The sequence below is a fragment of the Pinus tabuliformis genome, chromosome 2_2 (genome assembly GCF_031772625.1).
Source record: "Pinus tabuliformis cultivar Carrire ecotype Pingquan chromosome 2_2, CPIR1, whole genome shotgun sequence".
In the NCBI taxonomy this organism is placed as follows: domain Eukaryota; kingdom Viridiplantae; phylum Streptophyta; class Pinopsida; order Pinales; family Pinaceae; genus Pinus; species Pinus tabuliformis.
The window spans coordinates 868283438-868355526 of NC_142300.1; the positions used below are offsets into that span (position 1 = coordinate 868283438).

The following is a 72089-nucleotide window of genomic DNA, read 5'->3' on the forward strand; positions in this document are numbered from 1 at the left end:
CTTCTTTAGGTGGTTCGAGCGTCAGGAGATGGTGTTTCCTGAGTATCCATATGTGGGTATGGACTACCGAGGTGATCCGGACTTGGTGCTACCGGATGGCGAGCAATGGGGCGCTATTGGTAAAATCTCTGACCACATCACTGTTTATTGTTTTTACTCATGATGTTACTGTGCAAAACTAATCAAACTCTTGGGTGCATGCAGATGTTGGTCCTGTTCGTCCAGCAGCTCGTCCACGATCGCCAGCTGCTGCCCCAGCAGCAGAGCCTGCTAGGAGAGTTGTTATTCGCGACCTTGGTGATACTGAGACACTTACAGCTGTGCAGGAGCAGGTTGAGAGCCTTACTCGTGGTCTTCCGGATGTACAGATTGACGAGTTACCTTTACAGTTGCAGCGGCACACTATTGGCGTGCCTAGACGATGGACTCGTCTCTCGCGCATGATTGCACAGACCGTGACGTACTATCATGAGCACCACTAGGCTAGGGTGCCCCCTAGCATCTTTTTGAGTTCTAGGTCATACGACCAATTTTGTTTTGATTACAGCACATTATGTACAAACTATAAACAGCTTTATATATTTTGATTTTCGGGGTTTATTCTGGTTTATTTGTGATCCACTTGCATAGCACCGATGCATCTCTTTTTATATATGTCGTAAATGTCTATCTAATACATAGTTTGCTAATGAATCTGTTAATGTGTTCAAGTTTCTGGAAATATGTTGGTATTGAATTGAATCAAACTCTCTTTCCAAAATCTTAACCCTTAGAAACATTCGATAAATAGCTGGATTGCGGACTGAATATATACCAGTGAGTTGTAGTATCACAAGCTGTGAGTCTAGCCTAACAATTAGTCGGCGTATACCATGAGCGATGGTATCAGAGAGGAGTTCAATCAACGCGCTATACTCAGCGATGTTGTTCGTCGACTGCCCAATACACACACCTTTGAAACTCACTAACTCGCCGCTTGGATCAAAAATGGCCCAGGCTGCGGAGGACAAATTCCGCGTACTACGACTCGCTCCGTCAGCATATCCTACATATGTCTCAGAAAAATTCGACATCTGCAACAAACGAGAAGGGTGGATTACTAAACCGAAACAAACACTTTAGCGAAAACAAAATACAACAAAATCACTCAGGTTACTATTCAGGCATAGTAACACTTGAGGTACAACCCGTTGCGGGGTTGCGCCAGTGGTATCCCGTCATAATCCATTAACTCGTAGGCTCCTTTTGCTAACACCCTTTTAACAATATAGGGACCCATCCATAAGGACTTAAATTTTCCTGCTCCTAATTTGTCGGATTCTTGGTCGTAAAGCAAAACCAAGTCACCCTCAGAGAAGATACGAGGTTTGACATTCTTGTCGAACTGCGCCTTGACTCGTTTCTTATGGGCTTCGTTCGCCAAAGCGGCGTCACGGCGGTTTTCATCCAACTGGATCAATTCCAAGAAACGAGCCTCTTCTTCTGAGGTTCCGGGGAGGAGGTCAATTGCGAGTTTAAGAGACGAAATTTCGCACTGGATCGGTAAGACTGCCTCCAGGCCATACACCAATTGGAATGGTGTGAACCCAGTGGCGTTCTTTACCGAGGTTCGGTAAGCCCACAATGCTGAGTACAGGAGTAGGTGCCATCTTCTTTTGTGAACCCCGATCATCCTTTGCAACATACGCTTCAGGACCTTGTTGATTGCCTCAACTTGTCCGTTGGCTTGTGGATAATATGGGGTAGAGCTGTCGTGAGATAGCCCTAGTTTGGCAGCTAATTCAACCATCATGTGATTGCGAAAATGCGATCCATGATCTGTCACTATAGCCTGCGGAATGCCGAACCTGGCGACTACATGATTGAAAAAGAAAAGGGCAGCTGTTTCACCAGTGTTATCCAATGTAGGCATCGCCTCGGCCCATTTGGTAAAATAGTCAACAGCGACTATAATATACCCATGCCCCCCGGTCGAGGTGGGGTTACATTGCATGAAATCGATGCCCCACTTGGCGAAAGGCCCAACAGCAACTATAGGCTGCAAAGGTGCGGGAGGTCTTCTGGTTTTGCTATCAAAGATCTGACACGCATGGCAACTTCTGACAGCTATTATGCAATCTTTAAACATAGTTGGCCAGAAATATCCTGCTCGTAAGATTCTTTGTGCTGTTGCATATCCAGATTGATGCCCCCCGCACGCGCCTGAATGACAATCATTCAGGGCTTTCTCGGCCTCCTCATGGGTAAGGCACCTCCTCAGAACTGTATCGACACCACGACGGTAAAGTGTATCACCGACGATCATGTAGTCTTTAGATTGGTATCGTATACGTTTCTGTTCCGAGTGTGAGGTATTAGGCCTAAATTTTTGGGTTTGGAGATAAACAATGATGTCTCCATACCACTCATCGCTTACTGATATCAGAAACAAATTTTCATCCACGATTGACTCTTCTGATGTTTCATCGTTGGACGACGATGGGAGATCGCACAATAATTCCGCGAAAACTAGAGCTTTCTTCGATTTGGATTTTACAAAATCCAGATCAAACTCTTGAAGGATCGCTATCCATTTTGAATATTTGCCCCCAAGCAACTGTCGCGACAGTATATACGTCATGGGGTTGCAATCTGACAGAATGGTAGTTTTCCTAAAGAGGACATAATGTCGAAACCTTTGAATCGCTTGAACAGCAGCAAGCGCTAGTTTTTCAACATAGGAATATTTACTTTCTGTGTCATTTAAGTTTTTACTTAAATAATAAATAGGATGTTCAATTCCATCAACTTCTTGCACTAAGACCATCGCAATGGTCGTATCCGCTGCAGCTAGATACAGGTTAAAATCTCTTTGATAGTCCGGGGCGTACATTAATGACGCTCTTACTAGAGAATCTTTCAGAGCGTCAAAGGAAGCTTGCGCAACCTGGTCCCAGACAAAAGGTACATCCTTTTTCAAAAGACGAGTATAACCTTTGGCAAGTTCTGCGTAATTGGAATGAACCTCCTCAGAAAGTTTGCTTTCCCTTGGAGTTTCTGAATCTGAAGCAAATTTGAAGGTGGAGGCAAATTAATGATTGCCTGAACCTTACAGGGGTCGAGACGAATCCCATCCTTAGAGACTACAAAGCCAAGTAAACGACCAGAACCGACGCAAAACACACACTTGTGCGGATTGAGTCTTATCTTGTAGTGTCAGCAACGTAGAAATATTGCTCTCAAATGCCGCGGATGATCAGTCCGCTTTCGCGAATGAGCCGGAAGATCGTCGAGGTAAGGTTGAACGATGTTCTTGATGTCATGGAAGGCATAATTCATTGCCCTCTGAAACGTCGCCCCTGCGTTCTTTAAACCAAAGGGTAATTTTCGATAAGCGAATGTGCCCCACGGACAAATAAATGCAGTCTTAGACTGGTCCTGTGGGCGGATATTTATTTGATTATACCCGGAAAATCCATCCATAAAGGAAAAGATTTCACATCCGGCGCATTCATCAATTATCTGGTCGATGAAGGGTGTAGGGTAGTTGTCCTTTGGACAAGCTTGGTTTACATCCCTATAGTCGACGCACACTCTTATCGTCCCTTGTTTTTTCATAACAGGGACAATATTCGATACCCAATCGGTTAGAGGAACCGGGTAGATGAATCCAGCATGGAGAAGTTTTTCAACTTCTGCCTTAATGGCAGCGGCTTTCTTGGGGTGCACCTGCCGAAGCCGTTGTCTTACTGGTTTGACATCAGGATACATTTTAATCTCATGTTCAACTATGCTCGAGTCAATGCCTGGCATTTCATCATATGACCATGCAAAGACATCTCTAAATTCGCGAAAGAGAGCACCATATATTTCCAGTTCTGAAGGGGAACAACTTTTGCCGACATGAATATTCTCTACAACATCAGGTTTTGTCGAGATATTTATGGCTACGGTCTCTTCAATATTGGATAGGTTTCGCTCTGAATCCACCGTATTTACAGTATTTGTTAGGAATTCAAACACTGAAGGGTGATATAGGTCGTGTTGAGTTTCTTCTTCACACTCTGGAAGAAGGGAACGATGGTGGTGATCATTCCATGGTGCCCCCTCAATCATCATTGATTGTAAGATTCCTTTGTCAGTCCCATGAACTTTTGACCATGGATCTAATGGGGTACCATATTCTCCAGACCTATCTACCCAAACGCTTGACGAGCGTTGATTTGGGCTCGCCTCCCATGCCTGAAACATTGATTGCTACAATATTTCTATAGGGCTAGGTGGCAAAACCACTTGATAATCCATGACGACTTTGTCTCCTGCGACCTTCGAAGAAGATACCATGTTGCATGTTGCTACAAACGGGATATCCCCTACATGGAAAGGAGGTGGCAACGCGAAAGTTCCCATCATTGTGGGATCTTTTAGCAAGCCTACTCCGATATCTTGCACTGAATGGTCGCTCCCATGGATCATGGGAATGCTTCTAGTAACTTGTGAACCATTAGGGAGGAAATTCTGTTGGTCGACGATCGTAATCCCTCCTTCAAACGGGAATGCGATCTTCCTAAAATAAGTCGACACTACAGCTGCCATGGCATATATCCATGGTCTTCCCAGTAGGATGTTATAGTCAAGATTGCCATCAATGACTTCAACATCAATTTCCACTGTTTTTCCTCCTAGTTCAACCTTAAAGTTATTTAGGATACCGTACGGAGTGTACGTCCTACCGTCAAATGCTTTCAATGTCGTCGAAGATCGCGACAAGGTTGGAGATCCAAGAGTTTTCCAGCAACTCATCGACATGATACATGTCGATGCTCCCTCATCAATAATCGTTCTATGAATAGTTTTGTTGAGGCTTTCACTTGAATAAGGAAAGCTAGTTGCGCTGGTAACTGAGGATCATATCCTCTGTGATCAAAGGATACAAGATTGGAATCTTTAGGATCCACTCCACCAATTGCTGATAACAATGCCTGCCTTTGGGATGGACAATTTTGCAGTACCTCAAGAGTCGACATAGCAGATGGCGATTGGGCCAAATCTTCTACTATGTTATAATGCTGCGCCGCTCTGGCGCGAGGATTAAACGTCGACTTGTGTACTACTCCCTTAGGTGGCTTTATTGTTAATTCATGCGTGAGGGGGGGTACAGCTTCTGCCGAAGTTGTTGTCGAACTACTGGGTTGATCTTTCCCTTTGTCGTTCGACACCGGCGGATTCCCATAATCTTTATTCCTGGTCGAGATCAAAGCATCATTTTGCTTAGAAACCGACAACATAAGCACTTGCGACGGGGAAGCATTTCCACTATCAACCATATTTTGACCTGGGGTGGGAAATGGATCAGTCAACACAGCTGAAGTTTGGGAACTTTTAAAGAACCTCTTTAACTCAGCTTTGAACGGACAGTTCTTTGTCGAATGATCCTTTTCATCGCATATCTGACATGGATAAATTTGTTTCCCTTGCCCAGGAGGGTTTGAAGGAGTTTTTTGAGGGGGTGACTCCCCCTGTTTCTTCTTCTTCCCTTTGTTTTGTTTCTTCTTGCTTCCTGGTTGATTGGAGTTTTTGCCTTTATCCGTAGATACAGCATTTACCTCCGAAGCAAGAATCTCTTGATTTGCTTTTTGATTCGAAGTCTTACGGGCTTTCTTATTTGAATCCCTTGTCGACTTAGCGTTTGCAGTTCCAATCACGCCATCACCGGCATGAGAGTCACTATTTGATCCGGGAGGAGGAGGGATTGAAAATTCCGGTCTGGGGGCGTCAGGTATCTTATCATAGAGCGTGCCCGACTGAGTATATACTAAGTCCAAATATTGAGCACGAGCAATAACCTGCTCCTCTGTTACGACGCCTCCCTTGGCCACATCTTCTGTTATAGCAGGAAGAAGCGACTTTATAAACCACTCAGCTAATAGCTGATCTGGAACATAGGTCTTTACCATTCTGCGACGACGACGCCACTCATGTATATGATCTGATATATGTGTGGCCGTTGTCTGCTTGAAATTGGTTAAGATCTCTGTTCCAGTTTCGTACCTTATAGGTAACTGAAAGTGTGTTAAGAAAGTCGTGGCTAGGGAACTAAAATTGTCGAAAGAGGCTCTAGGTAATTCAATATACCATTTAGCCGCCGGACCAGTCAATGTCCTCTGGAAAAGGCGAAGCCTTATCGAATCATCATTCAAGGTATTCGATGAACACCACAGATGGAATGTCATCACATGATTCGACGGGTCTTCGCCAGGATTTCCATTGAATTTAGGAATGTCCGAAGGAAGTTTGTGAGGAATCGCTGGCCACCAATGGGCATAGGCGATTGGATCGTTCGTCAATCGATGTAAATCTGGTAATTCTAGAGTCGCCACGAATGGCAACTGTTGATTCAGGTTTGGCGAGGCGTACCCAGGATATGATGGAATCGCCTGAGCAGTAGGTCTTTGCATACCAGCATAATGCAACTGATGTTGATATGACTGATATGGCTGGTGGGCTTGGCCACTGTAAAGTGGTTGATTTAACCTGTTTTGAATATAGGGTTGCCCACTATTCGCAAAGATCTGTTGCTCAGATCCCTGGTACACCTGTTGAAACTGAGGTTGTTGGTATTGCACCATCCATGGTTGTGAAGCCATGTTTTGCTGTGCGATACTAACGGACGGACCAAGATGCGGGGTTATGGTTCCCGTTTGTATCTGTGTCGTCCCGACAGTTGGCGATTGTGGTTGTGTTGCAGGGTCAATGGGCTGTTGAATTACAACTTGGGGTTGACATACAACAGGCATCGATTGAACTTGCGACACGGTTACAATTGCTGGCGTCGTCGGGATACTAGACATAGGTACACACTGTTGCATGGAATATACAACTCTCGGTTGTTGGGGTAACATAGGTACCCAACCACTCGTCGTTACTTCAGTCAAACCTGAATGTTGTTGAAAATTGCCGTATGGGTATCCCCCCGGAAGGGGAAGTGAAAGGGCATATTGCCCCCCATACGGTAACAATCCGGAGCTCAAGGGTATAGATTGCCTTTGAGGACTGGATGGTCCAAACTGATTTCCAAAGGGATCAATTTGTCTAGTTTCAACATAAGAATTACTGGGTATTATACCGGAAGAACAAACTGGAACAGACCAAGTTGTCGTAATAGTCCCTGGGTGGACTCCTTCTAGCTGATGAGAGCTAGTCGGGACAGCTGGTATGCCGGCAAACATCATTGGATTGACAGCAGGAGCTTCTGCTGTCGCTGTGTCATTTGGCACAGTCCTAGATGTCGACGGTTGCTCAGACATTTTAAGTCTATCCAATAAACTGCCTAACGATTCTACAGGAACTTCCAGTGGCGATGGACAAACTTCTGATGCAGAAGGAAAAAGAGTGGCGCCCACTCCAAAATGAGTTGGATTATTTGCTTGCTGGTCCTCTACGATTTCCTCTATTGCAATTAGACCAGGAGGAAGAGGAAGACCGTCAGGTCCGTAAAAGATTTCTGGTGCCAAAGAAGGGGTTGCTTCGACAGCGACAGTTGTTTGAGCAACAAGACTCTGTGGACCGGTTTCAGATGGAACTGGTTCAGTTATGCAAGTACTTGTCCTCAGACTAGGATCAGTACAACTGTCCCTCTGTTGCTGTTGAACTTCTTCAATAGAGGCAGGGATTCCAGAAATATTAGGAGTGACCAGAATCTCAGATGTTGTTGGAACTGTTGTTCTAACTTTAATGGGAGATTTTGACCCGGTCAAGCGAGTTCGCTTCGTCCATACTACTCTCGATTCCGGAGACAAAGACGGTTGACTCGCGAGTCTCCTCGAACGACGGAGTTTTAATTGACTTTCCTCCACGGTTGCGGATTACTTGATCAACTAAAATACAAAAAGGGGAATTATGTTTCCGTATTGAATGAATTTTATTAGACGCTTTTAGACACAACTTTGCTTTTTCATGTTTTAAGAGTCGAGAAAAAGCTAAAGATGACTCTAGTCGCCTTCGATGTATTAACGAGCCCGAAGTGACAAATGCTCGGCTGGACTTTTTCAGTTATAGAGTTTGAAAAAGGCCAAAAGAAACTGCTCTGGAGATCTAGGCAGAGGGTGTGCCAAACCTTTCGCGAAACCACAGAATACGTTTTACGGTACGGGTGGTTGATCTTCGTGAATGCTGTGTTCACTGCATCGCGATCAGTAGGGCGGCCGACACGGCTTCCTAAGGATAAAGGATAAATGCCTATAGGGGTCTCCCAATATACGCGACGGTACGCGGGAGCACAAGTCCGTATTAGTGCTATCGTCCCTCAGGAGGAATCACCCACCTTCGTAGAGATCGACAGTCACTACGTTTAACGACGCCGGAACACGTCTCTACCTAGACCTCTACTGTGAGCGTTATGTTACAAAGCGTTTTTAGATTCATTCAATATATTTTAAGTTGATCTTGTTTAGCAGTTTGTCTTTCAGGATCACCACGAGATGTATTGGTACAAATTCCTAAATGCAGCTAAAATGATAAGCAAGCTTTACAATCTTTTTAGCTTTGAAAATCCTAACTACTGAGGGGAGAGAAAAACATTATCTTTCCACACAGAGCACAAAGCACAAACTAATGCACTTTCTCCTAGATCAATCACGCAAACTTATCAAAAATGCAAATGCAAGATGCATGTATTTCTTTTCTTTTCCCTTAATGTTGATGTAAGACAAAAAGGAAACTGTCGTATAATTTTCGAATTCAATTTGAAGCGTAAACAAACAAGTTTTGTCTAAAATCAAAAGACGCCTTACAGGTACTTGTTTCGACACTAAAAATGTATGAATTCAAACCATAAGATGAAAAACAAACAAACTCAAACAGCCATGAACAGTAATAAAACTAGCTCTTAAGATCACAAAGACACTTTTACAGTTCAGGATCTAAGAGGCCACAGCTATACAGGTTCGCTTTTCACAATGGGAAACTGTAACTGAAACAAGAAATACTGAAAGAACAATCATAGTTTCATCACACAACTGAGGCGGAATAATGTCAAGGAAAGTTGGCTTACAGCAAGTACAAATGACAAGCAATCAGCAGCAAAATAACAGTAAAAACAGGGCCCAGACTCAGAAGGAAACCTCAGCAAGACACTGGCTAACTGGTTCAGCGCAGGCTCTGGTCTGTCAAACTGACTTTCAGCGCAGTTCCCGAAGGGAGTACCTGCGCTGAAATGCAGACTGCCTTTGGGCAGCCTGCACTGAGACACGAGAGTTGCGTTTACAAGGGTTTCCGGGTCATAAAAAGCTCAAAAATTCACTGTTTTTGCTGGAATAAAAAGCTATAGGTCAAGTACAGGCTAAGGGATGATCAAGAGGATGAAAAGCTATCACAAAGAGCATAAGAGTCCTTGTGGATCAGCTCTTCAAATCATAAACTTGCTCAGAAACTGAGCCAGAGCAGCTGCCCTCTACTTTGCAATTGAAGGACTCAATTGCAGTTCGATTTGGTGCTCTCCTTGTTTATGAGATGAATAGCTAGAAACACAACAAACCAACAAGATACTGCTTCCCCAACGGAGTCGCCAGTTTGTTGTGGGGAAAAGTATCTGACTCGGAATGACCCTATCCCTACTCTAAGGGTGATAGTTCCTTAGCAACAATTGAAAGTAAAGCTTTGATATTTTTCCTTTATGAAAGTACAGAGAAGGAAGAAAAGATTGACCAACCGATGTCTTTCGCTTTTGTCGATCCTGTCTTCTCTCTTTGCCTCTTGCTCCCAGCTCCTTGCTCCCTTGCCGGCCCAGCTACACACAGACCCTGCTAAAACAAGAGAGGGAAACTACAAGAAACATGTACTCATAACTGATGCATGGATTAGAATGAATCAAATATACAGATAAAAACAATACATCATTGCAATACAAGTATATAGGAGAACATCAAAAGCTTTATTGATAGAAGAAAAAGGTTCTGAGAAGGTTACAACCATAAATGGCTCCAATCCAGCAGCACCTCCCCAGCAGCAAGAAATCTCCTCTTCTCCTCTATAAAAGCAATCACCCAATAGCTCTAACTGTAAACCAACAGCACTTCCTTACTTTGCACAAAATTCCAGCCTCCCTAGACCTCATGAGAGAGCTCTATATATAGGGTAAAAGGAGAAAGGATGAGTCAGCTTGAGACTGACATAAAGCTGCCTTGTGTCCTCTCCCTCTTCAGTTAAACTTCAGTTCTTGAGTCCACTTGGAGATCCTTGCTTCCACATGGAGATCAAGTACCTCTTACTCATCATAGGGCGAATTCCTTGAACCAAGTGTCAGTTTGGAAGCTTCCTGGGCAGTTGACACCTTGCAGAATGACTGTGCCACTTGGACAATCTCGCCCAGCGCAGGTAGCCTTCATTAGTTTTGACTTTCAGCGCAGGTACAAGGAGGAGCAGTTGACATTCAGCGCAGATGCTCAGTGGAGCAGCTGACATGATCCAAAAATAGCCTGTTTTTGAGTGTTTTCAGGTGGAGAACTGATAGGAAGTGCTGTGGTTTGCTGACCTTGTTCCTCTAGGGGTAAGAACAACATGTTTAGGGACTGAGGATCCCTGTAATTATGGACATTTCATGCTCCATGCTGCGAGGCACAAAAATGTCTATAACATACTCAGTTAGCTCATAGCTCATCTTATCATCCTCAATCTGATGGGCAAACTAAGATAGTAAACAAATGTTTGGAAGGATATCTTCGTTGCTTTGTATCTGATAAACAGACACAATGGGTCAAATGGTTGCCTCTGGCTGAATGGTGGTATAACACTTCCTTCCATACAACAACAAAAATGACGCCATTTATGGCACTTTATGGGTACCAACCACCATCAATCACATCATATTTAAGAGAAAATTCTAAGGTTCAGGCAGTGGAACATCACATCGAACATCAACAACAAGTCCTCCAACTCTTAAAGGATAACCTCGTGTTGGCACAAAATAGAATGAAACAACAGGCAGATCAACATCGCAGTGAAAGAAGTTTTAATGTAGGTGATTGGGTATTCCTACGGCTACAACCATATAAGCAAATGTCCCTAAAGCAAGCTAAGAAGGATAATAAATTATCACCAAAGTATTATGGTCCGTACAAGGTGTTGGAAAAGATTGGTACTATGGCATACAAATTGGAGCTTCCTGCAGCTTCTCGATTGCACCCAGTTTTCCATGTTTCATGTTTAAAGAAGGTTATAGGCGACAAGCTCCCAGTTCAAACAATATTGCCAGAACTTGACGAAGAAGGAAAAATTATATTGGAACCGGAAGCAGTCACAGAAACAAGAACTCGACAGCTACGAAATCGATCAATTTCAGAGTATCTTATCAAGTGGAAGAACTTATCCGCTGAAGATTCCACATGGGAGGATGAGAATTTTATGCAGAAGTATCCAGAACTGCTCAAGCGTTGAGGACAACACTTTTTTGAAGGAGAGGGGCATGTTGGGTCCCTGTAATACTAGTGATTACCCCATTACTATTGTAGTTATACCCCTTATTTATATTGTTGTGCCCCTATTACCCCCATATTGTTATTTCTGTGCCCCATAGAATCCCTCTATTGTTATTTTTGTGGCTTTATATTATTATTGTTAGGTCGGCTGGATTATATTGTGACTCCTTAGACTCCTATATATAGAAAGGAGGTTTTGTCATTTGTATCATCCAAGAATTGTTCATTTATGTAAAGTAAAGGAGGTTGCCCCCTCGAAAAGGCTGAATTATAAGGCGTTGATCTATCTTTTCTATCTTTTCTTGAGCTGGTTTCATAACATCGAGCCATGGAAACATGCACTAGAGGAGGCTCCTCTCTGGTCAACTGCCCCCTCAGATGACCTCATAAGCTCATTTGTGTAGCTGGGTTGTGCATGCATGTTATCATAAAATTAGTAGTATAAATGCAATCTTATACGAACTTATTAATACAAATAATGTATAATTTAACGATAATTCGTATATATGTACCTGGTCTATGTCACGTGGGTTGTGCACCCTCCAAGTGTCATGGATGGTATCACGACATGTATGTGCATATGAAAAAATTTGGTCATGCCCTAGACTCTTGAGATATGAATCATCATGTAATGTAGCTAGTGGGCCATGTGGAAATGAAGGTGATATGCTCTTCTCTCCACGCAATGCGACATGTGCAATGGCCAATTTCCTCTGCATGTTATCTACAATGGTATGACTAGTCTCAGCGCCAAGTTGTGATGACTACTTTAGCTTCATCAACAATAACATGCTTCGAGATGATCATGGCAACAATATTGGAGGTGGTGCTAGATGCGTAGGGTCACTACGAGCCCCAATAGGATTATAGTTATGTCCCAAGCCAAGTCCATAAAACTTAGATCCAGTGTTGGTGTAATCCGGTCTCAAATGTAGCAAAAAATCCGCATATATATGCTTTGCAAAGTAAATGGGGACCTGATCATGGTGGGGTAACTGGCCCCAATATTCAATGAATCGATCATAAACAAAAGGGGTTCCATCAACATTCTTAAAATATCTTAGAGGAATCAGGCCAACATGTCTAGCATGGCAATCTGGAGGGATGTCAAACAACTCCCCACGAATATCAATGTTCTTGGTGGCATCTTTCACTGCCTTCCAAGTATGTGGGCCTCTAACTTATAGCCTCCTAATCCTATGTATGAAATATAGGAGTTGGATTTGTGGGATCGCCTTTTGATATGTATTGATCTACCTGTTGATGCTATCCAACATCATAGACAAACTACGCCTAGTAGGCGAACTAGTAGAGATTTTGTCCATCTCTCGTGTGATCAATGTTTGCTGGGCCTTAACATCCTCAACTATGATACTAGCTATAACATCGTTCCACGAAGGGATCAACACTGCACTTTGATCCTTATTGTCACCCTACAGAGGGTCTACAAATCATAAACATAATTTAATATATATAAAAATTTAGAAGCATAATAACATATACATTAAATTCAAACACATCAATTGAAGACGATTTAAATATTAAAGACAATTTCAAGACATAAACACATAAAGTTTTAAAAGGATTTAAAATGCAAGATGTATACCTAAAACAGGTGAAGAAGGTCCACTATCCATAGCAATATCATCAACAAAGATAGAAACACTGCCTCTAACACTCCAAATGGTGTCAGAGGGAGGATCTATGGGTGGAATAGACACTCTATTATGGCTATGTGATCTAGCCCGACTATGTATAACAAATCCCCCAACACTCAATCGGGTTGCAGTTACAGGGTGTATAGAGATGGCTCTGAAAATTACATATAATATATAAACTAAAGCAAGAAAAAAATGTTGACATAGAAAGAATGTTGACAAGAAAACCATTTATAAATTCATGTAGAATAATCTAGGCTAAAGTACTAAACTAATTAGAGTGTATTTTTTGATAAATTATCAACCAAAGTATTGAGTTCCATGTAAACACGATCGAAACATGTGGTCAAATCTAACTTACACTTTTTCCCATTTATAAATAATGCATTTTATTTATAGAGCATAAATATGTAAATATATGTAAAAAATTGAAATAAACCTATTTGCAAAACTAATAAAACTTCATGCCAGCCAAATACTCCATAAGACAAATTCTTAATTTTGACACATGACATGTACTAAGTGCAAGCACATAAGACAATGTTACGATACACTATATAATGAAACAATATGGTACAAATTAGAAAAGAGTCAAAATGCTTATATATTCTCTTTAAATGCCTTTTTCATCATGGATTTAATGTATGTATCAATGATGCATTGTTGAAACTTGAACTCATATATATATATATATATGTGTGTGTGTGTGTGTGTGTGTGTGTTATGTTATGTTGCGTTATATAGTTAAATAAAAATATAGGAAGTGTAAGTTACAAAATCATTACTCAACTAATAAATTTAATAAGGGTGAGAACTAAGATATATATAGTTGTCATATCATTATATTAAATAATTCTTCACATATGAGTAGTGGATTTTTTAAAGAAATTTACAGTTTATAGATCAACTCGAGTCTTAAAAAGTTTTTGAGCATCACCCATCTTATGTTATTATGGAAAACACATTATGTTAAATAGTTATAAAACCATATTAAATGTTATATATACATGTGTGAGAGAGATATTATAGCTATAACTATGTTACATATAGTTATGTTACATGTTATTGAATGTTGTATATATATAATAATTATATTATACCTTACTATATATATATATATATATATATATATATATATAACATGTTATATATATATATGTATAAACATGTTATATATATGTTTATACATATATATATATATATATAACATGTTATATATATATATATATATATGTTTATATATATATATATAACATTTAGAATATTTAACATATGTTTTGTGGTTATATATACATATACATATATAATTTTGGAATTTTATTTAAGTATAATTGATTTTATAAAATAAATTATTATATTTATTATTAAAAAATATTTAAAATTTAAATTTATCAAAATTCAAAATAAATAATGAAAAAAATAATCTCATTTGATTTACCCGAGGTTTACCATTAGAAAATATATTGATTATGTCAATTTAAAACTCTTAATTTATTTATATATTGGTTATAGTTTAATTGTTTTTTGTTTTGAAAAAAATTGGGGCATATTTGTCAAATTTATTTGAAATTTAAAATGCATTTTTAATAATAAAAAAGTCTTTTTTTCTTTTCGAAATTTTGTTTCACTAAATTCCTAAGAAAAACTTTAAAACATAAAATAATTAAAAAAAAAAATTTACCATAGAAAATATTTATAATAAACATGCTATTATTGCAGATAACTTATAAAATAAAGCTAAAAATAAAATTAAAACCTAAATTATAGTTTTTTTTGTGCTTTTCAAGGGTTTTTTTGGTGGTTTTATAGGTTGTTTCTTGTGGTTTTCAAGGGGTTCCTTGATATTTTTTGGGGTTTTCATGGTGGTTTTCGTGATTTTTTTTTTTTAAGTTTTTGTATGGTAGGTTTTTCTTTTCAAATTAAGTTATTTTATTTTTCAGAAAAATACATAAGTAAAAGAGACAAAAATGATAGGAAACCTACCTTGGCTTGAGCCTCTAGGTTGTTGGCAGGGTTGATGGGTAGTTGGATTGAGTTCCTCCATCTCGTTCAAGCTTAGAAATAATCTTCTGTCACGGTCTAAGCAAAATGACTTGCGCAAGTCACGGCTAGGGTTTTTAATAATAAATAACGTTAGATCGAGCCATAGGCTTGATCGAAAAACATAGTTCGATTGAGCCGAAAAACATAGTTCGATTGAGCCTTTAAATTGGGTTAGAAAATGACTCGATCGAGCATCATTTTTTCACGTAAAAGTGCCCTCGTTTTTCCAAAAAGTGTAACCCAACTCCATGCTATCACCCTATGGCAATAACTGTTTTAAGTGTATTCATCTCATATATCCTTATACAACACATGAATGCTAATGTTTTTCTAGCCTCAAAGAAACCCTTGTTATTCACCCAATTGCTTTTGAATTGCAATTTCGTGTGTGCGTGCAACAATGTTGAGATATTTGGATGTTGTTACCTGGAGTCCTAAACACGAATACAAGCTTCTAGTTGTGCTAACTTCTCTACATGTAAATATTTACTTAAACTAGCTATGGGACTTGGCAGGACCATATGCAAGTTTAAGAATGGTGACTTGAAAGAGTATCTTGAAATTTTTTTGAATATTCAAAAGGTTCAAGCTATTACCACAATTGAGAAATGTATTTTATGCAACTTTGAGGGGAAAAATCATCCTCTATTGTTCCAGATAAGTGTATGTCTGCACTTCTGAAAGAGTTTAAGGAAAGCATTGACCTTATTAAATCTTAAATCTAAAACTTATGAAGAGGCAATTGGAAATGATGGGAGTTTAAGGAAAGCATTGACCTTACTAAATCTAAAACTTATGAAGAGGCAATCGGAAATGATGAAGATGCCATAGAGAATGCTTCTTCTAATCTCCCTTGGTTAGTGGATGTGATTCTACTATGGGATGTAGACTCATATGTAAGAGTCTTTTAAAGAGTTTGTGAAGATGTTGATCTTCCCAATGCAATAAATCCCCATCAAATAAGTACACTAGAATAAATGTATTTGATATTTCGATTTTTAAATTTCTTAGAGAATTGCTAATAAAGAAACAAGGGAAGCTGCTAGGCAGCAAGTCCGTGCATTGGGTGGGGTGTTTATGGACTCGGAGTGAGAAGTTTAATGCTCAGTGAGAAAGCAAGCTTGTGTTTGAGATAGATACCTGAAAACTAACCTATATGTTTTTAACAGATCCATGTAAAATTGAAATTGACTGCAGGTGAATGTTTCAGCGAATATGTTTGCTGTAAGTCGAATTGTTGGATAGGAAGAAAAGAAGGAAAAGCTGGGTGGCACTTTAACTAATTGCTCTTCAGTCCTTGATGAGCTACCCTCCCTTGTCAAAATGGGAGGCTGAGATGATTCAATTGGCATCATAGGCACAGAGGATGGACTGCAAACTGTATTATCTAAACGTTCTTGTTGGGATCTTTGAGTCCCATTGAGTTCTTGAGTTTGGATGACATGCCGATCATCACAATCCTAGTTGTACTGCTCCCCTGTTCCTACTAAAAGGGGTGATATGTCTTTGGTTGGGATGCAGCTGTTGAGAATCAGGTGAGGGCCTTACTTGATCTGACTGAAAGACTATCTCAGGATACAGCTTGGAATATCTCCCTGGGAAAACTTGAATCACGCCTAAGGCGCCCATGCAAGACATGAAGCGGGATAGGATAACCTGAACCTTGATATCATCCAGGACTTCCAGTTGAATGATCGAGATGGTTCATAGCCAGGGGAAATATTGGTATAGAAATCTAGTATTGTTTTTCTTGATTGAAATTGGTATTTATTTCTTGATTGATTGATGTGAGTTAAATTTCTTGATTCTTGATTTCTTGATTCATAATTTGTCTTTTCTTGGTATTGATTTATTTCTTTTCTAGTACGCGTCCATTCGGTCGCCGTCCGGTCATCGGATGACCTCCCGGCTTCGGGACATGCCAGATCTACTTCTTGTTATATTTGCTTTTCTTTAGATGGTGGCATTGTCCCTCAGTCTTTGCTTATTACAATTCGATCGGTGAGATTTGGAACTCTGATCCCTTACATTCCCCCTTCTAAGCTCCCCGATCATCTTGCTTGCTGAACGAGGAACCTGACTGACCTGACAAGGTTCTAACGGCTCCCCATAGCTCGACTAGTTTGACCTATGCCACCTTTGAATTGAATGAAAATTGAGCGGAGGGTGGAGGATGAACCAAGGGATAGGCGCCCGGGTAGACATGGTAGGTCTGCCCAAGGCTGGGGTTCAGACAGTATGTCAACTCCAGGACCGGATGGTGAATTAGAAACACCAACTTCATCAAGAAGAATTACATTGGCCTGGTTTGTAGCCTGATCTACAAGATATTGTTTAGGGTGAGGGTTCAGATTCTTTTCCACATCCTGTGTATTGCCAGTTCCAATTGCCTCTGAATTTTCCTGTTCAGACATAACCAATCCAGCTTGATATTGACTGTCCATCTCTCGCCTTTCTGTGTTCCGAGTAGTATCCAATCTCACTTGTTGGTCATCATCTAATCGAGATGAATTATGCGTGCTGATTGGTTCCTGGATTGATGTGGTTTGCATTGAACTTTTGATATTGTCATTACTTCTTGATGTAGAAACCCTGTCATCTTGTAAAAACATCTCATCATCATGCTGCTGGCTGGCTGAGTATCCAGGCATTATGTTAATTCCACTACCAGACTGTTCTGTACTGTGTGGAATATCTCTGCTTAAATTCAAGCACTGTTCTCTTAAGTACACTGAATCAACCTCCACCCTCTTGCACTCAAAATTCAGATGTACATTGGCAAGTTCAAGAGATTTTTCCAGATCATCCAGATCAATGTTGTACTTCAGAGATTCAGCTGCTACCCAGCACTGAAGAGAAAATGAAAGACATGATTATCTTTCACAGAGTCTTTTGCAGGAAAGAGAACAATTTTCTTAAGATCAACAAACCAATCTATCCAAGAAAAATAAGATTGAAAAGGTGAAACATGAGAGAAAAGGACTCGTTAAATCGCAAACAGTTAAAGAATCTTTGTAAGGATTGCAGAAGGAAAATCCCTGTAATTAGTGGTTCACCTTTAAAAGGCCATTTCCCAGTGAAAAGGGTTCATTATTGGCGCATAATGTATTTGGCCAAATGTAATGCATATAGAGTTCACAGAAAGCATTTTCAAAGAAGGAAAAACAAAATTGGAAAGGTAATTTTAATGCTTTAAAGTTTTGATACTGTATTTGGATCACTAAGAATCTAAGATCAAATGTCGATAGACAAATAAATGTTCTTTAGAAGAAAAACAAAAAGAAATGAATTCCAACCAGCAAAGCAAGAAAAGGACTTACCTTCAGAATCTTTGCTGATAAAACAAAGCACATTTTCTGGCTCTGATGGAGTTGGGAGTTTCTTGGCAAATTTATTGGCCTTGCACACCAGAGCAACAAATTCATGGCTGTTTGCCAGGACCAAGTCGTCTAGTATTGGTATCGCCGTGACAGAAGGAAATGGCCGCTTCAGATTCTCTTGGATCCTGGTTGTTCTTAAAAACCTCTTGGAAGATATGCAACCCATCCCTCCAATATCCACACCCGTTTGCGCTTAATCGAACAACAGGAATTCGTTCTTTAAGCTGCAATTGAAACATTTACAAAGTGATCAGCTCCAATTCCCCATGATCACTTCATTGCGGAAACATGCCCTGTTATCAGATCATGTGATGCACAAATGATTTGCTGCATTTTGACATATCGACGGCTTTTAAAGCTCTGAAAAGTTGAAATGAAAGCCTTTGTTGTAAAAAAAACGCAGTGTTGCTCAACATTCCTGACATTATTGCCACACAAGGCAACGGAGGTGCCCTTTCGGTTGAGCATATTGCTTTTCACATTGTTGCTGCTAATTCCTCATCACCTGGTAATTCACATTCGCACGTGGATGTCGGATACCTTTACATAATTCTGAGGCTCCTTGCCTCCTATGGCGTTTTACATAATTCTGAGGCTCCTTGCCTCCTATGGCGTTTTACATAATTCTGAGGCTCCTTGCCTCCTATGGCGTTTTTACTGAACAAGAAGAAGCTGATCAGTTAGACGATGCAGATACCATGAAAATAAAGTACTGCTTGACGGGCATTCCGAAGCTGTTGGTGCAGGGTGAAAATCGGCAACCTTGTGGGCCTTTCCTGCTTCTGATAGCAGACAAGGTCTACTTGGAAGCTTATCAACATTTGCACGAATCTGTCTTGGAGGGCTGCTAAATATTTAACAAAACTTATGGTACAAGCCCCTGGGAATATCTGGGTCGTAATCCCCAAGCCAACAATATTTTCAATGAGGCCATGGCCACAAACACTAGAACTGGTAGCCAATAGATCCTACTGGAATCATACCAATTCAATAAAACTCCAATTTGATATTCCTGCGGCGATGCAGAATAGTCTTGTATTGCAAATAACATAACATAAGATTTATGCATCTGTAATGAAGTTACAATGTTCTTTAGATTTTGATACATATAATTCATTTCGAATTTACATGTAAACACACAATGCACTCTTAAACAATTTGAAATATGTAGGGAAACTTATCTCCATTAAAAGAATGCTCATACTTTTGTCTTTTCCTAACGAATTGGGCCAAAGTTCTGCATTCTCACACATGAATTGTAGCCAACAGAACCAAATGTGACACTCACACTCAAAAATAATTTGCACAGAGAACGATATGCCCAAGGGTATGCTATCCTGGACATACTTATTTGGTTCTAAATGCCCGGCATAAAAATTGGGGATACCTCGAATCTCCCTCTACTAAGAAAGTCTTCTCCTATATATTAGAAACATCCTTTTCACCCTGAATGTCTATATAGATTATAATCTCTTTGTTTTGAAATTGCATTTCGAATAGTAAAAGGAATCTCTAAGATACATATACCCACATGGAGTCTAAGTTCTAACATAAAATTTCCCTTTGCGCTGCCATTCTACCAAATAGATTCAACTTTTCAAAAAATACAGACATCTTGTAATTTTTGCATGTTTTTCAGACATCCATGTGTGACCATTATAGCGGTATACCATAGTGATTTCACAGGTTTACATTTATGAACAAACATGGATCAAGTATAAAAATCCTTTTCCTGTAAGAAAATGCCAGAACCCTTCTGCAAGCAAAGGACTTGTACAGTTTCAGTGGGTAACCCTTCAAAGTGTTTTATATCTTCAGGTATGAAAAGGATGATGACTTGTACAGTTTCAGTGGATAACCCTTTAAAGTATTTTGTTATCTTCTGGCATGAAAAAGATTATTATATCTGTAGACATTAATTATTTCACCCGTGTGTATTTATCAATGAAGACAAGTTGAAGATAAATACCTTTTCGACATAGATGGATTCAAAAAGAAAGTACGGTAAAAACTCTCTCTGTGACAATGGGCATTTTAGATTCAGAGACATGGATGGCCTCCAAAACAAAGTATTGGGAAAACCTCTCTGTGAAAAATCGACATTTATATTTTCAGTAGAGATGATAATAAGAAGACAAAGCCTCATGCATTTTATCACGCCTTGGACTAAATTCACAATTCATGTCCAAGAACACTTAACTTTCACTAAATACACATTTATTGTCTACGAATACTTTAAACACATTCACTGATGGCTGAATCAAATAAAAAAATGTAATTTTACAGTCATATAATGTCAAGCCTGCAATGTAGCCATGATTTTTCCTTTCTAAGTTTGACCCACTGGTTAAAATGGAAACATTTCTAAACTTGCAATATCATGTACACAAAAATGGAGAGTTCTATAGCATTAATTTTTCCAGCAAAGGAGCCAAAAGTAATTAAATACTCCATGATCATAATGATAACATCCAGTGCCATCTACTTAATAAAATGTAATATGCCAAGTGTAAATGAATCCAATATTATTCATGCCACCAGATTCCTGTCTGGAAATTATCAATGGGCTCTGATTTTGGGCAACATTGCAAGGACTTTTAGGTGCATCATGCTTACTGTCAATTGGCTGCAAATTAGGCATCAAGTCCATTTGAATATTATTATTTCTTCTGTGTAAAGATGTCAATGTTTCAATTATTTGTGGATTACTGAGTATTTTTAGCACCATATCATGATCAATCATGTTTCCCTTCTCATTTGATTTTGCTATTGCAACAAATGCAGCAACATCTGCTGCAACTGCAGTTATGTCAGGTTCTGCTGCAGGTTTAGATATGTATAAGGACTCCTGTTTTTGCTGATCAACACTAGAAGGCACCATAGAGACAGAGTCACCACCTTGGGATAATATTCCTGTAGAATTTTGTTGCATTGCTCTCATATTGTGCATAATCCTGCTAGAATCATATAAACATATTCCTGTTAAGGTTACCAATCAATTATTCGTTAGCTACCCAGTGATTTTATAAGTAAAATAAAAAATTTCAATCAGAAAAAAGTAGCATTTTCAGAACAGCTTAATCATCTCAGGCAAGAATTAGATCTACGACAACTATAATCCCTAGAGCAATAATCAAAGAGAAGTGAGATGACTACCATCACCTACCCTACTCTTGAAAATCTTGCAAAGGAGGCGCTCAAGTTTCATCTTCTTCTATGGGATTCAATGGAATTGTAGGTGTATCAGAATTGCACCAGTCCTCCTGTGGCTCCAATGGCTCTATGGCGCTGCAAGTAATTCATTGCAAGTCTCATAGAACATTTATTCATAGCTATCCAACCCAAAAACATAAAAGGCCTAAAACATCAAAAAATGCAGCTACCTTGGTGGAATAGTAGATGGGAGTGGGTATATGGCCTCCAAATTCCTGACTTCTCTGTACAACTTCTAAACTTTCAACCCCAACAACTACTCGCCATCAAGGACTAATGACAAACTACACAAACATTTAAAAAAAGGCTAGTGATAAGATCTCTAATGGAAAGAAAATATTTGCGAAGACCAATCCTAATCGAATGACCTTATTAAGAACAAACATTCACATGACTGTATAAAATGTACTTGATATACATCCAGAAATCTTCATAATTGGCATTGTTTTAATCTGCTTTATGCATTTTGAATGTTTTAAAATTTATTCCACACATATGATTAACCATTTATTGCTGCATAACAGAACATATGACTGATAGTTCCAGATCTCATATAAGAGAAAGAAATTATGTTTGCATACCCTGGGGGGGCAGCACCAGGTGGTCACAGGTACAATGGAATATTCCTGTATATTCTTCTTTGTATAATTGTTTCTAACACCCTGCAACTGATTACATTCAAATCCAGAGCCATATTCATGCCACAACCGAGATTGTTTTGCCTGTAGATAGTCTTGGTCAGCCATGTCAGACTGCAATGGCGCATCTTCAACAAGAAACAGTCTCACCTGAAAATGAAAACTTGACATCAATATCTATCTTATTGGTTTGTAAGAAAAATAGAGAACTGATACCATAAAGGAATGTGAATCATTCTGCAGTAGGCAACTAGTACCTAAACTTAAAAAGAAAAAAACAGTCCAAAACACAACATATTTAATCCAAAAGTAATGACATCCAGACCTAACTTGATAAAATAAGTGAGAGATAGGGATAAAATAAGTGAGAAACCAACTGAAAATAATGTATTGTTATGGGGTGTGCATAGTTTCAATGCCATAAGGTTGTCCTAAAAATTGGAATCAATTTAAAATGTACTTTACTAGAATCACATAACCACAAAATAAGAAAGCACTAAGTTTTTAGTTTTGTCACAATAAGTTAGGGCCAATAGTGTCCAGACTGTATGCCATCCTAGACATACTTGTTTGGTTCTAAATGCCTTGCATAAAAATTGGGGATACATCGAATCTCCTTCTACTAAGGAGGTCTTCTCCTATATATCAGAAACGTCCTTTTCACCCTAAATGTCTATATAGATTATAAGCTCTTTGTTTTGAAATTGCATTTCGAATAGTAAAAGGAATATCTAAGATACATATACCCATATGGAGTCCGACATTTTTGTCAGTTGATAAACATCAATATTTCCCTTTTCTTTTCCATTCTACCAAATAGATTCAACTTTTCAAAAAACACAAACATCTTGTAATTTTTGCATGTTTTTCAGACTTCCATGTGTGACCATTATAGTGGTATACCATAGCGATTTCACAGGTTTACATTTATGAACAAACATGGATCAAGTATAAAAATCATTTTCCAGTAATAAAATACCATTATAGTGGTATACCATAGCGATTTCACATGTTTATATTTATGAACAAACATGGATCAAGTATAAAAATCATTTTCCAGTAATAAAATGCCAGAACCCCTCTGGAAGCAAAGGACTTATACAGTTTCAGTGGGTAACCCTTCAAAGTGTTTTATATCTTCAGGTATGAAAAGGATGATGACTTGTACAATTTCAGTGGATAACACTTTAAATTCTTTTGTTATCTTCTGGCATGAAAAACATTATTATATTTGTAGACATTAATGATTTCACCCGTGTGTATTTATCAACGAAGACAAGTTGAAGATAAATACCTTTTCGACATAGATTGGTTCAAAAAGAAAGTATGCGCAGAACTCTCTATGACAATGGGCATTTCAGATTCAGAGACATGGATGGCTTCCAAAACAAAGTATTGGCAAAACCTCTCTGTGAAAAATCGACATTTATATTTTCAGCAGAGATGATAATAAGAAGAAAAAGTCTCATGCAGTTGATCAACCCTTCGACTAACTTCACAATTCATGTCCAATAACACTTAACTTTCACTAAATACATATTTCTTGTCTACGAATACTTTAAACACATTCACTGATGGCAGAATCAAATCACAAAATGTAATTTTACAAGTCATATAATGTCAAGCCTGCCAATCTAGCCATGATTTTACATTTCTAAGTTTGACCCACTGGTTAAAATGGAAACATTTCTAAACTTGCAATATCATGTACACAAAAATGGAGAGTTCTATAGCATTAATTTTTCCAGCAAAAGACCCAAAAGTAATCAAATACTCCATGATCATAATGATAACATCCAGTGCCATCTACTTAATAAAATGTAATACCCCAAGTGTAAATTCATCCAATATTATTCGTGCCAGCAGATTCCTGTCTGGAAATTATTAATGGGCTCTGATCTTGGGCAACATTGCAAGGATTTTTAGGTGCGTGATGCTTACTGTCAATTGCCTGCAAATTAGGCATCAAGTCCATTTGAATATTATTATTTCTTCTGTGTAAAGATGTTAATGTTTCAATTATTTGTGGATTACCGAGTATTTTTAGCACCATATCATGATCAATCATGTTTCCCTTTTCATTTGATTTTGCTATTGCAACAAAAGCAGCAGCATCTGCTGCAGCTGCAGTTATGTCAGGTTCTGCTACAGGTTTAGATATGGATAAGCACTGCTAATTTTTCTGATCAACACTAGGAGGGACCATAGAGACAAAATCACCACCTTGGGATGATATTCCTGTAGAATTTGGTTGCATTGCTTTTATATTGTGCATAATCCCGATAGAATCATATAAATCTATTCCTGTTAAGGTTGTCAATCAATTCTTCGTTAGCTACCCTGTGATTTTATAATAAAATAAAGAATTTAAATCAGAGAGGTTGTCAATCAATTCTTCGTTAGCTACCCTGTGATTTTATAATAAAATAAAGAATTTAAATCAGAAAAAGGCAGCATTTTTATAACAGCTTAATCATCTTAGGCAAGAATTAGATCTACAACAACTATAATCCCTAGAGCAATAATCAAATAGAAGTGAGATGACAATGGAATATTCCTGTATATTCTGCTTTGTATAATTGTTTATAACGCCCTGCAACTGATTACATTCAAATCCAGAGCCATATTCATGCCACAACCGAGATTGTTTTGCCTATAGATGGTCTTGGTCAGCCAGGCCAGACTGCAATGGGGCATCTTCAGCAAGAAATAGTCTCACCTGAAAATAAAAACTTGACATCAATATCTATCTTATTGGTCTGTAAGAAAAATAGAGAGCTAATGCCATAAAGGAACCTGAATCATTCTGTAGCAGACAATAGTACGAAAACTTAAAAAAGAAAAAAACAGTCCAAAAAACAACATATTTAATCCAAAAGTAATGACATCCAGACCTAAATGGATAAAATAAGTGAGATATATGGCTAAAATAAGTGAGAAACCAACTGAAAATAGTGTATTGTTATGGGGTGTGCATAGTTTCAAGGCAGTAAGGTTGTCCTAAAAATTGGAATCAATCTAAAATGTACTTTACTAGAATCGCATAACCACAAAATAAGAAAGCACTAAGTTTTTAGTTTTGTCACAATAAGTTAGGGCCAATAGTGTGCAGACTGTATGCCATCCTAGACATACTTGTTTGGTTCTAAATGCCTTGCATAAAAATTGGGGGTACTTCGAATCTCCCTCTACTAAGGAGGTCTTCTCCTTAGTATATCAGAAAGGTCCTTTTCAACCTGAATGTCTATATAGATTATAAGCTCTTTGTTTTGAAATTTCATTTCAAATAGTAAAAGGAATCTCTAAGATACATATACCCACATGGAGTTTGAAATTTTTGTCAGTTGATAAAAATCAATATTTCCCTTTTCTCTTCTATTCTACCAAATAGATTCAACATTTCAAAAAATACAGACATCTTGTAATTTTGCATGTTTTTCGGACTTCCATGTGTGACCATTATAGTGGTATACCATAGTGATTTCACTAGTTTAAATTTATGAACAAACATGGATCAAGTATAAAAATCATTTTCCAGTAATAAAATGCCAGAACCCCTCTCGAAGCAAAGGACTTGTACAGTTTCAGTGGGTAACACTTCAAAGTGTTTTATATCTTCAGGTATGAAAAGGATGATGACTTGTACAGTTTCAGTGGATAACCCTTTAAAGTCTTTTGTTATCTTCTGGCATGAAAAAGATTATTATATTTGTAGACATTAATGATTTCACCCTTGTGTATTTATCAAGGGAGACAAGTTGAAGATAAATACTTTTTGACATAGATGGCTTCAAAAACAAAGTACGAGCAGAACTCTCTGTGACAATGGGCATTTTAGATTCAGAGACTTGGATGGCTTCCAAAACAAAGTATTGGCAAAACCTCTCTGTGAAAAATCGACATTTATATTTTCAGCAAAGATGATAATAAGAAGACAAAGCCTCATGCATTTTATCAACCCTTGGACTAAATTCACAATTCATGTCCAAGAACACTTAACTTTCACTAAATACACATTTCTTGTCTACGAATACTTTAAACACATTCATTGATGGCAGAATCAAATCACAAAATGTAATTTTACAAGTCATATAATGTCAAGCCTGCCAATGTAGCCATGATTTTTCCTTTCTAAGTTTGACCCACTGGTTAAAATGGAAACATTTATAAACTTGCAATATCATGTACACAAAAATGGAGAGTTCTATAACATTAATTTTTCCGGCAAAAGAGCTGGAAGTAATCAAACACTCCATGATCATAATGATAACATCCAATGCCATCTACTTAATAAAATGGAATACCCAAGTGTAAATGCATCCAATATTATTCATGCCAACAGATTCTTGTCTGAAAATTATCAATGGGCTTGGATCTTCGGCAACATTGCAAGGACTTTTAGGTGCATCATGCTTAGTGTCAATTTCCTGCAAATTAGGCATCAAGTCCATTTGAATATTATTATTTCTTCTGTGTAAAGGTGTCAATGTTTCAATTATTTATGGAATCCTGAGTATTTTTAGCACCATATCATGATCAATCATGTTTCCCTTTTCATTTGATTTTGCTATTGCAACAAATGCAGCAACATCTGTTGCAGTTGCAGTTATGTCAGTCTGTTGCAGTTGCAGTTATGTCAGGTTCTGTTGTAGGTTTAGATATGGATAAGGACTCCTGTTTTTGCTGATCAACAATAGGAGGGACCATAGAGACAGATTCGCCACCTTGGGATGATATTCCTGTAGAATTTGGTTGCATTGCTCTCATATTGTGCATAATCCCGATAGAATCATATAAATCTATTCCTGTTAAGGTTGCCAATCAATTCTTCCTTAGCTACCCTGTGATTTTATAAGTAAAATAAAGAATTTAAATTAGAAAAAGGTAGCATTTTCATAACAGCTTAATCATCTCAGGCAAGAATTAGATCTACGACAACTATAATCCCTAGAGCAATAATCAAATAGAAGTGAGATGACTAGCATCACCTACCCAGCTCTTGAAAATCTTGCAAAGGAGGCACTTCATTCAACTCTCCAGTTTCATCTTCTTCTATGGGATTCAATGAAATCGTAGGTATATTAGAATCGCACCTGTCTTCCTATGGCTCCAGTGGCTCTATGGGGCTGCAAGTAATTCATTGCAAGTCTCTTAGAACATTTCATTCATAGTTGTCCAACCCAAAAACATAAAAGGCCTAAAAACATAAAAAATTGCAGATACCTTGGTGGAATAGAAGATGGGTGTGGGTATATGGCCTCCAAATTCCTGACTTCTCGTTCACACTGTACTTTAACTTCTAAACTTTCATCCCCAACAACTACCCGTCATGAAGGACTAATGAAAAACTATACAAAACTATACAAACATTTAAAAAAAGGCTAGTGATAAGATCTCTAATGGAAAGAAAATATTTGAGAAGACCAATCCTAATCGAATGACCTTATTAAGAAGAAACATTCACATGACTGTATAAAATGTACTTGATATACATCTAGGAATCTTCATAATTGACATTGTTTTAATCTGCTTTACGCATTTTGAATGTCTTAAAATTTATTCCACACATGATTAACCATTTATTGCTGCATAACAGAACATATAAGTGATAGTTCCAAATCCCATATAAGAGCAAGAAATTATGTTTGTATATACCCTGGGGGCAGCACCACGTGGTCACAAGTACAATGGAATATTCCTTTATATTCTACTTTGTATAATTGTTTCCAACGCCCTGCAACTGATTACCTTCAAATTCAGAGCCATATGCATGCCACAACCGAGATTGTTTTGCCTGTAAATCGTCTTGGTTAGCTAGGCCAGACTGCAATGGGGCATCTTCAGTAAGAAACAGTCTCACCTGAAAATGAAAACTTGACATCAATATCTATCTTATTGGTCTGTAAGAAAAATAGAAACATGAAGCCATAAAGGAACTCGAATCATTCTGCAGCAGACAACTAGTACCAAAACTTAAAAGAAAAAGATAGTCCAAAAAAGAGCATATTTAATCCAAAAGTAATGACATCCAGACCTAACTGAAGAAAATAAGTGAGAGATATGGATAAAATAAGTGAGAAACCAGCTGAAAATAATGTATTGTTATGGGGTGTGCATAGTTTCAATGCTGTAAGTTTGTCCTAAAAATTGGAATCAATTTAAAATGTACTTTACTAGAATCACATAACCACAAAATAAGAAAGCACTAAGTTTTTAGTTTTGTCACAATAAGTCAGGGGCAATAGTGTTCAGAGTACCTAGGGAGAAAGCTTTAACCGAATATGTTGTCAATTAGCAGATCTCCAACACCTAAAGCAAGAAGAAGTTAGTAATAATATTCCTGTTGACAATAAGTTGGGTGCTCTAGCGTCTGCACTGCCTGACTGACCTTGTAATAGAGATTTGGTCATGAGGCCTCTTGTAGTTAGAACTACCTCGAGAATGGAAGTAAGAGGCAATGATTATGAATCTAGTAAGGCTGCAAATAAGAGGTATTGAATCTAGAAATGGAGCCAGAGGGATTTGCAATCTACCTGGTAACTATAATTCTGGCATATATGTTCCTCACCAATCCAACCCTTGAACACCGACCCAAATCCACCCTCACCCAAAAGGCTTTCTGGACGGAAATTTCTTGTTGCACGTCTAAGCTCATTGAAAGTGAAAACCTTCAAATTTGACGAAGAGAGGATCTCCCTTTCAGACTTCGGGGTAGATGGTAAACTCTCCTAATTCAAGAATCTCAAGAATCTCAGAGCTTCATTGTTAAATCTACAATAGCAAAAAATTGAATGAGTTTATACAACTACCTGTGAACCGACGCTGGCCTTTTTTCTGACAGTGCTATTTGGGTTTGCACTCCCAGATTTAGGTGCCTTTGTGCGAAGAGGAAAATCGATGGAAGGAGTAAATTTGCAAATTTGCAGAGTTGCTGCGATGGCATGTCAAACATATGAACCCTTTCGATTCTGGAGATCAGTTGTCAGATAATAACTTCCACCTAACATCATCTAAAGGTTGAAAACGTTCTAATAGTCTAACATATAGAATCGACAGTTTACTAATTGACACGACGATAGTTAGGGAGTTGTTTTCATAGGGAAACGCCTTACGGCGTAATTACAAATTAGCAATGTATACATGGGCAAGAATTATCTTGTAATCGAATAGAATGCTAAAACAGATAGTATGTGGAAGCAGAATGATAAGTCAAGCAAATTGATAAAATGTGTGTATTGAACCTCATAGCTATCCCCTTTCTCCAAGACCTTCACATAACAAATTTGCAATTTGCCTGTTTCAGACATAATCAGCCTTTGAATGCCTAATGATTCCTGCTGTGTTGGCAATGCTTCCAAATCAGAATCAAATACTTGCAGACAGAACTTTTGGCTTGAGTCACATGATGATGATAGTGCTTTCAACCTGCCCTGAAGAGTCTCATACTTTGTGGAAGGTTCTCCCATTCTAGCACAGTTCTGACGTCTAATCCTTTTATCAGCAGCCATCATGGCAGACAAAGATCTCAAATCTAGCCTACCCTTCAAAAAACTCTCCTCTATTCGAACATCTGTAAAGTTTGGCAAGTTAAGAAGTGGTGCTAATTTGTCATAAACTGGCGGAATTTCAAAAGTAACTCCCTATGCTATCTCCAATAAACCAGATGATGTTGTATGAGGACCTTGTTCTGGGGCAATGTCAAGATGGTTGTAATTCCCTCGATTCTGGACTGCATCGTCTATATGAGGACCTGCCAAAGCAGGAACGTCTAATCCATGTGGAGTCCTCTCATATTTTATAACCATCTGAGAGCCATGACTTAATTTCTGACTTTTCCCGTTTGATGTATGCTTTGCAGTGGAGGGACCTATGCGGGCAGCAGCAGCTGCTGCTGCTTTCAACTTATTGGCTTTCTTGAACTTTTGTGTATGTTCCCCTAGTATGGTCTGATAATATTCCTCTGATATGTGCTTCTCAAAGTCATCATCGTCTTCATCATTGTTGTCTGCATCTTTCTGTGCAGATGAGTTATAACCAGCCTCTGGCTCAACATGGTACCGTTTTCTTTTTAAAGCCATCTCTGATGGTAAATCCGATGGCCTCTCAGCCCGACCACCATTTATTTGTGCAAGCACTGTGTCATAACCTGCTTCATTAAAGTCAAAAGAAACAGAGCAGAATGATCAAAGATGTTAATCAAATTATCCCAACCCAACCACTTTTACATTGTTGTTAAACAAGCAAGTAAAGAAATTTCATACAATGATCTCTGCCTAGTTATGATGGACAAAATCAAGGGAAGCCCAAAAACACTCCAATAGATTTCTATAATTCAAAGTAACAAATCAACATCATCTTTATGGCACCTTTAATTCCATTACTCTCATCTTGAATACAGCCATTGGAAATTCAATACCAAAAATAGGGACCTTTCATGAGGGAGAAGGTGGCGTTATTCTTCCAGATAGCTAGAAAACTAAACAATCAAGGCTAACTAATCAGCACTCACAAAATAAATAAAATGGTGAATATTGTTGTAAATAAGTTTCCCCGACTAGCGGGGCCAATCACTTCAAACAATTTATAAATGGATGATGAATATCTTGGGCAAAAACAAAGGTAATTGACACAAAGGTGTATGAAAGGTTCGTGTAATAGACAAGAGTATATGGCCTTCCCACAGGCTACAGCAGTAGCAATTTTAATGTGCGGGTTAAAAAGTAGAGCTTCCCATTCCAGAGAGTTTGGAGATTCAATACAAGGAACGCGACAACTTTCAATAGGTACAAGCCTCGAGGTAGCATTACTCTATGGGCTAGTCAGAAACACTAAAAATTCAGTATTGGCTAATCAACAGCCACAAAATTCATAAAATGACAAAAATTGATGTGAACGAGTCTAGGCCGGGCCGTGAAGCAAATCATTTTAAACAGCGATAAAATAGGATTACAAATCTCAGGGGGCAATAATGGAGGTAATTAACACCAAATACCACCAAAGGGTCATGCAACAAACAGTACTACACATACGATGGCCATTAACCCATGCGGCTATAGTTTGGATCTTGTGCTCGGAGGGCGACCGTGATTGTCCAGGCTAAGATACAGCTAGATTCTTGTTCTTGCTACTAAAAACTAATGCAATCACACCTATAGGTGCCTACTAGATCTTGTTATGCTCATACCTCCCAGTGCATATGCAATAAATAAATATAATTTAAACAAACAAACAAAAAAGAACACGGCGGTCGTACAATTAAGTGTGGGAATTCATGTCCAATAACTAAATAACCTAAATTGTTATCACCTCCAGGAGCAGTGATTAGACTTGTACCGTACTCTCTTGCAATTTTACATAAACACCAAATCAATTATAGCCAAAATTGAACCCCAATTATAGCGAAACCCCGAATTTAAATAATAATGAAATTTGCAAAAACCCTGAAAATTCACAGACAATGTGCCAGACACCGTGAACCACCAGGAAAAAAAATTATAATTTCTACAGAAATTAGATAGGATTCACATCACTCAATTAACAAAACCGAGAATATGCCCACACAACTGAATAACCTAACACTGAGTAAACCCAATTTCAGCCCAACAACAAAAGAACAGAACCCCAAAACTGTATCTCAAACGAGCTGTAAAAAAGTTGTACCTTTGACAGGGCGCCTGCCTCGGAAATTCAACGGTGGAGGGTCTGTATTTCGTTTGGGAATCGAACCGGTGAACAGTGGGTGGTCAATATCTCGAGTGCCTTGAGGCTCCTTACACTAGAATAAACCTACTAAACTTATAAGAATGGTGGAGAAATCTAGGTTTTGAGGTTATGCGGGGGTTTGGACTTGGCCATATCTTCTTCTACCATATTTCTAATGCTATGCCGCTTGCTTGCTTCCTGTTTATTCTGAGATACCACTTACCCCGTGTGAAAACCAACTTTATCAAATAGGATCACCCAGACACAACAAGAAGATCATGCCCAAAGGTATGGTGATGGGCCGGCTCGATACTTCCGGCCTTGAATTTGACAACAAGAAGATCGGCCTTGAATTTGACAACAAGAAGATCATGCCCAAAGGTATGGTGATGGACCAGCTCGATACTTCCGGCCTTGAATTTGACAATGGCAGCAGTAGGGCTTTCTCGCACGATGCTCATGGATCCCTGGGCATGATATCCACATCTTGGAAGTTTCTCGTTTTTCTTAATGAACAAAGAGCGTAGGAGGGTTTTGCTTATGAACAGAGAGCGCAGGAGAATTCAGAGTGCAGTGCATGCTTGCCAGATGCCAGATGCGATGCGCGCCCAGATGCCAGATGCAATGCGCGGCCAGGGATAATCAATTGAACACTTCGAATCAAACGGTGAATATTAATTCCATCGTCTAACAACGAAATCAATGGCACAGGAAAGTACAGAGTGGCACTGGAGGGGAGTTCTTCCCAGAGGAACGCCTTACGGCGTAAATATAATTTAAACAAACAAACAAAAAAGAACACGGCAATCGTATAGTTAAGTGCGGGAATTCATGTCCAATAACTAAATAACCTCTACTCAACGCAATTGTGCATAGAATACGCAGACAAGGTACTAACAACAAGAATGAATGTACCTGAAATGGAGACAGAAGAAACTGTAGGTACTAACAACAAGAATGAATGTACCTGAATGGAGACAGAAGAAACTGTTATCACCTCTAGGAGCAGTGATTAGACTTGTACCCTACTCTCTTGCAATTTTACATAAACACCAGATCAATTACAGCCAAAATTGAACCCCAATTACAACAAAACCCCGAATTTAAATAATAATGAAATTTGCAAAAACCCTAAAAATTCACAGACAATGTGCCAGACACCATGAACCACCAGGAAAAAAAAATTATAATTTCTACAGAAATTAGATAGGATTCACATCACTCAATTAACAAAACCAAGAATATGCCCACACAACTGAATAACCTAACACTGAATAAACCCAATTTCAACCCAACAACAAAAGAACAGAACCCCAAAACTGGATCTCAAACGAGCTGTAAAAAGGTTGTACCTTTGACAGGGCGCCTGCATGATAATTTGTCGCTGAAACCCTCGAAAATTCAGCGACGGAGGGTCTGTATTTTGTTTGGGAATCGAACCGGCGAACAGCGGGTAGTCAATATCTTGAGTGCCTTGAGGCTCCTTATGCTAGAATAAACCTACTAAACTTATAAGAACGGTGGAGAAATCTAGGTTTTGAGGATATGCAGGGGTTTGGACCTGGCCATATCTTCTTCTACCATATTTCTAATGCTATGCCGCTTGCTTGCTTCCTGTTTATTCTGAGATACCACTTACCCCGTGTGAAAACCGACTTTATCAAACAGGATCACCCAGACACAACAAGAAGATCATGCCCAAAGGTATGGTGATGGGCGGCTCGATACTTCCAGCCTTGAATTTGACAACAAGAAGATCGGCCTTGAATTTGACAACAAGAAGATCATGCCCAAAGGTATGGTGATGGACCGGGTCAATACTTCCGGCCTTGAATTTGATAATGGCAGCAGTAGGGCTTTCTCGCATGATGCTCATGGATTCCCGGGCATGATATCCATATCCTAGAAGTTTTTCGTTTTGCTTAATGAACAGAGAGCGCAGGAGGGTTTTGCTTATGAACAGAGAGCGCAGGAGAATTCGGAGTGCAGTGCATGCTTGCCAGATGCCAGATGCCATGCGCGGCGAGAGATAATCAATTGAACACTTCGAATCAAACCGTGAATATTAATTCCATCGTCTAACAACGAAATCAATGACGCAGGAAAGTACATAGTGGCACTGGATAAAATTTAAAACTATATTGCCACTACAATATATAATATTAATATTTGATGTTTACAATTTTAATGATTCAGATAAATTTTTATAAAATTTAAAACTAAAATGCCACTTTCCCTTTACGCTTTTATACACATCAGGCCACCAAGTACATGTAATATTACTTAACCGTCACACCAAGATGGTGGAATATTGTTTGACATCTGAAGATTACACCACATAATTTCCAAATGGAGTGACAACACACAATTCAAGTCAACAATAGATTGCTCACATTACCAACGCCCAACTATCCATAATAATGTTTTGAAAAAATAGTTGACGTTTAAATAAAGTGATTGCTTAATTTTGCATAAGTAAAAAAAAATTAATTAAATGTGGCAATAAATTAAAAAATTTAATTAAATGTCGCAATGAATTAATTCAGTGCATAGTCTTGTGTGCATCAGTGTGGGGATTGATCTGAACCATTCTTTGAATATTTATCTGACGGTTGAAGTTTGCAAACAAGCTAACAATGAAATAGATGGCAACAGTGCACAGTTAAAAAAGCATTAGTCATCATAGCATTGAAGGTAAATAGTAAAAGAAATTCATTGCGTTCAATTCAATACAGTTTTCATACCAGAATCCGCATCTGATGGCTGCGATCTCTATTTGACCGAAGGCCACCGTTGGATTGTCCAATCAGATGGCTTGCTGGATGCTCGGACACCTGGACGGGCTTATTCGCTTTCCTCCAGGCACAAAGAATTCTCGAACGCGGAAAAAATGCACAAAGACAGCGAAAGAAATTTTAAAGCTGACGGTCATATGGCAGGGAGGGGTGGTTAAACGACCATCCGAGCTTCAGCATTTAGTCTTCTCCGCACTTGCATTTTATTCTGAGGAATTTAGCTCCGGCCTTGGGGTTTTGTATCGACGAACTTCAAGGGAACGCATGCACAACCTGAGGAGGGGAAATTTGTGTGTCCTTCGAGCACAGTTGTGTGTTCTTTGAGCTGCATTTTCATTTGGAAGGAAAGAGTCGTGAGATTTCAGAAAAATGAGGACTCGAGGCACTTTTTCCTCAGCCAAAGTCAGTAGTAGGACCAGAGGTGCCCTTGACGAGAACTCGAGTCGGCGTATCTTTGTTTGAACCAGGTGACATGCTTCATCCGCTTCGTGCATCTGACAACGAACTAGGCAATACTCGAGGCACTAGACACCAACTTGCCTTCGATTCACGTCATTGACATCAATATAATGCAGGGCGTGCAGTGGCCTCCCTTCATGCAAGCCCTGGCCGAGCGCCCGAGTGGTCCGCCGAGTCACATCTGGCTCACCGGCGCCGGAGCCGAGGCCGAAGCACTGCGCAAGACCAGGCGACGGCTCGAACGATTCACGCACACTCTCGGCCTGCGATTCGAATTCAACCCCTGGATCGTCGAGGATGACATCAGCTCCCTCGCAATCTCCACCCGCCTGGGTGAGTCTCTCGCCATCAGTTGCGTTCTCCACCTCCATGAACTCCTCGACGAAGTCCACAACGAGAGGCTCAAGAACTTTCTCGTCCGAATCCGGTCACTAGAGCCGAAGGTCGTTGCTCTGGCAGAACGTGAAGCAGACCACAACCACCCCACTTTCACAGACCGTTTCGTCGAAGCTCTGAACCATTACTTCATCCTCTTCGATTCCCTAGAAGCCACACTGCCCCCGAAGAGCCAGGAGCGTCTCGACGTTGAGCAGGTCTGGTTCGGCCGAGAGATTACCAACATCATGGCCTTGGAAGGACACAGCAGGAACGAACGCCACCAGAACTGGTCACAGGGTATGGGCTCGCAGGAAGGGTAAGCTTTCGTGGCGGTTGCCTCGCTGTAAGCCCCCGAGACTCCCTTGTAAGCAACGCGGAGATGGGATCCATGATTATTGCAGTCACACTTCCAATCGAGGTGATTCTACAGATATGGATGAATTTCAGCGCACGGCTGATTCAGAGAATTGTAGCATTACAAAATAATTCCCCCCAACACAGAGAAACAAAAAAGCAGGGTCTACAAAGGGATGGCTCTGCTTAGGTATGTATCGATTTTACCAATGTTCGTTAGCTTAGCTTCTTCTGGTTCTGTATTAGGCCTGCCTGAAACACAGCTTGAATGACAGCAGGCCTAAAACACAGCTTGACTGATAGCTTCTGCGTGAATGACAACGTGACAACTTCAGCGTGAATGACAACTTGACTGCTTGAGCCTGAATGACCAGGTGGACTTGTGCCAGAGCAACATGCAGAGTAGACACGACAGACACATTGCAACAGGGACAAGTCTTCCCATCTTCATGCAGCAACTTGTACGTTTGAAAGTACAATGTGCCAAGCATTATCCCAAGCATTAAACGTCTAGGATTAATGCTGGCATTCACAGGTTGTTTTAAACTTCTTTAACACTGTTTGGAAAAAAATAATTATATGTAACCTATGTTTTTGCCTTCCGCCTGGGGAAGAGACCAAATAACGGGATGTTTCAAACTGTTCTAACACTGATTGGAAAAAAATAATTATATATAACCTATGTTTTTGCCTTTCGCCTCGAGAAGAGGCCGAATAACACAATAAATTGTTATGTATCCAAAAACTTTTAGTTTACTCCCTCGGCACTAAGAAGTAGGTCACAAATAGGGCAACTAATGTTAACATCGTGGTTTCCAATTACTATAATCCCTAGCCATTGCCAGATAATAGAGACTAATAAGATGGGCAATGACGCAACCAGTTAGATTTGATCTTGGGTTTGTTCAGGATAACTTTCACCAATTACCGATTATCCTAGATTAAAAAAAAAAATTAAGATAGACAATAACAATTATTGAAATAACAAATGAGAGAAAGTAAAAAAAATCATTGATATACTTGAAACTCTTCCACGTATGAAGTAGGGATTATCCCATATATTGAAGTATTGTAAATGGTGTGTTTGAGGGATGGATTAACAAACCGCATAATGCCATGGAAAACAATAAGATTTTTTTGACAATAATTTTGTTGCAATGATTATTACGAAAATATATTACCATTTTTTAAATAGCTAATTTTATTTTCATATCATTACCTAAATAAAATTTAAAACGTGTTCTTTATACTTGCATGTTAAATCTGATTAATATCTTAATTTGTTATTGCATTTTATAATTTCACGTGAATGGCATTAAACAATTTCATGTACATTATTTAGATTGTGACAAACAAAATGTGGTGTATTTATGGAAAATAAATAAATTATATGAATTTATTTTTTCTCAATTGAAAGTGTATGATAAGGTTGTTAGTTTTAACTAATTTATTAATCACACAGTTAGTTTTAATTAATTTATTAAAAGATTAAAAACAGATTGTTATTAAAGATAATACTAAAATTATAAGTATATCAAAATGGAAAGAGAAATTGTGATAATATTCAAGATATTATTGTATTAAAATTTAAGAAGAAATTGTAGGGTGATAAAGAGTTAAAAAAAAAAACTAATACATAATAAAAAAGTGATTAATTTAAATTTTAAAAATAAAAGTATCTTTCTATCTTAACTAGTGTAAAGAAGAAAAATTGTTAAAATAACAAAAATTCCTCTTAAGCTTTATTATAAAACTAGTCAAGAGTTTGTCACTTATGCCACACTAAAAAGGTCAAAGGTAAACAGTGTTTTCTCTTAAATTGTCCAACTTATACTCAAAGTAGATCTAAATTTCAAAATATTTATCACTACTAACAATTTAGACCTTTTAACTTTACAAAACTATTATGTTTTTAAAATGTCTCTCATTACTTTTTGAACATAAAGATATGTTTTTAAAAAATTCCAAATAATATCTTACCTTATAAGCATATATTTAATCTTAGTGGATATTAATCATCATATTTATTGTCATTTAAAAATAACTTAAAAATTAAATAATATATATATATATATATATATATATATATATATAAAAAAAAAATTGTAATTAAAAAATTTAAAATCGTAAATTTATTTTATATTAAAAATTATGATTTCAACCAAAAAAACCAAACCTTATTAGGATGATAAAAAATAAAATATTTAATCTTATTTGTAAAAAAAAAATATAAAAATATTAATTATCTTTATGATAAATTATAAATAATTAGCCTAGATTAAAAAAAATGAAATACATAAGAAATACATAATATATTATTGCAGTAAACTAAAAGAATCATAAAATATACATGATGAGCAAAACTATTAATACAGAGTCATAGAGACTGACGAGGTGACTGAATATGCCCACAATAATCATCATCATCTTCTATTTTAATGTTGCAAAATTGATATTCCTATGTATACACCACAGGTTTATATGTATACACCATAGGTTAAAATGCGTAATTGAACCGAGAAGCATGCATCACACAATTTAGGGAAGACTGCATAATATATTAAGTGAGCTCACACTTCTCCATGGAGATCTTGGGATTCAAACAAAGGGGTTAATTTAATATACACCTCCCTCCCTAGACTCATTGATTTATGTCATATGATCTTCATTTTCAACATTCAATATTAGAGATATTAAGTACATATGTTAATGGTCTGTTTTAATTTGGTATGTACATTTAATATATATATTGGTTTTATTTTTAATATATATAAAAAATATATATTTTAGTTTTATTTTTAATATATTATATTATTGTCGTTTTCAACTTGAATTTTTTTGTAAATTTGGGTAATTTTTTTTTTTAATCTATGTTGAATACTTGTTCCCATGTATTTGAAGTACTCACGTACTGGAAACTCAAGCAAAATAGGTAATTAATTAATCTTAAACATTACAACATGCAAATTTTCCTACATTGTATTTACTAACTAAATTTAGAAAACTTGGTTAACTCTTTGCGATTTTCACCCCAATATGCTCCCAATGATTATGGGGATTTAAACATTGTTTTCACCCAAGTCAATCCTGTAATTCAAACTTTGTTTTCACCCATGTCAATCTGAATGTTTAAGCTTTGTGTGCACGCTCTTGACTACATGTAACATCAAGCATGCACTACACTACACTAAAGTGGCACCCAACCAAATTCTTCACCTTTATCGACTATCTTCACTTTTTTATTCCCCAGTCAACACAACATTTAAACTTTGCATGGTTTTTCAATCCTCCTAAACAACTTTTCCACGATGGCTTCATGGGAGTAGCAATAGTTTATTTGTTAGACTTTTGGGAGGCTTTTAAAGCTTATTTTCCCAAAACTTAGCATGGATTTGTTGGAATCACAAGTTTGATTTATGGACTCTTCACAATCCAAGCTCCCCAAGGAGTTTTTTAAGACGTTGAATCCATATATGTAGTCAAAACCTAGTTTAAACAACACAAATCAAGATTTGACCAAAAATAATTTCTCTCGAATTCCGGACAAAAACTCCAAAATGTGCAGTTCAGTTATGATCTAGGTGGATATTGGTGGCCACCCGCTAATTACACTTGGATCCCCACCAGGGCTTCTTTCAGTTTTTCTAGTTTCCTTAATTATAGCACAGTTTACTATTTTTAGCAGTTTTTCGGGTCGTAAACTTCCGGAGCCGTTTTGAGGCCCTAAACGACGTTTTTTGGGAAATCTACCGCCAACGATTTTTTTCTTAAAAAATCGTCTTTTCCGTCGTAGTCCTCGGAGAGATCTTTCCAACGGGCTATCATGCGCATCAAACAGAGATAATACGACCAATTCGCGACCCCGAGAAGTTGATGTACCAACTTACCCAAAAACGGGGCCCACAATTTGGCGTTTCATCTTCTAGGGTTGGGTTTTGGAATGTGAATGGTTTTCCATTGTTTCCCAACAATAAATAGGCCTTTGAGCCTCATTGTAATACAATTCAGAGGCATGTAGCCACCACATCTCTTCTCAGAGATAAGCTACCATCGCCCTAGCTGGTTTATTTCCATTTCTGTTTGTAAGCATATTTCAGTATTCTACAGTAATGAAATGAGGTAGTATTTCCGCTGCATATCTGTCTTTATGGTTATCTCTGTATTTTATTGCGTTCCTGTTTAAATATGGATCAGTGGTATCAGAGCGGTCTGCTTTTCTTCTCTGTTTTTCTTTGCATGTCCCCAACGAGGTCGGGATATAAGGAGTTAGGGCTTGAACTGGTCGAACCTTTGCAAGACCAACCTCGCAAATCCCAACGGCCTCCCATGGCGGATGAAAAGAAAGACGAGGGGGCAGGAGATCCTATCAAAATCTTGCTCGAAGAAGCCCTCGAGTGACAAAGGAATGCGATGATGGACAACTTTGTCCAAATCCTTCAGCGGCTACCCAGGGGCGACGCATCAGCTTCCAACAGCAACTCTGGAAATGCCACACCATTTAAGGTACAAGTTAATTTTGAAATCCCCATATTCGAGGGTCAGATAGAAGCAGATGCCGTCGATAAATGGTTAAATGTGCTAGAGGGTTATTTTTCTGTTCATGATTTTTCCAGTCGGGAAAAGGTTATTTTCGCTCTTCTCAAAGCAGCCCCCCACGTCAAGGATTGGTGGGAAACCTACTGCGAGCAGAAGGATGAAAGTACAGGCTCACTATTTTCAATCGCACTGACTTGGAATTCATTCCGAGATGCCATCAAGGAGCAGTACTACCCTGTTGGAAGCTATTAGGATCAATACATAAAGTGGACCATGCTACGGCAGGGAAGGGACCAAGACGTACCAGAGTTTACCAATATTTTCCATACCCTTCGCACAAAGTTGGGTATCAAGGATACAGAGTAGCATTTGGTACTCAAGTACCGTGGTTGCCTGCACAAGTACATCCAAGAAGAAATAGAATTCCTGAACATCTCCTCGCTCGGCACGACATACCGATATGCCGTCAAGGTCGAGCAAAAGTTTAAACAGAAGAAGCGAGACTTTGGGTCTGCGAATCCGAAACAAGGGAAAGGTGCCCCCAAACCATAGAACAAGGGACAAAGCCAAGGCGGGGTGGCCCAAGACAACCCGCCAAAGCTGCAAGCAAAGAACAGCACCGCAAAGCCGAAAAAGGACACCGGAAAGTGGTGTGAGTTCCATAAGGGCTCCACTCACAACACAAGTGAGTGTCGGGCCAAGCAGTCACTGGTGGCCGAGCTAAACATGGTGGGAAATGAGGATGCGCAAGCAGGGCTCGACCAACGGGAGAGGCTTTATATAAAAAATGTGTCATAAATAGATGATATCATATACAATATGTTATATATGTATTAACTGTATGAAAAGTGTCACAGGAATGACAAGGATAGTTATGTCTTGCCCCAATATATAGAATAAGTAGATGTGTAGAGTTTGTGTACTACCATAAAGGATCTGTCATTGACTGAGGACACTGCTTCATTAGTAGATAAGGTAGGTAAAACAAAGTATTTGGATGTTTCTAAGTCTTAAAAGAAGGCCATCTTTGGAAAAGGGTATGCAATAATGAAAATGATAGGATATTTAGTAGTCGGAGGAATTGGTAATCACGAGCAAGGGTCGTGGCAAGTTCCAAATGTTTGAAAGAAACCTAAGGGTTTGGGCATAGGTACTGACATGAAGAATCCTTCAGTAAGCCTCACTGATATACCCTCTAACTATGTGGGTCCTGTGATAGCCCAATAGACCACTTATTCAGTTGCTGAAGTAACAAAGGTCCCAATGGTAGAATATTTGTATATTACCATACACAATAAATGGGTTAACAAAGGCTCAGGAGAAGGCGGAATAACAAAAAGGGAAAACCCGCGAAAAGAAGTTCATTCCACTGATCCTCCAAGTGAGGGAGATAAACAACGGGTCACCTCCTCAGTAGGACATTCTCATCCCCCACCCGAGGAAGGATGGCTCACCTGAGGTAGGAAGGTGAGGAAGGAAATGAAAAAGAAAATGAAGAGGGTTATAAGAAAAGGAAAGATGAAAGTGAGCCCTCAAAAGAAGATATAGATCCTAAGAAGGCATGGAAAGAAGAAGAGTATAAACCATCAAGTTCAATTCCTCACCATATGAATAGTGAGTCCCTACCGGGCCTTTGGTCCCTTTGTTCACTTTGTTTAGGTAAACACAGAAAGGAAGGTGACTCTGAGTCAGAACCCGATAAGGGGAATGACAAAGGGAAGCAGATTATCGATGCGGAGCCCAACGCCACCGTTGCCACCACGAAGATCCAGAAGGAGGAACCTGAAGATCCAGAGGAGGAGGAGCGTCTCTTCCACTCCCAGATGTGGGTAAAGGGCTCCCCGCTACAGTTCATTGTCGACAGCGGGAGACAAAAGAACCTCATTTCGGCAGAGGTCGTGAAACGACTGGGGTTACCGACCACAGCACATCCACAACCATACACCATCGGGTGGCTGCACCAAGGATGGGATCTTCGCGTGAGCCAACAGTGTCGCCTTCCATACAACATCAAGCCCTTCACGGATGAGGTATTGTGTGACATTTCTCCCCTTGAAGTTTGTGATGTGTTATTAGGACAACCATACTTGTGGAAGCGACATGCTGTGTATGAGTTAAGGCCCCGTGCTGTTATTGTTACTTTGGGAAATAAGTTGTACAGGATACCAGAGGTAGCACCGCCTACCGCCATCTCTTTGGTTACTGCAAAACAATGCAGTAAGCTCATTTCCAAAACCGGGAAGTTTGTTTTCCTGATGATACGCCCTCAAGAAAAGAAGAAGACGGTGGCCACGACCTCTAGACAGGGCCCCTCCGCACGACAACTACAGATGGACAAGGTCGTGGAGGAGTATGAGGACATCTTCACCTCCCCCGTAGGGGTTCCTCTGCACTGTTAGGTCAAGCACTCCATTGATCTGACCCCAGGTTCGCCGCTGCCCAATGGACCAATCTATCGGCGCTCTGTTCTGGAGAACGATGAAATCAAGAGGCAGATTCAGGAGCTGCTGCAGAAAGGTCACATTCGTCCGAGTTCATCGCCCTGTGGGAGCCCGATTGTGTTCGTACAAAAGAAGGATGGGACTTGGAGACTCTGTATTGACTATCGGGCGCTGAACAAGATCACTGTCCGTAATAGGTACCCAATCCCACGGATTGATGACCTCCTGGACCAACTAAAGGGGGAAAAATATTTCAGCAAGATCGATTTGAAGTCAAGATATCGCCAGGTACCAATCGAACCCTCCGATGTGTGGAAGACTGCCTTCAAAGCCAAGGAGGGCCTTTTCAAATGGTTGGTTATGCCTTTCGGATTGACGAATGCTCCTGCAACCTTCATGAGGCTAATGGACGACATCTTGCGGCCATTCACCAACTCATTTGTAGTGGTATACTTGGATGACATCTTGATCTTTAGCAAGACTTGGGAAGAGCACCTCCACCACATCCGACAGGTTCTCCAAACACTGCGACAACACAAGTTATGTGCCAATTTAGAGAAATGCACTTTTGGCATGACCCAGGTTCAGTATCTGGGATACATTATTGATGAACGGGGGGTGCATGTGGATCCAGCCAAGATCCAAGTCATTCAGGATTGGCCATCTCCAACCACTCTGACAGAGCTTCGCAGCTTTCTAGGCCTTGCCAACTTCTACCGCAGGTTCATGTTGGGATTTTCTCATATCACTTGGCCCTTGAGTCAAGTCACCAAGGGAGGAGCGAAAGCAAAAATTTTTTGGTCTGAATCTCAACAGAAGGCATTCACAGAGTTGAAAGATCGACTCTGCAAAACACCAGCTCTTGCATTACTAGACTTGCAACAACCATTTGAGGTCGAGACAGATGCCTCAAACTATGCTATTGGGGTAGTCCTTACTCAACACGGGCATCCAGTGGCATATCACAGTGAGACACTTTTAGACACAGTCCGGAAGTATCCCACTTATGACAAAGAGATGTATTCCATTGTGCAGGCCTGCCGACAATGGAAGCATTACATTTTGGGGAAGGAAACGGTCATCCACACAGACCACCAACCCCTGCAGTTCATACAGACCCAAGGGAAATTGCAGAATGATCGCCATCAGAAGTGGTCCACATACCTGCAACAGTTCCATTTGAATATCAAGTATAAGAAGGGCAGCACCAATAATGTTTCAGATTGCCTCAGTTGACCACCGATCATGGCGTTAACCACCGTGCTCAACTCTTGTGGGCACGAGACTTCTGATTGGCCACTGCTCTACAAAAGCGACCCGGAATTCGGCCACACATACCAGACACTCTTGGAGGGTCAGCATGTTCCAGATTTTCACCTCCAGGACGACCTGTTATGCCACCTGGGTCACCTTTGTGTTCCTTCAAGTGAGCGTGCCAAGATGATCTGGGAAGCACACTATAGTCGGGCTGTTGGGCATTTTGGGGTCGAAAAAACGGTTGCAGTACTGCAGAAATATTTCTATTGGCCAAATCTTCGACAGGGTGTCGGGAAGTACATCAGATCATGCACTGCTTGCGCCATTGCCAAACCGACCATCAAGAAGCAAGGCCTCTATACCCCAATGCCTACCCCTAGTCGACCTTGGGAATCCATCTCCATGGATTACATGTCAGGCCTTCCTTCCACTAGGCATGGAAATGACTGTGTTTTTGTGGTCGTCGACAGGTTCTCGAAGATGGCCATTATGGCGGCCTGCAAGAAGAATATCACAGCAGAAGCCACTGCTAAACTCTTCTTTGAACGAGTGTGGGTACACTTTGGTATCCCACAGTCTATCATTTCAGATCGGGACAGCAGGTTCCTCATTACATTTTGGTCTAGTCTCTGGTCGATGCTGGACACCAAACTCACTAAGTCCACAGCCTTCCATCCTCAAACTGATGGCCAGACAGAGGTCGTCAACAGGATGATTGTACACATTCTGCGCATGTACAACTCAAAGCATCCACTCACATGGGACGAGAGCCTCCCCTATGTTCAGCACAGCTACAACCGGGCTCTCCACAGCTCGACTGGCCACAACCCTTTTCAGGTGGGATTGGGATTCCAGCCACTATGTCCCATCGATGTGGCCATGCCATTTGCAGCTACTCACACAGATTCTGCTCATGTCCAGTCCGAAACAGATAAGGCAAACAACTTTATTGAGCACATCCAACATATTCGCCAGCAGGTCCATGACATTCTGGAGAAATCAAATGCCAAGTACAAGCAGCGACATGATCAACATCGGGTGCCACACAAGTTTCAAGTGGGCGACAAAGTCTGGTTGCATTTGCAAAAGGAACGCCTTACTGGAGCCCTTCGGAAACTCAGACCACTTCGATATGGTCCTTACACCATTACCAAGGCTGTTGGAGACAATGCATTTGAGCTCAACATTCCCCCATTCCTCGGCCTGCACCCAGTATTCAATGTGGACCGCCTTCGGTCATACTTTCCACCATTACTCGACACATCCGACATTGCAGAACAACTCACACCCACAGAGTTAAATCCAGATTGCATGGAACAAGCTACAACTGATCAGATCATGGACACACAGATCAAGCACACTCGCCAGTAGAATATCCAACTGTATTGAGTTGTCAAAGTAGGCCAACTCCTTCACCAGGGCAAGTGGCTCACCAGGGACCAAGTTCAACAGAAGTTCCCTCATCTCATGGAGAAACTCAACGCAATGGGGACCATTGCTTCCTAAGGGGGGAGGAATGATCTAGGTGGATATTGGTGGCCACCCGCTAATTACACTTGGATCCCCACCAGGGCTTCTTTCAGTTTTTTCAGTTTCCTTAATTATAGCACATTTTACTATTTTTAGCAGTTTTTCGGGTCCTAAAATTTCAGAGTCGTTTTGAGGCCCTAAACGACGTTTTTTGGGAAATCTACCGCCAGTGATTTTTTTGTCAAAAAATCGCCTTTTCTGTCGTAGTCCTCGGAGAGATCTTTCCAACGGGCTATCATGCGCGTCAAACGGAGATAATACGACCAATTCGCGACCCCGGGAAGTTGATGTACCAACTTACCCAAAAACGGGGCCCACAATTTGGCATTTCATCTTCTAGGGTTAGGTTTTGGAATGTGAAGGGTTTTCCATTGTTTCTCAACAATAAATAGGCCTTCGAGCCTCATTGTAATACAGTTCAGAGGCATGTAGCCACCACATCTCTTCTCAGAGATAAGCTACCATCGCCCTAGCTGGTTTATTTCCATTTCTGTTTGTAAGCATATTTTAGTATTCTACAGTAATGAAATGAGGTATTATTTCCGCTGCATATATGTCTTTATGGTTATCTCTGTATTTTATTGCGTTCCTGTTTATATCTGGATCAAGTTCTTTATTTATGATGATGATTAATATACACTAAGATTGGAATGGTCTATCAAACCTAGAAGGTAACCAATTATTTGAACTTGAAAATACTTAGGGTTTTATTTTTGTGTTGAAAGAGCATTAAATGAATTGTTCCAAGATCAACATAGTTTTCTTGAGTTAAGACATTAAGAAGGTTGGTTGAGAGACAAAATTTTTTAAATTTAGATTTAATGTGAGTATAAGTTGGACAATCTAAGAGAAAGTTATTTTCATCTTCAACCCACCTAGTGTCACGTAGGTGACAGACTCTTTCAACCCAAGGTGTTTTTGGAATTGAAAAACTTCAAGTTTGGCTATGTAGCTAATCAGAATTTGTTCTTATTTTGGGAATGTTTATTTTCTTCTTTACACTAGCCAAGACAAAGGGATAATTTTGGCTTTCAATATTTGGGTTGATCACCTCCTTATAATATCTTAACTTATTTCTTTCCTCTAACTCTTTATCACCTCAAAATTTCTCCTTAAATTTTGATGTCATCACATTTTTAATAGTATCCTTATTTTGAAAAATGATGTCCTTTATCTCCCATTGGTCCTGTGAAGGCTATGTATTCTTATGTCATCCCCACATGAGCTAAGGGTGGTGATTTTGGAGGGAGTTAAAATCATATTTAGAAAACATTTTCTATTCCATGTTCTTGAGCATTATATTACACATAAGATACCTAGCCATAGTCATGCTTTCGATAGGGGAAAGACTTTCTTCGATAAGGAGGATAGGATACGATGCATTTCCTTTAATCTAAATGTAATATTTTACCTTAACTAGTTGCAAGACTTAACATGAGTTTATACAAGTTCAAGACTCATGACTTGAAAGAGTATGTTGCAAAAAAATTGTCAATGAATTCAAAGGCTCAAGCTATCATGACACAATTTAGAAACATATTGTATGTGACTTTGAGGGGAAAGTCATCCTCTCTTTTTCCATAAAAGTGAATATCTGTAATTTTAAAAGAGTTTAACACAAACATTGACCTTATTAAATCTAAAAGCGATGAAGAGGTGATAAAAAATGATGAATATGTGATCTGGATTGGATCATTATATTGTTTTTCATCAATCTTGATGCTTTTAGAGTGGAAAAAGTGGAGGAATCAACTCATAGGACATTTTTTTACTGGCATGACCCAATTGGGAAAATTGGGGTTTGAAACCTTTTGGAAGCATTTTGAGGCATTAAATGACATTTTTTTTTTGGGGGGGCGGGGGATTTGTTGCTTTAGGATATCACATTTTTATGCTATTTTTCACACAGATACCTTTCCAACAAAACAAGAATCACCTAAATTGGAATATGTACGCAAAAATTATGCCACTCATAAGTTGACCTTCCTATTTTGTCCACCATAATTTGAAAAGATGCAACATCAGCCCCATTACTCATGGAAAATGGACTAGCCACATGATCATGATGAAGGAGACTCTAGAAGAGTCCATGTCCCAACTCTAGATAAGATTTGAAGAAGTCAAACCTAACTACTAGTACACTATTGGGTTGTGTTATAACCAGGCCACTACGAGGAAAAGCAGTGCCATTTTTTTTGAGTGTATTTTGTTCTATAGATGAGTAGATTAATCGAGAGGGATAGGGAGAGAGCACACAAAGATGATTTGTTCATTATAATATCCCATGGGCCACAAACCTTACTTTGTACTTGCATTCATTTTCTATTTAGAAAAAGAGAGCATAGTGACCTTATCTTCCAGCTGGGTTTTTCTCACGAAAGGGTTTCCTAGGTTATATCTTGTGTCAAATAGTGCTGGCTTGATGGGCCCTGACCCAGGTTCAACGTTAGTCAACCGAGAAAATCCTTACACTACTGGCCCTTTTGGCATCAGCCTGTAGAGCACGGACCGAAGTCTCACTCGAAGCAATATGGGGGGATGTAGGAACCAAGTTTCTGCACCTTGAGATGGTTGTGATGTCGGTCTATACTTCCTAATCCTGCCTTTGTGCAGATCGATAAGCCTTTAGGGCTTATCAATGTTCCTACTCTTCCATCCTTTAGTACCTCTGCGAAGGTACTCGACTGATCTTCGCGCAGCCCTAACCCGAGGTCTAGGCACTTACACGCCTCTGTGACTGCGTTACTGTATAAGTTCCCAAGTTATCTTAAGTGTTACCTAATATACCATGCATTTACAGTTACCTTCGCGTAATCCCTTACTCTTGCTTGCATTCAATTAACAGATATAATCAAATACATTCGCGCATCAAATAAGCATTATAGTGTAAACCTAGATCGTAACATAACATAATCAAATGCATTAAACAAAGATAAAATACACAGTGATTGCAAAATAATTCTCTTTATTGATATCTCAAGTTCAGTATAGACTCTATCCGCCCTGCACACATAGCTGCAGGGGTCCGCACACTCAGTTGCGGACTTCCACCCTAGGCCTCTGCACACTCAGCTGCAGAGCCTTTACCTACGTTAAGACTCAAGAACACTTAGAACTTCCTACCAAAAATCCTTCTTTCCATTACTACTCTCCCCTTAGACTCTTCTAAGACTCCCTTTTTATACAATCCCATGGTTTGCAGACCATGCATAGATCTTTAAAACTGACATGATACTTCAAAAAACAAGGGCAGACAACCCTTTGACCTCTTTGCGCTTTGTGACACAAAAATGCAGAGACTTTACATCTTTATTACAAAATTTGGGCCTTCTGCCCCAAAACATGGGCTTTTAGCCCCAAAACTGGCTCTTGGGGGAACTCGTTCCCAACAGGCCCCCAACACAAACATGGTGACTCACCCTCGAGTCACTTTGTGGGTGCGGAGATCTTGGCGTGAAGATGCCCCAGCTCGACCTATACGACTACTACCTTGGCGGTGCATTGCGCGGCTGCCTGCTTTATTTCTTAGACCAACTGCTCTATTGCTAGCCACACACTGTCAGCATGAAGCTTATGCTGAGTCTCCTGCAGACTAGCCAACTTGCTTTCAATGGAGGCCATGTTCAAGTAGGCCTCGTCCAACCAAAGCTTCAAGCGCACCTTCAACACTGTCTCTTTGTGCTAAGATGCATCTACCTGTTCCTTCATTGCCTTGGCCTCCTGTAGCTTTGCGAGTCTCTGTGTGAGGGCAATAGTACGTGCTGTCCCTTGTACCTCATTGTAGTACTGTTACAGCTCTTTCGCCTCTGTTTCCATCCTCTGCATAGTAGGGTCTTCTTGTAGGATGGTTAGTACTTCGAACAACTATTCAAAAAGAATTGTGCAATCCGCCACTACACTCTCTACTACCACTATTTCTTCTGTTATAGCAGTTGTGCACTGCTCCTTGACTTTTGGTGGGGTCGAAGGCTGGGCCCTCAACTACAATTCTGCAATTTGGAGGTTCAGCTCCAACTGAACCTTTTCCAATTCTGTGCCGGCATCGCACACCCCCATAGCGAGTTTGCGAACGCGCACATCTACTGGCTCATTCGTAGGAATGGCCAAGTCCAGGACCATTTGGCATGCTTCCTTGATGACCTAGACTACGCACTTGTTCTTATCGGTCACATCATTTGGAGTGGTGATGGGAGAGTCTCGCTATACGACCATCTGAGCATTGTTAATGATCTGCTCGCTATTCACCTGCAAAGCACGCTGTTCGCGGGCTCTAAGTTCCGTGATCACCCCATCCTGTAGCAGGTGGAGTGCCTTGCTAGGAAGCACTGCCAAGTACAGCCCTACTCCCTTGAGTGCATTGGAAACGGGCTTGTCAGCTTTGGTCTCTGTTGTCAGTGCTCCATCTGGCAACACTATGGCTCGGGAGTCCTTCGCACGAAGCATCCCAATGGCTTCTGAAGTACCAATGGCCAAATTGGTGGATGCCGCACTAGTTTGTGTTGCCCGAATCTGTAGCTCTCACAGATTCACCTGAATGGCCCCCAACACCTGCTTCTACTGCTGTTCAAATTGCTACAGCAGTTTCGCAGTGGCATCCCTCACTGTATCCCCAATGTCATTTAGATCCCCCTCTGTTAGGGTGATCGGTGTTGTTGGGAAAAGTATCCATTTAGAATGCCCCTATCCCACTCTAAGGTGTGATAGTGCCTTAGCAACAAACAAGGAAAACTATTTCCGTATTCTTCTTTATGAAATGTAAACGAAGAGGAAGGATGTAACTAACCTGTGTCTTCCGCTAGTTTGTTGATCCACTCGCTCTCCTCTTTGTTCGCTTTCCCGCTGCCTGCTCCCTCACTGGTCCAGCTTTACCAAGTTCCTGCAAGATTACAGAAGAGGAAAACTACACAAAAGACATAGATTTACATTCATAACTAGCTTAGGATCAGATTTAAGCTAAACATGCAAATATAACAAAGCATCATTGATATACAAACATGTAGGAGAAACTCAAATAGTTTTATTGATATGATAAGAAAGTCCAAGAGGAGATACAACCAAGTGAGTCCCGATCCAGCATCTACCTCCCAGCAAAGGAATCCCTTCCTCACCTCCAACAAAGCATAAATCACCCAATGCACTAATCTCAATCTCAAACCAACAACAATTCTCTGCAAAGTACAAAATTCCAGCCTCTGGATCTCTGGGATGAGGGATCCATATATAGATGTAAGCAGAGAGGATGAGTTAGCTTATGTTTTGACTTGTGGCTTCTCTCTGTCAGTTCTTGCTTCCACTTGGGGGCTGAGAGCCTCTTACTCATCACTGGTCAAATTCATTGAGGCAAGTGTCATTGAGGAAGATTCTGGAAGCTTCCAGTGTCTGTACACCTCGCGGAATGACACTGCCATTTGGCATTTCTCGCTCAGCGCACCCTGGTAGTGCATTTAGGTACGTTGCAACGCACCTAGCTAGTGTATTGGGGTGCATTGCAACGCAGGCAGCTAGTAGAGCATCTGAATTGATCCTGATTTGACTAGTTCTGAGTGGTTTTTGGTGGAGAACTTCTGGGAGAAGTTGTCATTGGTTGACCTTGTTCCTTTAGGGGCAGGAACAACACTTTTAGGGACTTTGGATCCCTTGGATTATGGACATTTCATGCTCAAAGCTTTAAGGCACAAAAATGTCTATAATAGTTTCCCCCTAAAGTATGAGGCCGTTTATCGGGTGAAATGCTTTATTAGGAGGATCCGAAGTTCTTTCAATGCTGGGAGGAGACCTGTAATAAGATACAATACAATACATTATTTTTCATACTGTTTTCATGATCTAGCTGAGGCGGTCATTCCCATGCTCAGCTTTATAAATTCATTTTTCTGTACATAGGGCAGACAATCGTCTGATGGTAGACTGATGATTCTGATGAAATCGTCATCCTTTTGGTAGGATGATTATCTGCTGCAATGCTGTACATGTCAATGTCTTTATTTTTCCTGAATATATATCGCAGCCCGGATGGATGAAACTAGATCCGGGGTCTTCAATCTCGTCTGATCTTCACTCTAAGTACAAGTCGATCCATGTGAGAAATGTTCTGAAGTCGAACATGGAAAGACATCGCTTGATTACTAGTCAATGATGTAAACTGTTAACAAGCGCGAGAAGAATCACCAATAATGATAATGACCCTCAAGGTACTGCAGTACAATTCACGTGGTGTGAATAAAGGACTTGGCGTCGAACACCACACAAAATCTTTCGGTGGAAGGTCATTGATGTATACCTGTCGCCGGAAGTGAGAAACTTGCCATTGAGGCATGCAAGCTTCAAAGTAATGAAGGGGTGTTCCTAGATCAACTTCTTGGATAATGAGCTGATGTCGACAAGAAGCGATCTGTCAAAGGAGGGCCTTAATGTATCCCACATCAGTGACACAGAACGGAGCAAATGATTTTGATGGAGGTGAAAACGATCTGATGATATATGGTTCAGGGTGGCGGTCATGAAAGAATGAAGTATAATGTATGGTAGTGGATGGGACACGGGTGACTCCTCTAGATGACTTCTCTTGAACATATCGGCGACACTTATATGATGGATTGGTAGCATTTACCCCAAAGGTGGATGGTATGGCGAGACCATGGTGGTGAATGAAACAACCTAACCCGACTCAGGCACGGAGTGGAAGTGTCATGTTCAAGAGCGACTTGCTACCAATAAAAGTTCTTTGAGTTTCTTCCCAATTTTCCCCAGTCATTGCTGACCAGTACCTCTTTATTTTTGTCAAGCTTGAGGAGGATAACATATGCTTGTTCTATAATTTGCCCTTCGTGAAAACCCATCGCTATGTTTTAACGAGCCTAGCGATAGTGAAACTCGTTCTCGCCTAAAGACAAGTTTGTCGCTATTAATGTTTTTAACGAGTTTAACGACAAAGATAACTCGGTCCTTTTCATTTTTAGAGAGTCTGAAAAGGTACGTAAAGATAACTCCGGGAGTCCTTTTTCGTCATCTAATCCCTTAAGTCCGAAAAAGTATAAAACAATACAGAAGGGATGAATTTTCGATAGTTTTAACGAGCCGAACAAAACAAGCGCTCGATCTTTTTGTGCAATAATCCCTCAGGTCCAAAAAGATTAAAATCTAGAGGAGGGATAGCACTTCCGGTCACTTTAACGAGTTGGAAGGCCAAAACTCGGAAATATTTTCATATTTTACGAGTCAGATGAAAAGAGCTTAAAGAAGACTCGTCTTTTGAGGAACGAGTGATCAAACGGGTAGCAGCTGATTCCAGGTAAGGGTTGGAATTTTCCAATCACGGCAGTGTCACAAGGATGGCTAGTGAAATCACTCTTCGTAGCTGTTCCTCAAAATGGGTAAACAATCAAATGGAGGTGAATGATCGGCCAATGGAAAAGTGGAGGTGACGGTGCAAACACGACAAAGGCTATAATGGCTGATAATGTTACATTCACGGTGGTTATTTACCGGAGGATAGTTCATTTTTTAACGAGCTTAAACGCGGATTGAAACACTTGCTCGATCTTATGTTTATTTTTTAACGAGCATTAACTATGTGCTAAAACTGCTCGATTAATCCAGTCGCATGATAAGAATGTCTCATTTAAGATGCCATTTTTTATGGAGCTTGCGCCTTACAAAGCTTTGCTCCAGAATCCTTTCTTTATGCAAGTTCGGAAACGACTAATCCTATGAGTTTAAAGGGTTAGAGGTCCTAAAAATTTAAAAAATAAATAGCCGCCCCTTGCTTGCACTCCAAAAGGTTTGCATGCCCCCAGGTATAAAATACGATTTCAAGGTTACCCCTCAATTTGCAAATAAAACATTTGTTCTACCAAGAAAGGCCTACCTCTTTCAGGTTATCCAAAGATTGTCTCATTTGCGCAGCAAACAAACACTTCTTCGGCGATGTCCACCGAGATAAACAAAGGTAAGCGGCGCCGACCCAGCTTACATAACTTTGACAAAAGAATCTTATTCTAGAATAAACCTCTTCCAGCATGGGTGGGGTACAGATTAGTCATATTCTCCCGCGGAAACCTACCCTATACCCAAAGTTTTCCTGCCGAAGTAGACCAGGACGCATGCCCCCTAGGTTCCAGTCATATCCCTCCGAATCACTCGCGCTCATCGGGAGGACGGACCGTGGGTTGAGACATTTCTTGCGTGAAGAGACCATTTAGGGATGGTATATGACTATTTGCGATGCGTGATCCGGGAAATGAAAGCTGGTCCACGAGCTTGACCACTCTTCCTTCGTGCGGAAAACACATTACTCTAAAGAGTGAGGAGACGATGGCTCCCATGCAATAAATATAGTCTTGTCCAAGGAGTAGGTTATAATCCAAGGGTCCTTGAACGACCATCACATTCATTTGAACGGTCTTCCCTTTGAATGTGATAGGCACATTGGGGAGGATCCCTAAAGGTCGACTGGTTCCTTTATCAAAGCCTGTCAGATTTCTCATCTCAGGCAAAAGCGATGGTGAACCAAGCGCTTTCCAAGCAATAGAGGAAAGGATACTCACAGATGCCCCCTCATCAATGATGGTGCCAGCCATGACCATTCTGTATATTTGAACGATAATTCAGAATGGTATGCTTGCTCGCAAACGGTGTCTGCCTAGTTGGTTCCAGTCGAAGGATACAACTAGGTTGCTTGGTGGTGGGACCGAGTAGACGGCCGGGTATCGCTCTGACGAACTTCCTTCCTGCGCTAAAGGAATGGGGGGATTACCCCCGTGTTCGTCAGAGTCTGTGTTGATGAAAAGAATCTGGATGGTGTCATCCTTATCCTCTTCAGTGACTGTATCATTCGAAGATAAAACCTCTGAAGGCAAGACCGGGTCAACTGCCGCCTCGACCTTTTGACTTTTGTCTGGTATGGATTCAGTTGGTTTATCTTCAATGATAGACGCTTCAGCTGACCACTTGAGCGGGCCAGCTGGATTCTCAACTAACGAAGGACTCGGCAAGAGTTTTTTATATCCAGGAGGAAGTCGTAACGGTGAAACCAGACGATCTTCCAAGACTCTTTTAGCCTCGTCTAAGAAGGGACAATGGTGGAGGGCATGGTCGCCTTCGCACAATCTACAGGGAGGTCTAGCTCTCCCTTTTTGTCCTGGAACTTCACTTTCGATAGTTGACGGTGTACTTTCAACATGGCCATCAGAGGTTGACGACATTGGATTGTGCAAACGAGGAGACCAGTCCCTTAGTATCCGAGGGATGCAAGGACAATCTTTGTGAAAGTGGTCTCCTCTGCAAATGACACATGGCGATTTAGGCCTGGTCAGTGCTGTGTGTGGATTTTCATTAGACGACACTTGTTTTCCCTTATTTGCCTTTGGCTCCTTCTTCTTTTTCTCTTTCTTCTTCTTTTCCTTTTTCTCCTCGGGAACTTGGTTTTTAGCTTTACCAATCCCGTCACGCGAAGAGGAAGGAAGAGAAGAAGAATTAGAGGAGGTAGAAGGTTGGTGGGAAATTCTGGACTCGTCTAATTGCTGATTCGACTGTTCAGGAATAGTGGTGTTCTGAACGACATTGGTTGAGAAGAGCCAGACCGGCAAGCCAATTGTCAGTCCTGGAAGCGACAATGTGGCCATATGGAGCGCACCAACATCTCACCAAGAAGAGAAGGGACTAGGATTTCCACCAAGGGGAATTCCTTGGTTGGTAGGCTCCATTTTCTCAACCTAAAGATCAACGCAGGAAAAAGGGTGTGAATATTTGTTGTGGGGAAAAATACCTATGAAGGACGATCCTATCCACCTAAGGTGTGACAGTGCCTTAGCAACAAACAGAGACAGCTATTCTAGTATTCTTCCTTTATGAATTAAGAATGAAGAGAGATGGATGAACTAACCAGTGTCTTCCGTTTGTCCCTCGATCCGGTTTCTCTTCTCTTTGGGAGTTCACAGCTACTTGTCTTCTCGCTCGCCTAGCTTCAACAGGTCTCTGCAAGATCACAAGAGAAGAACACTACACAAAGACATAGATTCATAATCATAACTAGTTCAGGATTAGAAGTAAACTAAACATACTAATGCAATCATACATCAAAGATACATCAGTATATAGGAGGAACCAAGATAGCTTTATTGATGAATAACAAGGTTCAGGAAGAGATACAACCCAGAGGGCTCCAATCCAGCATCTCCTTCCCAGCAAAATGGAATTCCTATCTTCACCTCCCTTCAAAGCATTAAGCACCCAATGATTCCAATCTCAAACCAACAACAATTCTTTGCAATAACAAAATTCCAGCCTCTAGATCTCATGGAGGAGAGATCCATATATAGATGTTTGGAGAGAGGATGAGTCAGCTTGAGATCTGACTAGTGTCCTCTCCCTCTGTCAGTTATTGATTCCACTTGGAGGTTCTTGCTCCACTTGGAGATTTGGAACCTCTTACTCATCACCAGTCGAATTCCCTGAGGCAAGTGTCATTTTGGAAGCTTCCTGGGTTTTGACACCTTGAGAAATGAGCTTGCCACATGTCCACTCTCGCTCAGCGCAGGTAGCCATTGTTGGCTTTGACATTCAGCGTAGGTAGCCAGTGTTGGCTTTGACATTCAGCGCAGACAGCCAGTGGAGCCATTGACATGATCCTGAATTGACTTTTTTTTTAGCAGTTTCTGGTGGAGAACTTCTGTGAATTGCTGTGGTTTGTTAGCCTTGTTCCTCTAGGGGTAGGAACAACATTTTTAGGTACTTTAGATCCCTTAGATTATGGACATTTCATGCTCAATGCTGTAAGGCACAAAAATGTCTATAACAGTTGCCCCCTAAAGTATGAGGCCGTTTATCGGGTGAAATGCTTTATCCAGGAGGATCTGAAGTTCATCCAATGCTAGGAGGAGACCTGTAATAAGATACAATACAATACATTATTTTTCATACTGCTTTCATGATCTAGCTGAGGCGGGCATTCCCATGCTCAGCTTTATAAATTCATTTTTCTGTACATAGAACAGACAATCATCTGATGGTAGACTGATAATTTTGATGAAATTATCATCCTTTGAGTAGGATGATCATCTGCTGCAATGATGTACATGTCAAATGTCTTTATCTTTCCTGAATATATATCGCAGCCCGGATGGATGAAACTAGATCCGGGGTCTTCAAACTCGTTCGATATTCACTCTAAGTACAAGTCGATCCATGTGAGAATTGTTCTGAAGTCGAACATGGAAAGACATCGCTTGATTACCGGTCAATGAGGTAAACCGTTAACAAGCGCGAGAGGAATCACCGATAATGATAATGAACGTCAAGGTACTGCAGTACAATTCACGTGGTGTGAATAAAGGACTTGGCGTCGAACACCACGCAAAATCTTCTGGTCGAAGGTCATTGATGTATACCTGTCGCCGGAAGTGAGAAACTTGCCATTGAGGCATGCAAGCTTCAAAGTACTGAAGGGGTTGTTCCTAGATCAACTTCTTGGATAATGAGCTGATGTCGACAAGAAGCGATCCATCAAGGGAGGGCCTTAATGAATCCCACATCAGTGACACAGAACGGAGCTAATGATTTTGATGGAGGTGAAAACGATCTGTGACATATGATTTAGGGTGGCGGTCATGAAAGGATGAAGGATAATGTATGGCAGTGGATGGGACACGGTTGACTTTTCTGAACAACTTCTCTTGAACATATGGTGACACTGATGCGATGGATCGGTAGCATTAACCCAAATATGGATGGTATGGCGAGACCATGGTGATGTGACCGGTGAATGAAACAACCCAACCCGATTGTGGTACGGAGGAAAAGTGTCATGTTCAAGAGCGACTTGCTACCATCAAAGTTTTCTTTAGTTTCTCCCAATTTTTCCCCAGTCATTGCTGACCTGTACCTCTTTATTTTTGTCAAGCTTGAGGAGGATAACATATGCTTGTTCTATAACCTGCCCTTCGGGCAAGCCCATCGCTATGTTTTAACGAGCCTAGCGATAGTGAAACTCGTTCTCGTCTAAAGACAAGTTTGTCGCTATTTAATGGTTTTAACGAGTCTAACGACAAAGATAACTCGGTCCTTTTCATTTTTAGAGAGTCTGAAAAGGTACGTAAAGTTAACTCCAAAAGTCCTTTTTCGTCATCTAATCCCTTAAGCCCGAAAAAGTATAAAACAATACAGAAGGGATGAGTTTTCGATAGTTTTAACGAGCTGAACAAAACAAGCGCTCGACCTTTTTGTGCAATAATCCCTCAGGTCCAAAAAGATTAAAATCTAGAGGAGGGATAGCACTTCCTGTCCCTTTAACAAGCTGGAAGGCCAAGGACTCGACAATCTTTTCATATTTTACGAGTCAGTTGAAAAGAGCTTAAAGAAGACTCGTCTTTTGAGGAACGAGTGATAAACAGGGTTAGCAGCTGATTCCAGGTACAGGTTGGAATTTTCCAATCACGGTAGTGTCACAAGGATGGCTAGGTGAAATCACTCTTCGTAGCTGTTCCTCAAAATGGGTAAACAATCATATGGAGATGAACGATCGGCCAAATGAAAAGTGGAGGTGACGGTGCAAACACAACCAAGGCTTTAATGGCTGATAATGTTACATTCACAGTGGTTATTTACCGGGTAGTGGTTCATTTTTTATTTTAAAATGAGCTTAAACGCTGGTGGAAACACTTGCTCATTGCTTATGTTTATTTTTTAACGAGCATGAAGTCCGCGTTAAAACTGCTCGGATCTTGCGTTTATTTTTTAACGAGCATGAACTTTGTGCTAAAACTGCTCGAATATATGGTCAAATTTTGATTTTTTACCATAACTAGCTTTGCCCTTTTCAAAGATAGTACTGCATTCTCAATTGCTGCATCAAACTTAGTTAGAAATGAATAACATTTGTTTGAAAATGAGATTAAAACCCTAATATTTCGCTTTGAACTACGTAAAAAGCAATTAAAAAGTGTTTTTACCTCTCATTTTACCATTTCATTTGAACTTGGTTTGTTGGAGCTTTGGAGGTGCCTCTTCCCCCTTGATTTTCACCAGCTGATTTCGGGAGATTCTGTGGACGATTCTCAGCGCCGTCTGGACAAGGTAGGAGCTAAACCCTAGCTCTTTCTTTTCATGGTTTTATTTTTCCATTTTGTGCCTGTTTTCCTGTCTCCCTGAGCACCTGGGGTTTTGTTAGGGCGCTCTGCCATCAGCGCAGCTGGTTCACTCGAAACCTGCGCTAAATGTCAAGCTGCCTTAAGGCAGTTTGACCTTAAATGCAGGTGGAACACTGGCTAGCTGCGTTGGGCACAGAAAATTGGTTTTGTTGCACAGTTTTTGATGAAAATTTTGCCAGTTTCTCATCAAATCCAGGATCTTACTCTTTCTCTTGTTTGTTTTGCAGGGACCTTTTAGCAAAATGGCCCTTACATGGCGAGAACGAGAACATGAAGAAGAGGACATGATTGCCCTCCATGATCCTGTCACGGTGAACCCGCTGCGGAACTGTGGCCTGCTAAAGTTCTTCCATATCTCTAGCATGAGAGCACAGATCTCCTTACTGAAGTATATGCTTGATGCTTGGGATCCTATCAACCAAGTATTCCAGATTAGGGGCAAGTCCATCCCCTTGACCATAGTAGACATTTACTTCTTGACTGGGATGTCAAGGCGGGGTGCCCCCATTTCTTTGTCAGGTTCGGCCCGAGGGAATGACTCCGTGAGAGACTACGTCCGCCAGTATTGCAGGGAAGGATCTCAGCCAAGCAGAGATGGCAAGGTCGTTATCCGCGAGATTACTGACAGGTCTCTCAGGTCCGTTCTGTATACTATTGGTAGGATGGCCGGTAGTGCATCTCTTCATGTTGCCAACAAATCTTATGTGCAGCATGCCTTGGAGTGTCTCCAACCGAAATTATTCAACTGGTGTGATGCAGTGCTTCTTCAGATGAAAAGTCAGTTGACCAAGGTAAAGGACGGGAAGCTGAAGAACTTTGGATTTGGTTCTATTTTGACTGCCTTTGCCTTGGAGAAGATACCACTGATGCAGCCTCAGTACATTGCACTCGACTTGCCTTCTCCTACCGAGCCACGCATGCAGAGATGGGTTGATCACATGTCTAGGCATGCTGGTCAATCTCAGATTTCTTTCACTGATATCTTCTTCAAGTGGTTCGAGCGTCAGGAGATGGTCTATTCCGAGTATCCATATGTTGGCATGGATTTCCGAGGTGATCCGGATTTGGTACTACCAGATGGCGAACAGTGGGGCGCTATTGGTAAAATCTTCGACCATATCACTGTTTACTGTTTTTATTCATAATGTCTTTGTGTTTTATTCTATCAAGACTTTAATCAAACTCTTGTGTGCATGCAGATGTTGGTCCTGTTCGTCCAGCAGTTCGCCCGAGAGTGCCAGTCGCTGCCCCAGCAGGGGAGACTGCTGGGAGGGTTATTCTTCGCGACCTTGACGTGGCCGAGACCCTTACAGCTGTGCAGGAGAAGGTTGAGAGCCTTACTCTTGGCATTCCGGATGTACAGATCGACGAGTTACCTTAACAGTTGCAGCGGCATACTACTGGCGTGCCTAGACGATGGACTCGTCTCTTGCGCATGATTGCACAGGCCATGACGTGCTATCATGAGCATCACTAGACTAGGGTGCCCCCTAGCATTTTTGAGTTTTCGGGTCATGCGACCAATTTTGTCTTGGTTACAGAACATTATGTGTAAACGATAAACAACTTTTATATATATATTTTGATTTTCGGGGTTTATTCTGGTTGAGTTATATGATCCACTTGTACAACATTGATGATGCATTTCTTTTTATAAATGTCGCAAATGTCTATCTAACACATAGTTTGCTAATGAGTCGGTTAATGTGTTTAAGTTCCTGGAAATATGTTGGTATTGAATTAAATCAAACTGTCTTTCCAAAATCTTAACCCTTAGAAACATACGATAAATAGCTGGATTGCGGACAGAATATATACCATTGAGTTGTAGTATCACGAGTTGTGAGTCTAGCCTGACGATTAGTCAGCGTATACCATGGGTGATGGCATCAGAGAGTAGTTCTATCAACGCGCTATACTCAGCGATATTATTCGTTGATTGCCCAATACACACACCTCTGAAACTTACTAACTCGCCGCTTGGATCAAAAATGGCCCAGGTCGCGGAGGACAGGTTCCACGAACTACGACTCGCTCCGTCAGCATATCCCACACATGTCTCAGAAAGGTTCGACATCTGCAACAAATGCAAAAAGGTGGATTACTCGACCAAAACAAACACTTTAGCGAAAACAAAATACAACAAAAGCACACAGGTTACTATTTAAGCATAGTAACGCTTGAGGTACAACCCATTGCGGGGTTGCGCCAGTGGAATTACGTCATAATCCATTAACTCGTAGGCTCCTTTTGGTAACACTCGTTTAACAATATAGGGGCCCATCCATAAAGAATTAAATTTACCTGCTCCCAATTTGTTGGATTCTTGGTCGTAAAGCAAGACCAAGTCACCTTCTGAGAAGACACGGGGTTTGACATTTTTATCGAACTGCGCCTTGACTCGTTTCTTATGGGCTTCGTTAGCCAAAGCGGCGTCACGACGGGTTTCATACAATTGGATTAATTCCAAGAAATGGGCCTCTTCTTCTGAAGTTCCGGGGAGGAGATCGATTGCCAGTTTAAGAGACGAAATTTCGCACTGGACTGGTAAGACTGCCTCCAAGCCATACACCAGTTGGAAAGGTGTGAACCCGGTCGCATTTCTTACTGATGTTCGGTAAGCCCACAAGGCTGAGTACAGGATTAGGTGCCACCTTCTTTTGTGAACCCCGATCATCCTTTGCAACATACGCTTTAGGACCTTGTTGATCGCTTCAACTTGTCTGTTGGCTTGCGGATAATACGGGGTAGAGCTGTCGTGAGATAGCCCTAGCTTGGCAGCTAATTCGACCATCATGTGATTGCGAAAATGCGATCCATGATCTGTAACTATATCCTGTGGTACGCCGAACCTGGCGACTACATGATTGAAAAAGAAAAGGGCAGCTGTTTCACCAGTGTTATCTAATGTAGGCATCGCCTCGGCCCATTTGGTAAAATAGTCAACGGTGACTATAATATACCCATGCGACTTAACTCGTTTAGAAGGTGACTATAAGGGACTTTGGATCCCTTAGATTAAATTTACCTGCTCCCAATTTGTCGGATTCTTGGTCTTAAAGCAAGACCAAGTCACCTTCTGAGAAGACACGGGGTTTGACATTTTTGTCGAACTGCGCCTTGACTCGTTTCTTATGGGCTTCGTTAGCCAAAGCGGTGTCACGACGGGTTTCATCCAATTGGATTAATTCCAAGAAACGGGCCTCTTCTTCTAAAGTTCCGGGGAGGAGATCGATTGCCAGTTTAAGAGACGAAATTTCGCACTGGACTGGTAAGACTGCCTCCAGGCCATACACCAGTTGGAAAGGTGTGAACCCGGTCGCATTTCTTACTGATGTTCGGTAAGCCCACAAGGCTGAGTACAGGATTAGGTGCCACCTTCTTTTGTGAACCCCGATCATCCTTTGCAACATACGCTTTAGGACCTTGTTGATCGCTTCAACTTGTCCGTTGGCTTGCGGATAATACGGGGTAGAGCTGTCGTGAGATAGCCCTAGCTTGGCAGCTAATTCGACCATCATGTGATTGCAAAAATGCGATCCATGATCTGTAACTATAGCCTGTGGTACGCCGAACCTGGCGACTACATGATTGAAAAAGAAAAGGGCAGCTGTTTCACCAGTGTTATCTAATGTAGGCATCGCCTCGGCCCATTTGGTAAAATAGTCAACGGTGACTATAATATACCCATGCCCCCTGGTTGAGGTGGGGTTACATGTCATGAAATCGATGCCCCATTTGGCGAAAGGCCCTACAACAACTATCGGCTGTAAAGGTGCGGGTGGTCTTCTGGTTTTGCTATCAAAAATTTGACAAGCATGGCAACTTCTGACTGCGGTTATGCAATCTTTGAACATGGTTGGCCAGAAGTATTCTTCTCGTAAGATTTTTTGTGCTGTTGCATATCCAGATTGATGCCCCCTACACGCGCCTGAATGACACTCATTCAGGGCTTTTTCAGCCTCCTCATGGGTGAGGCACCTCCTCAGAACTGTGTCGATACCACGACGGTAAAGTGTATCACCGACAATCATGTAGTCTTTCGCTTGATATCGTATACATTTCTGTTCAGAGTGAGAGGTGTTAGGCCTAAACTTTTGAGTTTGGAGATAAATTATTATATCTCCATACCACTCATTGCTTGTATATATCAGAAACAAATTCTCGTCCATGATTGATTCTTCGGATGTTTCATCGTTGGACGACGATGGGAGATCGCACAATAATTCTGCGAAAACTAGAGCTTTCTTTGATTTGGATTTTACAAATTCCAGATCAAACTCTTGAAGGATCGCTATCCATTTTGAATATTTGCCCCCCGGCAGCTGTCGCGATAGTATATAAGTCATGGGGTTACAATCTGACAAAATGGTAGTTTTCCGAAAGAGGACATAATGTCGAAAACTTTGAATCGCTTGAACAGCTACAAGCGCTAGTTTTTCAACATAAGAATATTTGCTTTCTGTATCATTCAAGTTTTTACTTAAATAATATATAGGATGTTCAATTCCATCGACTTCTTGAACTAAAACCATCGCAATGGTCGTATCCGCTGCAGCCAGATACATGTTAAAATCTCTTTGATAGTCTGGGGCATACATTAATGATGCTTTTACTAGAGAATCTTTCAGAGCATCAAAAGAGGCTTGCGCCACCTGATCCCAGACAAAAGGTACATCCTTTTTCAAAAGACGAGTATAACCTTTAGCAAGTTCTACGTAATTTGGAATGAACCTCCTCAGAAAGTTTGCTTTCCCTTGGAGTTTCTGAATCTGAAGCAAATTTGAAGGTGGAGGCAAATTAATGATTGCCTGAACCTTGCAAGGGTTGAGACGAATCCCATCCTTTGAGACTACAAAGCCAAGTAAATGACCAGAACCGACGCAAAACACACATTTGTGCGGATTGAGTCTTATCTTGTAGTGTCGGCAACGTAGAAATATCGCTCTTAAATGCTGCGAATGATCAGTCCGCTTTCGCGAATGAGCCGGAAGGTCGTCGAGATATGGTTGAACGATGTTCTTGATGTCATGGAAGGCATAATTCATTGCCCTCTGAAACGTCGCCCCTGCGTTCTTTAAACCAAAGGGTAATTTTTGATAAGCGAATGTGCCCCACGGACAAATAAATGCAGTCTTTGACTAGCCTTGTGGGCGGATATTTATTTGATTATACCCGGAAAATCCATCCATAAATGAAAAGATTTCACATCCGGCGCATTCATCAATTATCTGGTCGATGAAGGGTGTAGGGTAGTTGTCTTTCGGACAAGCTTGGTTTACATTCCTATAGTCGACACACACTCTAATTGTCCCTTGTTTCTTCATAACAGGGACAATATTCGATACCCAATCGGTTAGAGGAACCGGGTAGATGAAACCAGCATGGAGAAGCTTTTCAACTTCTACTTTAATGGCAGCGACTTTCTTGGGGTGCACCTGCCGAAGCCGTTGTCTTACTGGTTTGACATCAGGATACATCTTAATTTCATGTTCAACGATACTCGAGTCAATGCCTGGCATTTCATCATATGACCAAGCGAAGACATCTCTGAACTCGCGAAAAAGAGCGTTATATATTTCCAGTTCTGAAGGAGAACAACCTTTGCCGACATAAATATTCTCTACAACATTTGTTTTAGTCGAGATATTTATGGCTATAGTCTCTTCAATATTGGATAAGTTTCGCTCGGAATCCACCGTATTTACAGTATTTGATGGGATTTCAAAAACTGAAGGGTGATAAAGGTCGTGCTGAGTATCTTCTTCATAATCTGGAAGAAGGGAACGATGGTGGCAATCATTCCATGGTGCCCCCTCAATCGACATTGATTGTAGGATTCCTTCGTCAGTCCCATGTACTTTCGACCAAGGATCTAATGGGGTACCATATTCTCTAGACCTATCTACCCAAACGCTTGATGAGCGTTGATTTGGGTTCGCCTCCCATGCCTGAAACATTGATTGCTACAATATTTCTATTGGGCTTGGGGGCAAAACCATTGCATGATCCATGTCGATATCGTCTTCTGCGACCTTCATGGAAGATATCATGTTGCAGGCTGCTACCAGTGCTATTTCTCCTATATAGATGGGAGGTGGAAGTGCGAAAGTTCCCATCAATGTGGGGTCTTTCAGTAGGCCTACTCCGATATCTTGAAGCGAATGGTTGCTTCCATGGATCATGGGAATGCTTCCTGTAACTTGTGAACCATTAGGGAGGAAGTTTTGTTGGTCGACGATCATAATCCCTCCTTGAAAAGGGAATGCGATCTTCCTAAAGTATGTCGACACTACAGCTACCATGGCATATATCCATGGTCTTCCCAATAGGATGTTGTAGTCAAGATTCCCATCGATGACTTCAACATCTATTTCTACTGTTTTTCCGCCTAGTTCAACCTTCAAGTTATTTAGGATACCGTACGGGGTGTACGTCCTTCCGTCGAATGCTTTTAATGTCGTCGAAGATCGCGACAAGGTTGGAGATCCTAAAGTTTTCTAGCAACTCATCGACATGATACATGTAGATGCCCCCTCATCAATAATTGTTCTGTGAACAGTTTTGTTGAGGGCTTTCACTTGGATAAGGAAAGCTAGTTGAGCTGGTAACTGAGGATCGTATCCTTTGTGGTCGAAGGATACAAGATTGGAATCCTTAGGATCAACTCCACCAATAGCCGATAACAACGCCTGCCTTTGGGATGGACAATTTTGTAGTACTTCAAGAGTCGACATAGCGGATGGCGATTGGGCCAAATCTTCCACTATGTTATAATGCTGCGCCGATCTGGCACGAGGATTAAATGTCGACTTGTGTACTACTCCCTTTGGCGGTTTTATTGTTAATTCAGGAATGATGGGTGGTACAACTACTGTCGAAGTTGTTGTCGAACTACTAGGTTGATCTTTACCTTTGTCGTTCGACAGCTGCGGATTCCCGTAATCTTTGTTCCTTGTCGAAATCAAAGAATCATTTTGTTGCTTGGAGATCGACAACATTAGCACTTGCGACGGGGAAGCATTTCCACTATCAACCAGATTTTGACCTGGATTGGGAAACGGATCAGTTAACACAGCTGAGGTTTGCGAACTTTTGAAGAACCTTTTAAGCTCAGCTTTGTATGGACAATCGGCTGTCCAATGATCCTCGTCACATATCATGCATGGACTTTTTCGTTTCCCTTTCTTAGGAGGGTTTGAAAAAGTTTTTTCAGGGGATGACTCACCATGTTTCTTCTTCTTCCCTTTGTTTTGCTTCTTCTTGCTTCCTCGTTGATTGGTTTCTTTGCCTTTATCTGCTGATACGGCATTTACTTCCGAAGCAAGAATTTCTTCTTTCGCATTTTGATCTGAATTCTTACGGGCTTTCTTAGACGAAGCCTTTGTCGATTTCACGTTTGCCGTGCCAATCACACCATCGCCGGCATGAGAGTCACTATTTGATTTAGGAGGAGGAGGAATTGAGAATTCCGGTCTAGGGGCGTCAGGTATTTTGTCGTAGAGCGTGCCAGACTAAGTGTAGACTAAGTCTAGATATTGTGCACGAGCAATAACTTGCTCCTCCGTTACGACTCCCCCCTTGGCCACATCTTTTGTTATGGCAGGAAGTAACGACTTTATAAACCATTCAGCTAATAGCTGATCGGGAAAGTAAGTCTTCACCATCCTATGACGACGGCGCCACTCATGTATATGATCGGATATATGAGTGGCCGTTGTCTATTTAAAGTTGGTTAAGATTTCCGTTCCCGTTTCGTACCTTATTGGTAATTGAAAATGGGTTAAGAAAGTCGTGGCTAGGGAACTAAAATTATCGAAAGAGGCTCTAGGTAATTCAATATACCATTTTGCCACTGGACCCGTTAACGTCCTTTGAAAAAGGCGAAGCCTTATCGAATCATCGTTTAGGGTGTTCGATGAACACCACAGATGAAAATTCATCACGTGATTCGATGGGTCTTCACCTAGATTTCCATTGAATTTAGGAATGTCCGATGGAAGTTTGTGAGGAATTGCTGGCCACCAAGGGGCGTAAGCAATTGGATCGTTTGTTAACCGGTGTAAATCGGGTAACTCTAGAGTTGCCATGAATGGTAACTGTTGATTCAGGTTAGGTGAAGCATACCCAGGGTACGATGGAATTGCCTGAGCAGTGGGCCTTTGCATACCAGCATAATGTAATTGATGTTGGTATGAATGATACGGTTGGTGGACTTGACCACTGTAAAGCGGTTGGTTTTGACCGTTTTGAATGTACGGTTGTCCACTGTTCGCAAAGATCTGCTGCTCAGAACCTTGGTACACTTGCTGGAATTGTGGTTGTTGGTATTGCACCAGCCACGATTGTGAAGCCATGTTCTGCTGCGCTATACTAACCGTCGGACCAAGATGTGGGGTAATTGTACCCGTTTGGACCTGTGTCGCCCCACCAGTCGGCGATTGTGGTTGTGTCACAGGGTCAAGGGGCTGTTGCATTACAACCTGAGAAATCTGAGGTTGACATACAACAGGCATCATTTGAACTTGTGACACTGTTACAATAGCTGGTGTTGTCGGGATGTTCGACATAGGTACACATTGTTGCATAGAATACACAACTCTTGGCTGTTGGGGTAGCATAGGTACCCAACCACTTGTCGTAACTCCAGTATAACCTAAATACTGTTGAGAACTCCCGTACGGATATCCTCCCGGAGGGGGTAATGAAAGGGCATACTGCCCCCCATACGGTAGCAATCCGGAACTCAAGGGGATCGTTTGTCCTTGGGGACTGGATTGCCCAAATTGACCTCCAAATGGATCAATCTGGTGAGTCTCAACATACGAGTTGCCGGATATTATTCCGAAAGAACAAACTGGAACAGACCACACTGTCGAAATAGTCCCTGGGTGGACTCCTTCTAGCGGTTGCGAGCTAGTTGGGACAGATGGTACGCCAGCAAACATCGTCGGAGTGACAGCAGGGAGTTCTGCTGTCGCTGTGTCATTCAACACAGTCCTAGATGTCGATGGTTGTTCATACATTTTGAGTCTATCCAATAGATTGCCTAGCGATTCTACAGGAACTTCCACTGGTGATAGACTAACTTCTGATGTAGAAGGAAATAGAGCGACCCCTACTCCAAAATGGGTTGGAGTACTTGCTTGCGGATCTTCTACAATTTCCTCTATCGCAATCAAACCAGGTGGAAGGGGAAGACCATCAGGTCCGTAAAATATTTCTGGTGCCGAAGAAGGGGTTGATTCGACAGCGACAGTTGTTTGAGGAGCAAGACTCTTCGAACCGGTCACAGATGGAACTAGTTCAGTAACGCAAGTATTTGCTCTCAGACTAGGATCAATGTCACTGTCCCTCTGTCGCTGTTTAACTTCTTCAATAGAGGCAGGGTTTCCAGAAATGTTTGGAGTAAATGGAATCTCAGATGTTGTTGGAACACTTGTTCTAACTTTGATAGGAGATTTCGAACCGGTTTAATGAGTTCGCTTTGTCCGTACTGTTTTCGATTCCGGAGACAAAGACGGTTGACTCATAAGCCTCCGCGAACAACGGGGTTTCAATTGACTTTCTTCCACGATTGCGGATTACTCGATCAACCAAAATACAAAAGGGGAAAGTGTGTTTCCGAATTGAATGAATTTCTTAGACGCTTTAGACACAACTTGCTTTTTCACTTTTAAAGAGTCGAGAAAAAGCTAAAGATGACTCTAGTCTCCTTCGATGTTTTAACGAGCCCGAAGTGACAAATGCTCGGATGGACTTTTTCCGTTATAGAGTCTGAAAAAGGCCAAAAGGAACTGCTCTGGAGTTCTAGGCAGAGGGTGTGCCAAACTTTTCGCAAAACCGCAGAATACTTTTTAGGGTACGGGCGGTCGATCTTCCTGAATGCTGTGTTCAGTGCATTGCGATCAGTAGGGCGGCCGACACGGCTTCCTAAGGATAAAAGTTAAATTCCTATAGGGGTCTCCCAATATATACGCGACGGTTCGTGGGAGCACAATCCGTACTGGCGCTATCGTCCCTCAGGAGGAATCACCCACCTTCAACGAGATCGACAGTCACCAGGCTTTACGACGCCGGAACACGTCTCTAGCCTAGACCTCTATGTTGTGCATTATGTTGCAAAGCGTTGTTAAGTTCATTCAGTTTATTTTAAGTTGATCTTTTTAGAAGTTTGCCTTTCTGGATCACCACGAGATGTATGAAACAATTCCTAAATGTAGTCTAAAGATGATAAGCAAGCTTTATATCTTTTCAACTTTGAAAATCCTAGCTACTTAGGGAAAAGAAAGACACCATCTTTTCTCAAAGAGCAATCAGCACACTCTAATGCACTTTTCCTAAATCAAGCATGCAAACTATCAAAATGCAAATGCACAATGCAGGTGTTTGTTTTCCGCTTTCTTAGTATTAATGCCTACAAAGAAAGCTTTTTGTACAACTTTGAATTTGCTTTTAAATGACAAGTACAAACAAGTTTACTTTTTCGAAATCAGAAAGGGTAGAAGAGATTACAACACTTTACGACTTTCGAAATGAACACTTGTTTCGACACTTAAAAGAGACAAAATCAAACCAATAAGCAAAAGCAAATGTATAATCAACTGTAAACAGCCAATGAACTCTCTCCTAAGATCACAATCAACAGATCTGAATCAAGGGCTACAGGATGATTATTTCACTCATGCAAAGGAAAACTGTAAATGACGCCACAAACACATAAAAACACTCACAGTCTTTTTGTACAAAAGGAGGCGGAATTTAAGCAGAGAAAAGGAGTTATCAGACTGGTACCTATGCTGGTTACAGGCTGCAAAAATCAGAGATCAAAACAGGGCAAAACAGAGCAGAGAACCCCAGCTGCACAAGGCCAAACTGGATCAGCGCAACCTCAACACTGGGGTTTTGACATTCAGCGCAGGTGGCCTTCACGGGACCTGCGTTGAAATGCAGAATCCCTTCACAGGGGTCGCGCTGAACGAGAAACGAGAGTTTCTCACTGGGTTCTGGGTTACAGTTTGCTAATTAATCTACTGTTTCAGGCCAAATAAAAGAAACAAGCAAGGTACAATCAAAGGGATGCTTTGAGGGGGTACTAAGATCTATCACAAAGGATCATCAAATCATTTGTGAGTCCATTGTTCAGATCATAGACAAATCCAGTGATTGGATCAAGGTAGAAACTGTCTACTTTGCAACTGAGAATAGCAGAAGCAGTTCGATTGTTGCTGTTGAGTCTATGAAACAAACAATGATAGAGACACAAATAAAATGACTAAAACAAATCTCCCTAGCGGAGTCGCCAATTTGTTGTGGGGAAAAATGCCTATGCAGGATGATCCTATCCACCTAAGGTGTGACAGTGCCTTAGCAAAAAACAGAGACAAATATTCTAGTATTCTTCCTTTATGAATTAAGAATGAAGAGAGATGGATGAACTAACTGGTGTCTTCCGTTTGTCCCTCGATCCGGTTTCTCTTCTCTTTGAGAGTTCACAGCTACTTGTCTTCTCGCTCGCCCAGCTTCAACAGGTCTCTGCAAGATCACAAGAGAAGAACACTACACAAAGACATAGATTCATAATCATAACTAGTTCAGGATTAGAAGTAAACTAAACATACTAATGCAATCATACATCAAAGATACATCAGTATATAGGAGGAACCAAGATAGCTTTATTGATGAATAACAAGGTTCAGGAAGAGATACAACCCAGAGGGCTCCAATCCAGCATCTCCTTCCCAGCAAAATGGAATTCCTATCTTCACCTCCCTTCAAAGCATTAAGCACCCAATGATTCCAATCTCAAACCAACAACAATTCTTTGCAATAACAAAATTCCAGCCTCTAGATCTCATGGAGGAGAGATCCATATATAGATGTTTGGAGAGAGGATGAGTCAGCTTGAGATTTGACTAGTGTCCTCTCCCTCTGTCAGTTCTTGATTCCACTTGGAGGTTCTTGCTTCCACTTGGAGATTTGGAACCTCTTACTCATCACCAGTCGAATTCCCTGAGGCAAGTGTCATTTTGGAAGCTTCCTGGGTTTTGACACCTTGAGAAATGAGCTTGCCACATGTCCACTCTCGCTCAGCGTAGGTAGCCAGTGTTGGCTTTGACATTCAGCACAAACAGCTAGTGGAGCCATTGACATGATCCTGAATTGACTTGTTTTTGAGCAGTTTCTCGTGGAGAACTTCTGTGAATTGCTGTGGTTTGTTAGCCTTGTTCCTCTAGGGGTAGGAACAACATGTTTAGGGACTTTGGATCCCTTAGATTATGGACATTTCATGCTCAATGCTGTAAGGCACAAAAATGTCTATAACAATATTCCGTTTAAAATAAATTTTAACGACGCTTGGACACAACTTTCTTTTTCAATTTTAAAGAGTCGAGAAAAAGCAAAAGATGACTCTAGTCTCCTTCGATTTTTAATGAGCCTGAAGTGACAAGTGCTCAGATGGACCTTTTCCATTAAGGAGTCTGAAAAGGAACGAAAGGGACTGCTCTGGAGTTCTAGGTAGAGGGTGTGCCAAACCAATTGCAAAACCGCAGAATACTTTTTAGGGTACGGGCGGTCAATCTTCCCGAATGCTGTGTTCAGTGCATTGTGATCAGTAGGGCGGCCGACATGGCTTCCTATGGATAAAGGTTTTATGCCTATAGGGGTCTCCCAATATATACTCGACGGTACGTGGGAGCACAATCCGTACTGGCATTTGTCGTCTCTCAGGAGGAATCACCCAACCATCAGTGAGGCAACAGTTACCAGGTTTTACGACGCCGGAACACGTCTCTAGCCTAGACCTCTATGTTGTGCGTTAAGTTACAAAGCGTTGTTAAGTTCATTCAATTTATTTTAGGTTGATCTTTCTTAGAAGTTTGCCTTTTTGGATCACCACGAGATGTAGATACAATTCCTAAATGCAGTCTAAAGATGATAAGCAAGTTTTTATCTCTTTTCAACAATGAAAATCCTAGCTACAAGGGGAAAAGAAAGACACAATCTTTTCTCAAAGAGCATAGAGCACACTGTAAATGCACTTTTCCTAAATCAATCCATACAAACTATCAAAATGCAAATGCACTTGTGCATGTATTTGTTTTC

At 40.6% G+C, this 72089-nt stretch overlaps 1 protein-coding gene, 1 long non-coding RNA gene and 1 pseudogene across 3 annotated transcripts; 1 reads left to right on the forward strand and 2 right to left on the reverse strand.

Annotated features, from left to right (window-relative positions):
* Positions 1 to 20947: 20947 nt before the first annotated feature.
* LOC149195745 (uncharacterized) lies at positions 20948 to 28696 on the reverse strand. 2 transcript variants are annotated; one of them, XR_016254615.1, is made up of 6 exons: positions 28643 to 28696; positions 27609 to 28179; positions 27378 to 27511; positions 21918 to 25104; positions 21701 to 21822; positions 20948 to 21488 (listed from the first exon to the last, which is right to left on the reverse strand). It is a non-coding gene; the product is annotated as an uncharacterized LOC149195745 (long non-coding RNA). The 2 variants fall into 2 exon arrangements; XR_016254614.1 differs by having other exon boundaries at positions 20949 to 21488; positions 27609 to 28245.
* A 1038-nt stretch (positions 28697 to 29734) lies between these two features.
* LOC149195746 (uncharacterized) lies at positions 29735 to 34151 on the reverse strand. Its single transcript, XM_089405419.1, has 3 exons — positions 33440 to 34151; positions 33003 to 33054; positions 29735 to 30531 (listed from the first exon to the last, which is right to left on the reverse strand). Exon 3 carries the CDS (start codon positions 30461 to 30463, stop codon positions 30026 to 30028), a length of 438 nt encoding a protein of 145 aa, XP_089261545.1. The 5' UTR covers positions 30464 to 30531; positions 33003 to 33054; positions 33440 to 34151; the 3' UTR covers positions 29735 to 30025.
* Positions 34152 to 34897: 746 nt separating this feature from the next.
* Positions 34898 to 36276, forward strand: LOC149195747 (scarecrow-like protein 18 pseudogene; annotated as a pseudogene).
* The last annotated feature ends 35813 nt before the right edge of the window (positions 36277 to 72089 follow it).

Excerpts from the sequence above, each read along its gene's own strand:
- LOC149195746 (XM_089405419.1), bottom strand. The coding sequence starts at position 30,463 with ATGGCTTTAAAAAGAAAACGGTACCATGTTGAGCCAGAGGCTGGTTAT.